Source organism: Panthera pardus, unplaced genomic scaffold (assembly GCF_024362965.1).
Source record: "Panthera pardus isolate Hobbes unplaced genomic scaffold, ASM2436296v1 HiC_scaffold_12, whole genome shotgun sequence".
Taxonomy (NCBI): domain Eukaryota; kingdom Metazoa; phylum Chordata; class Mammalia; order Carnivora; family Felidae; genus Panthera; species Panthera pardus.
Genome location: NW_026526677.1, coordinates 99139992 through 99209041, shown reverse-complemented (window position 1 = coordinate 99209041; position 69050 = coordinate 99139992). Strand labels below are relative to the sequence as shown.

The window sequence follows — 69050 nt, the reverse complement described above, 5'->3', positions numbered from 1 at the left end:
CAGAGCTCCAACTCATGAACAATGAGACCATGACCTGAGCCAAAACCAAGAGTCAGACGCTTAACTGGCAGAGCCACCCAGATGCCCTTGGAAGACTTTTGAAGCAAAAGTAAATGAAGCAAACATTAGGCATCCTCTTCTCAGTGTCTCTCCTAAAAGAAAAGATTTGATGGGAAAATACTTAGAAATTGTGTCTATAATGAGGTTTGGATTATGCCAAAAGATCATCATTTTGGTCCTTCCGTACCCTATTACTCATTGATATTTTTTAATTACATATTAAATCGTTTTTTTAATTAAATAATAATTAATAGTTTTTTTAATTATTTTTTTAATGTTTATTTACTTTTGAGAGAGAGACAGAGCGTGAGCATGGGAGGGGCAGAGAGAAAGGGAGACACAGAATCTGAAGCAGGCTCCAGGCTCTGAGCTGTCAGCACAGAGCCCAAAGCGGGGCTTGAACTCACAAACTGTGAGATCATGACCTGAGCTGAAGTCAGATGCTTAACCAACTGAGCCAGCCAGGTGCCCTGGAAAATAAAGAGTTTTGAGCAATGACAGGAGTCCAATGCTGTCCTCGGGAATTCCAAGGTTAAAGAAAAGATAATATCTTAGCTCTCAAGGAGTGATCAGGCTTTTAACAAACAGTCACTCTATGGAGTGATAGGCAATGGTAAAGTACATGCTGGGTACAGCATTAGCACAGGACTAGGGACAAACCCTACCTGGGAGCACTGGGGAAGCCAGCTCCGAAAAGGTTAAACATCTCTGGCATCCACTTGACGAAAGGGCAGGGCCTTCTGGGCCAAGGTCTCGTCATTAGTTTTAAGACAGCACGGCCTGTATAGGAACTTCAAGTTCAGCGTCAAGCATAATGCTGGAGCACAGTAATAATAACCATCGTTTGTTACATAACTTTTCGTATCTTTACATCTGACCGCAACCGTAGAGAGTAATTTGTTAATATGCCCATTTCACGGATGAGAAAATGAGTCTGGAAGATTTAGTACCTTGCCCAAGATCACATAGCTGGGAGACGGTGTAGCTGGGCTTTAATTCCAAACCCTGTGGTCCCTCTTCTACAAAGCAAGTTTAGGATGTAAGAGCAGGACAGCAGGAAAGGAGCTTTGGAAGGTGGGATTCTTTTCTCTGCATTGTATTACAAGGGTTCTCAGTTAAATTCAGATAATGTAAGAGGAAATTCTAATAAGTAATGGAAGTTCTATTCTATTCTATTCTATTCTATTCTATTCTATTCTATTCTTTAGCAATCGCTACACCCAGCGCTACACCCAGCGTGGAGCTCGAACTCACAACCCTGAGATGAAGAGTGCTCCACTGACTGAGCCAGCCAGGTGCCCCCATAATGGAAATTTTAAATATGAGTAAAAGAGACAGGCAATAAGGACTTACTTGTCAGTAATGCTAAGGAGACTTGACTTTTTCTAAACGTAATAGACATTTTACATCCACTTAAGGATTTAAGCATAGGTCATCAAAAGCGTTTGCCTCAAGCACCCGCCGAATTCTAACATTAAAAGGGTGGAGAATAATCTGCTGGTTAATTAAAAGACGGAGTCTCCACATGAGCCACACTCTGCCAGGCAGAGTGGGAAAAAGCTTCCCTTTTTCCAACACCTGCAAATATTTGGCTCCATAAACATCACTGAGACAGCGCACTTACACCTTTGAAAACAGACCTACCCTTCGTGGAAGAAAGCTGAACTTGCAATCAGCCTGTTTACGGCGTGACTGCAAGTGGAGGCTTCCCAGAGAAACGTGCAGCAAGTCCTGACTTGAAATCTGAATCAGCAGGTCTGTTCTCCCCTGGCCGCAACGTCAGCAGTGTTCTGCCCTGGGCCCTGGATATGCCGTAAGCCCACCTCTCCTTCTTCGCTATTTTTAGCAAGTGTCTGCTGGGGGGGAGGGGGCAGGGGGGTTGCAGACACACTAGGTTTAAGATAGTATCACAGGCCAGAGGAGCACGGCATCCGCAAGCAAGCAAGCGGAAAGATGGATACGGGAGTCAGGAAGAGAGCGCAGGATCAGGAGTCCAACTCTTAGAACAGCGAGGCATCGTGGAGCTCTGTCACTGCCACTAAGATGCCCTCGATGATCATTCAGACAAACACCACTCCGCCGGGTGTTAGTAGGTACTGACTGAAAAGAAAATTCTATGCGCAAGGGGAAACACTAGGTGAAACAAAATTAAACGGTTTTCTTGGTTTCATTTATAGCCACAGTACTTCTCAGGGTTTTTATTTTATTATTATTACTTTTTAATATGTATTTATTTCTGAGGCACAGAGAGACAGAGCGTGAGTGGGGGAGGGGCAGAGAGAGAGAGGGAGACGCAGAATCCGAAGCAGGCTCCAGGCTCTGAGCTCAGTTCGAGCCTGGGCTCGAACTCACCGACCGCGAGATCATGACCTGAGCCGAAGTCGGATGCCTAACTGACTGAGCCACCCAGGCGCCCCGACGGTGGGATTCTGGTTTTAAATGGCATCCAGCGAGCAAATCGTCACAGGGCCCCACCCAGCAACAGTACAACGGTGTGCCCTGTGCCCGTGGCAACTCAGGCAAACGGATCAGGCTAATGCCAAAATCCGGGAAGAATCTCCAGAATGAACTGGATTGAGGAAATTCAACCTCGAAAGAGCACACACCTGAACAAAGTGGGAAAGCCATGCGTTGACCCAGACCCAGGTGTAGGCAAGGCAACAAATGAGCGAAGCTGGCCAAGGATGAGACGATAAGGAGTGAGTGGGGACTGTGGCGAACAAGAAAGAACACACGGCCATTCGCAGACACATCTGCTCCCCAACTCCAGCCACTTTGTCGCCGTGAGAAAGGCAGGCCTCATACTGTCGCATCGTTTTGTTTAATCATCCTTACTATGTTGTTTGTTTGAAGTAGGCTCCATGCCTGGCATAGAGCCCAATGCAGGGCTTGAACTCACAACCCTCAGATCAACAGTTGGACACTTAACCGATGTAGCCACTCAGGTGCCCCTCTCAATATGTGTCTTAACTTTTTACGCTGAGGGGCTCCTGGGTGGCTCAGTCAGTTAAGCATCTGACTCTTGATCTCAGCTCAAGTCGAGCTCCAGATTGATGGCAAGGAGCCTGCTTGGAATTCTCTTTCTCCCTCTCTCTCTCCCTCTCTCTCTGCCCCTCTACCTGCTCTCTCTCTCTCTCTCTCAAAATAAACATTTCTTTAAAAAAAAGTCTCTACACCAATGACCTTACATTTTAATGAAGGTACACCGTAGCAAAGAGAATTCCAAACCATAAGCCAGATGTGACATTCTCATAAAATATTTGTAATCGTTCATTGAAACACACGGTCATTAAAAATTTACCAGCCTCTTGAAAAGAAGTGCCCCAGCTCACTGATCACAGTACTTTAACACAGAGTAGGTGTTCTGTAAACATTAGTGAGTGAGTAAACTGATCTTGGCTTAGCAGAAGTGAGTTCTTTTAAGGATAATGGTGAAAGCCTAAGTTTTGAGTAAAAATTCTTTCTTCCTGGCAAAACTAAGGTCAGGTTGCTCTTTCACCAAAAAGCCACTACCTGGGTGCCTGGGTGGTTCAGTCAGTTAAGCATCCAACTCTCGGTTTGGGCTCAGGTCGTGATCTCATGGTTTCATGAGTTCGAACCCTGCACAGGGCTCTGTGCCGATGGTGCAGAGCCTGCTTGGGATTCTGTCTCCGTCTCTCTCTGCCTCTCCCTGACTTGTGCTGTCTCTGTCTCTCTCAAAATAAATAAATAAACTTGAAAAAAAAAAGAATACCTTAAAAAAAACAAGCTACTACAATTTTGAGTTTTTTTCCCCTAGTTTGTTTCTTTGGTATTCTTTTTTTTTTTTTAATTTTTTTTTAACATTTATTTATTTTCAAGGGACAGAGTACAAGCGGGGGAGGGACAGAGAGAGAGGGAGACACAGCATCTGAAGCAGGCTCCAGGCTCTCAGCTGTCAGCGCAGAGCCCAACGAGGGGATTGAACCTACCAACCGTGAGATCATGACCTGAGCGGAAGTCGGACGCCCAACTGACTGAGCCACCCAGGCTCCCCTCTTTGGTATTTGCATATGAATGATTTGTAGTAATTTGCTTATACCAGCCAAACAGAATTCAACCAGAGTGCTAGGACGAAGAAATTCCAAATTAGCTAAAATTTTAAAATTTATATTTATGATTCTCTCTTTTATCTTGAGAAGCAACAACTCGTGAAGGAAAATGTAATTTAGCAACAGAACCACTGAAGAAGAGATCTGACATGCTAAATTCTTTCTTACTTTCATCTTTTTTTTTTTTTTTTTTTTTTTAAGTAATCTCTATGGAGTACCTGGGTGGTTCAGTTGGTTGAGGGTCCAACTTAGGTCATGATCTCCCTTCTCGTGAGTTTGAGCCCCACGTGGGTCCCGCTGCCATCAGCATAAAGCCTGCTTCAGATCCTCTGTCCCCCCTCTTTCTGTCCCTCCCCCACTTGCACTTTTTCACTCAAAAATAAACATTTTTCAAAAAATTTTAAAAAATGAACTCTATGCCCAATGTGGGCCTCGAACTCACGACCATGAGATGAAGAACTGCAGGTCCCAAGGAACCTGGGTGGCTCAGTTAGTTGAGCGTCTGACTCTTGGTTTCGGCTCAGGTCGTGATCTCACAGTTTGTGAGTTCAAGCCCCGCATCAGGCTCCGTGCTGACAGTGCAGAGCCTGCTTGGAATTCTTTCTCTGTCCCCCCACCCTGCTTTTTCTGTCTCTCTCTCCAAAATAAATAAATAAGAACTTTTTTTTCCCAATATATGAAGTTTATTGTCAAATTGGTTTCCATACAACACCCAAAGTAGGAACTTTTTTTTAAAAAAAAAAATTTTTAAAGGGGCGTCTGGGTGGCTCAGTCGTTTGAGACTCCGACTTCGGCTCAGGCCATGATCTCACTGTCCATGAGTTCAAGCCCCACGTCGGGCTCTGTGCCGTCAGCTCAGAGCCTGGTGCCTGCCTTAGATTCTCTGTCTCCCTCTCTCACTTCCCCTCCCCTGCTCATGCTCTCTCTCTCTCAAAAATAAAGATTACACGATCTCGCGGTCCATGAGTTCGAGCCCCGCGTCAGGCTCTGGGCTGATGGCTCGGAGCCTGGAGCCTGTTTCCGATTCTGTGTCTCCCTCTCTCTCTGCCCCTCCCCCGTTCATGCTCTGTCTCTCTCTGTCCCAAAAATAAATAAAAAACGTTGAAAAAAAAATTAAAAAAAAATAAATAAAGATTAAAAATAATAATAATAATGATTTAAAAATTGGAAGAAAAAAAAAAAAAAGAATCACAGCCTCCACCAACTGAGCCAGCCAGGTGTGCCTTTATCCCTTTTTCATACTGTCTCCTCCCTCTAACCTTCCTTCTCCACTGCTCCCCACCTATTCATAGCCTTGCTTTTCTTTTAAGTCAGGGTGTGGGTGCCCATACAATTTATTGTCCAAACTGGGACACCTCAGAGAGTGTAAGCAGCATTATTGATACTCACACCCAAAAAACAGACACCGGGACTGCCCCAGGGACACCAACAGGTGGGGTCACCCTATTTTAAACTCTCGGGTCCTCGGTTTCCACATTTATAAAAGGAAGGGAGTGGACCAGGTGACTTCCAAGAATCCTTCCAGCCCTTTACATTCTAAAAGTCTACCGTGCTGATTTAAAGGACTTCATCCTTCGAACTCGGTCTTAACTCAGAAGAGTCAGGCTGTTCTGTCACTAAGAAGGTGCTCCCGGCCTCAGGGCGGCTGGTGTCCATCAGGGATCTGCGGAATGCTGAGCAAAGGCGCTGAGTTGGCTAAGGCATTTTAGCCTCTCCGGCCTCCCCTCCACTCCCACTGAGGCCTGAGGCCTTGAAGGGAACCAGCAGGTTGGACTTGTCTGCTCAGTGTTTCTGGGTGGAAGGGGCAGCCAGCCGCTTGCCCAGGCAAACAGGATGTGAGTCTCCTCAGGTGAGTCAGAGCAAGAGAGGACAGGCCCGGCGCCCCTCTCGGTGGGGGTACCCCCCCCCCCAGCTTCAGTACTGGGAAAACTCAGGGAGACTTCCGCACCGTTGCCGTTTTCTGTCTCTTCCGGTGTCGTAGGCCCAAGGGTCGATGCCTGCTGGGCCACACTAGTAGGTAACCGGAGGAAATGTCTTTCTTTTAAAGGCAGAGCAAAAATTATGGTTTAAAGCTGTCACCTTGGCCTTGGGTATCAACTGTACTTCCATTTTGTAAGTAAATTTAACTACCTAATTAATTAAAACTGTCACCTTCAGCACAAGCTTTTTTTTTTTTTAATTTTTTTTAACGTTTTATTTATTTTTGAGACAGGGAGAGACAGAGCATGAACAGGGGAGGGTCAGAGAGAGGGAGACACAGAATCTGAAACAGGCTCCAGGCTCTGAGCTGTCAGCACAGAGCCCGACGTCGGGCTTGAACTCACGGACTGTGAGATCATGACCTGACCTGAAGTCAGCTGCTTAACCTACTGAGCCACCCAGGCGCCCCATAAGCTTTTTACTCTAATGCTGCTGACATCCTCCCAGACATTTCTAGAATGAGTCTTTAGGAATTGCCTCAGAAGGCTGAACCACGATTTTTTATTGATTTATTTGTTTAAATCCTTGATCGTGGCAAATCTCCCTGGTTTTTGAGAGGGTGTTTGATTTTTGGACACATTTCAGTCACAAAAACCAAATCCTAAGAACGTGAGAGAAAGTGAGCACCAAACCGGGCATCGATTATGAAATCATGAGAACGTTGACCTTGTGAAGTGTGTACATGGTCCCTGAGGACCCTCTAAAAAACAAAAAACTAGGGGCACCTGGCTGGCTCAGCCCGTGGAACATGTGACTCTTGATCTGGGGGTTGTAAGTCCGAACCCCACGTTGGGTGTAGAGCTTACTTACAAGTAAAATCTTAAAACAACCACCACCGCAACAAAAACCCACAAAAAACTAAACAACTATTTTGTGCACAAGTATGAGAAGGGTATAATCTCTCCTACAGTTTAAGATCCCTCATATAGCTATTGAGTTGATACACACACTAAGTGGCTCTTCTCTTTTCACAGATTAAGGCCTTTGATGATCTGGCCCCTGCCAACTATCCAGCCCCTTTTCCGCTTTCTCCAGCCTCCCGGAACCTTAATTCTTAGCCATTCCGAACTCATCACATGCTTCTTCTTATTTCCCCACGTGTATCTGTATAAGCTATGTCCTACCTGATAAACCATTGTCTACTCTGTCCACCTGATAAACTCTTGCCTTTCAAACTTCAGCTCCCGGTCTATGAAGACTTTCTGGCCCCCTGCCGCCAGAGTTAATAATCCCCTTAACACCTTGCGACACGCTTTTATTATAGCCCTCGCTAGACTGTGCCATCGTTACTTGTTTACATGTCTGTCTCCACTTTAGACTTGAGTCCCTGGAGGGCAGAGTCCTCCGCAGGGAAAACTGCTAGGCGCATAGTGGACACTCAATACACATTTGCTCAACGAGTGAACGCATACTTGCGGAAGAGTCTCAGTAAAGCTAAGCGGTATGGAGCTCCCTCTGGTGGAACCCAAGGAAGTTGCAAGAGTGAAGCCCTGAAACCAGTCTCCGCTTGAACTTGGCCTGTTTTCACGAAGATCCTCTCCAGGACTGAAAAATCTACACTGCGCAAGAACTTCTCACTGTTTCCTGCCGAGGAGCCGTCGTGAAATAAGAGGAGCAAATATAATCTGTAACATATATAACAGGTTCTACTTGGATGTGTATAATGTAACATATTCAATAATTGTCAGAAGGTCTCGCCTACTTTCCATTCATTCATTAAAAGTCTTAATTATTGAATGAATGACAAAAAAATATTAAATGAATGCTCTAGGTGTCTGGAACCTAGAATTGGGAATGTACCTATTTATCATTCATTTAATAAATAATGACTTGATTGAATAAGAATACTGAAGCTAAACACTTACAAAGCACCTGTTATATGATCAACACTGCTGGAAAAAAAAAAAAAAAAAAAAAATATATATATATATATATATATATATATATATATATATATATATATATTAGAAGATGCCGGGGGCGCCTAGGTGGCTCAGTCAGCTGAGCATACGACTTCGGCTCAGGTCATGATCTCAGGGCTCCTGAGTTCGAGCCCCGTGTTGGGCTCTGTGCTGACAGCTCAGAGCCTGGAGCCTGCTTTGGATTCTATGTCTCCCTCTCTCTCTGCCCCTCCCACGCTCGTGCTCTGCCCCTCTCTCAAAATAAAGACATAAAAAAAAATTTTTTTTCTAAAAAGAAGATGCCATATCTGGCTTCATTGAACTCAGTCTGTGGATACTAGAACCTTTGCAAAGCTTTGTGCAAAGCATTTGAACACATCATGTAATTCTCACCACTTTATTTTACAGATGAAGAAAATGAGGATAACAGATATGAAGCGATTTACCCAGCTACCCACCTCACTCCTGCTACAAAATAAATGGGCTAGAACTAGGACTCATTCTGGGGATTCCCAAAATTCTTCCCATGGGTTCCCACAAAGACCCCCAAAGGCAAAGGCAGTTCTTTCCTTAAGCTTTAACGATGACGATTTTCAAACATATGCAAAATTAGACAAAATAGTATAACAAATAGTAAATACTAAAACAAAATAACAAAAAAGCCCACTTACCGTCAACCCATGGTCAACCTTTTTCCATTTTTACCTTCACCCACCCATCCAATATTATTTTGAACAAATTGAAGACATCATTTCACCAATAAATGTAGCTTCAAAACCATCATCATGCCTAAAAAGAATTAACATTTCCTAAATATGAAATATCCAATGTTAAAGTTTCCAATTATCTCATAAACGTTATTTGAAAATTCAGTCTGTTTATTTGAATTATCCAAATCAGATACAAAATTTGCCATTGGTCTGTATGTTCCCCAAGTCTTTTTCTTTTTTTTTTTTTTTTTTTTTTTTTTTTTTACATTTTTTAGTGTTTATTTATTTTTGAGAGAGAGAGTGCAAGTGAGGGGGGCAGGGTAAGAGGCGGTGGGGGAAAGAGGATCCAAAGCAGGCTCTGTGCTGACAGCAGACAAGCAGACAGCCTAATGCGGGGCTCGAACTCATGACCTGATCCGACTGAGCCACCGGGGCACCCCCCCCCCCCAAAGTCTCTTTTAAAACATAGGTTGCCCTTCATCTCTTTTCTATTTTCTTATGATTTAAATGTAAAGAAACTGGGTCATTTGTCTGATAACGTTTTCCACAGTCTGGATTTTTTTTGCCTGCAATCACCATCATGTTGTGTAATAGGTTCCTTGGTATTTCCTATAAATTGGTATTGTGTTTAAAGCAGTGAGTCTCAGTCCTTCCCAAAGGTATCAGAATCCTCTGAATGGCTTGTTGAAACAGATTGCTGGGCCCCACCTTCAGAGTGTCTGACTCTGGTCTGATGCAATCCTGAAAATTTGCATTTCTAACAAGTTATCAGCAAGCTGATGCTGGCCACACCCAACAGCCGATGACCTTAACTACACTGGGGCTCATTCAGAGTCACGGTGGACTTTTTGTATCCAAGACTACCTGTCCTGTGGGGTTGTGTTCTTCCTTCAAGAGGTACATAACGGGTGGTTGTCTTTTTTTGCGATAGTAACAGCCTTTGATGCCCAGTGCTTGGATCTATTCATTCATTTGGTATTGCAAAATGGCAATATTCTAATTCTATCATTCCTGTTTCATTTACTGGCTAGGAAAAGAAACTTCCTCATGTACTAAATAGTTGCCCAGTGGGATAGTTCATATAGGAAAGACCCGATTTGAGCATAATGAGTTAGTTCACTGATATCATCCAATGGTTACCAGTTAAAGATTTATCTTTGTTTGTGTTTATTTGTAGTGTCATTACAAACTCATGTCATTAAACATGTTTGATGCAGTTCACACATTATAATTATTATCCTTATGGATTCTCACATTTTCCCATCTTTGAGCAGTGGGACCCTCTTCAAATTGGCTCCTGAATCCTTGTAATATGCGTTTGTTGTATAATTTAAGAATATTAAGAATATTCAAGTCTGGGGCACCCGGGGGGGCTCAGTCGGTTGAGCATCGCACTCTTGATTTCAACTCAGGTCATGATCTCACAGTTCGTGAGTTTGAGCACCGAGTAGAGCTCGACACAGACAGCACAGAGCCTGGTTGGGATTCTTTCTCTCTCCCTCTCTCTCGGCCTCTCTCTCTCTCTCTCTGTCTCTCTCTCTCTCTCAAAATAAATAAATAAACTCAAAAAAAAAAAAAAAGAATATGTGGGGCAACTGGGTGTCTCAGTCAACTAAGTATCCGACTTCGGCTCAGGTCCTGATCTCACGGTTCATGGGTTCAAGCCCCACCATGGTCTCTCTCTGCTGTCAGCACAGAGCCTGCTTCGGATCCTCTGTCTCCCTCTCTCTCTGCCCCTCCCCTGCTCCCTCCCTCCCTCTCTCTCAAAGATAAATAAACATGAAAAAAAAAAAAAAAGAATATTCAAGTCTGCTATAGAAAATAAGAGAAGGAAACAAACAAAGACGACAGATGAAATTAAGTGTGGAAGCAAGTGGCTTGTGAAACAAGTTAGACCTTGACGAGTAAAACAGATGCCTGCTGATCTGGGAAGAGATGGTCAGGCTAACTCGGCACTGGATATTCACTAGCCACACAAAACTCCAAATGTGTGTGAGACACTCAACATGTATAAGATCTTACCTCGGCTATCTCTTTGTGACACCTATCCTGTCACTGCGTCCTCTGCCTGAGGTTTACAGATAAAACCCGCAGCTCCCGTCGTGGTAATTTGCAAGCTCCAGCTATTGCCTGGAATTCTTGCCCTTGCATTCCCACAACAGAGTGCAGGAGAGGAAAAGCTTTCTTCTCCCCGAACTGACAAAGACAGAATGACAGGAGAAAATCCTGCAAGTTCATTTACTATGAGTTTTACGTGGCACAGGAGCCTTCGCCAGGAAATGAAAACTCCAAGACAGACCTGAGTATTCGACGCAACGTTGGATGAAGAGTGGACGCTTGTCAAGGAAAGGTAAGTAGAGGAGCATGAGGTAATTGTAGTAAACAGAGCGGAACCTTAGCAAGGACTGTTTGTTCGGATTCCTCTTGAGGCTGAGATAAGGGTACTCCTTTCCTGCAGGCACAGGGAAGGCACCCCTTACAAGGAATTTATGGTCTGTCTCAGGGGAGAAGGACCGGGAAAGATCAGAGTGATCTTGCCTTTGCCATTTTCTCAGATCCCTTCAGCTCAAAGCGTTCGCTATGCCAAGGTGTCATAGTTGGGGTAGCGGGTCCTGAACCCCATCAAGGGCGAGAGCATTTGGGGCTCGGTCACCATCAATCTGCTGAGGCCCCTTGCTCACCCACAACTCCAGTCCCTGTAACAGGCTGGTGCAGCAGAGTAAGTTAGGATTTATGAACACCATAGAACACAGGATTCAGGTCCTTCTGCCACTGATGTGCACCCTATCCTAGGGGGATGAACCTTCCCCACCTCTTTTCCACGGCTTTTCACTAAATATTTTTCCTTGATTCAATAAGCCAAATGACCCAAGGGTCTTAATTTTGCCTATGAGCCATACTGTTCTGTGATCTCTGGAATCGCTTGTTATATAGTATGGTAAAGGGCTATCAAAGCATCACGGTAATTTCTCACATGCTAATCCTTCTGACCCACGACAAGATGTTCCAGGCTGATCTCGTACACTTCTTGCCCCAGACCTGAAATCATCCATAATTCTCCAAGGATTCTGGGTTACTTTTAGTGGGAAATAGTACTCGAAGCTACGGTCTGCGTACTGAGAGAGTGCATTGCTCCTGGGTTGGTAAAGTATCTTTTGAATTATATACCGTCTTATGGTACATAAAGGCTTCTTAGGTCATCTATTAAAATGAATAATTTAAAGTTAAACATACAGGCTCAGACCTGAACCTACTCTTTAATATAATCAACCCTCTGGTAGTCAAACTTTACAGATAAATGCGTGAATGAGAAAGGAAAGAGAGATACCAGATTTGGGGTGAAACGTGAAAAACAGAACAAACACTGATCTTCAACGTCTGAAACCCTGCTAAAATGGCATATGCGCATAAAAGACAAGGAGAATAAGAAGACAGCAGCACATAGGAAACGGAACAAAACTTTAGAAGTTGAACGATAAGTGAATGAGTGCTAAACAAATTAACATGCCAGAAAAAGCTGAATTCTTCTAGAATACTGAAGAAATAAGATACTATTCAATGCATTCTTTGAGGCTAGCATAACCTGATGCATCAGATAAAGACATAACATAGAAATATCAAGCTTATTTCACTCATGAAAACAGAAACAAAAATCCTACACAAAATATTAGCAAATCGAGGGGCGCGTGGGTGGCTCAGTCGGTTAGGCGTCTGACTTCAGCTCAGGTCATGATCTCACACTCCGTGAGTTCGAGCCCCGCGTCGGGCTCTGTGCTGGCAGCTCAGAGCCTGGAGCCTGCTTCAGATTCTGTGTCTCCTCCTCTCTCTGCCCCTCCCCTGCTCATGCTCTGTCTCTCTCTGTCTCAAAAATTTTTTTAAACTTTTAAAAATTTTAAAAAAATATTGGCAAAACGAATCTCACCAGGTGAAGACAGGAAGAAAAAATCACCACTACCAAATAGTTATACAACAATGTTTAATATTAGAAAATCTATAAATGAAATTGACCACAAAAACAGATTAAGAGAAAAACCATAGGAACATCTCAATAGAAGCAGGGAAAGCATTGGATAAAGTCCCTTCCTTGCCTATTCAGGATTAAAAACTCTTTTTGTAAATCGAAACCATAGGGTGTTCCTTAACCCGATAAAGAGGATCTATTAAAATCTTACAGCAAATATTATCCTAAGTGGGGAAATAGGAGATTCATTCCTAAATTAAGAATTGAAAAGATGGCCTGATGTCCTCACTTTTATTTACTGTCGCGTCAGAGGCCCTACATAGAACTGTACGACACGAGTAAGAAATTAGAGGCTTACAGAACGAAAAAGAGGAAATAAAGCTGTACTTGTTTGCAGATGACATGATTTTTTTACTTTACCAAAGCTATATCATGTTCATGTAACCAAAGACTTACCATCATAAAGATATTAATTCTCCCCAAATTAAGTTTATTCCATTTCCTAACAAAATCTCAGCAGTTTTCTTTTTACATTTATTTATTTTTGAGAAGGGAGGGAGGGAGGCGGGGGCGGGGAGGAGTCAGAGAGAGAGAGAACCCCAAACGGTCTCTGCACTGTCAGCACAGAGCCTGGCGCTGGGCTTGAACCCCTGAACCGCGAGATCATGACCTGAGCTGAAGTCAGACACTCGACTGACTGAGCCCCCCGGGAGCCCCTCGGCAGCTTTGAATGAAATTGTGAAGATGATTCTAGCATTTGTATGGGGAAGTAGGAGGCCAGGAATAGCCAAGACACTTCCAAAAAGAAAGATGAGGGTACAGAACTTACTCTATCAGATATCAAACTTTATTACAAAGCTGTAAAAATTGAGATGGTGTGGTACTGACTAGAGATGGAACAATGCAGAGGCCATTAGTTAGACCTTTACGCATATGAAGCTTTGATATATAATGCAAGTGGTGCTTCAGAAGATTGGGGGAAGAGAAGACAACAGTATGGATGTTGGGAAAATGCCATACGGGAAAAAATGAAATTGGATTTCTAGTGGTATCAGATCCAAAAATCAACTCCAGGGTCACCTGGGTAGCTCAGTCAGCTACGTGACCAACTTTGGCTCAGGTCATGATCTCGCAGTTCATGAGTTCGAACCGCACGTCGGGCTGCGTGCTGAGAGCTCGAAGCCCAGAGCCTGCTTTGGATTCTGTGTCTCCCTCTCTCTCTCTCTCTCTGCCCCTCCCCTTATTGTGCTCTCGCTCTCTCGCTCTCTCTCTCCCTCTCTCTGTCAAAAATAAATAAATAAGCATTAAAAAAAAATCAACTCCAAATGGTTTAAGGGGTGGAAGAGGCAGGCAGGAGATTATTGGTTTTTGTTATAAGCCTTGCAGTGCGAATATGACAGCTGTGTTATTTAGATGAAAATATACATCCATTTTTAAAATACAAATAAAATTTTTAAGGGAGAAAAACTCCCAGCATTCACAAAGACATGTTGAAAAACAACATTGATACACTGATTGAGTATAAATTGGTACCCCTTTTGGGGAGGGCAATTTTGAAAATATCTGCCAAAATTTAGCTGCACATAACCTTTGGTCCAGCAATCTCTCCTCTTGGAGCTTATCCTACAGATATACTTGCTGAAAGCGATAGGTGTATGTGAATTTTGTTGCAGCATTGCAACAACAAAAGGTGGGTAAAACCCAAACGACTACCAGTAGAGGATTGGTCAAATAGATAACAGTACTCTGGCCAACGGGATGTTTTGCAGACAGCACAAAGAAAAAATAAAAAGCTCGAAAGTTTGGGATTTCAGATGCGGAGAGATACCGGTGATGACAAAGTCAGCGTGTCTTCGCAATTACCTGAGGCGGAGTGGGGATAAAGGCCGTAGAAACTGAGGAAGTCAAGGATACGTGAAGCCAGAGTAGGAAGGATGGCTTATCGGGTTTTACTCAAATATTGAGGGCAGAGAAAAAAGTGCCAACCTGGTGTATAAGTCACTAGCGAACGGGAAGGAATGCTGGAGAGGTAGGTTGGCAAACCCTCGAAAGAGGAGGGGGAGAAAGCCAGAGGCAGGACTTAGACACTTGCGGTTTATTAGGGAATTGATCCTACCAAGCCAAAATGAGGTTGCAGGGACAGTAAACGAGAAAGGGGAGATCAGGGGCGCCTGGGTGGCTCAGTCGGTTAAGCGTTCGACTTCGGCTCAGGTCATGATCTCACGGTTCGTGAGTTCAAGCCCCGCATCGGGCTCTGTGCTGACAGCTCAGAGCCTGGAGCCTGCGTCGGATTCTGTGTCTCTTTCTCTCTCTGTCTCTCCCCCACTGTCTCTCTCTCTCTCTCTCTCTTGCTCATTCTCTCTAAAAAATAAACATCAAAAAATTAAAAAAGAAAAAAAAAATTAAAAAAGAAAAAAAGACCAGATGAAGAGTGTTTTAGTAAGCTAGTTACTGCTCTAGTCACCTGCAATTCAAAGTCTCTTAGGAGACCCTCTGAGGAACCATGTAGAATGCATTTCAGAAATGGATCAATCTTCTGACTGATAGAAGGCTGGGGACGGGGTCCACTGTGTCCTCTCCCATTAGATCAGGGCTGCCTCTGGGGGCAGCAAGTCCCTACTCTTTCCTGCTCATTCAGGCTCACGCCTGCCTGCACAGGCTTTTGAGGGGACACCACATCAGTGTGCATCAGAAGTGACCACAGAGCTGCCACTGAAGTCACACATGGGCTAGGGGGATGTGGCATAGACACCAACAGCATCTCCGCAAGGGGTTTGTGCAGGAGGGTGGAAATACAATGGGCTGGAAGAGATCATGAAGAGCGAGGAGTCAGACTTTTTATTCCTGTCCTATAGCATTTGGAGACAGAGCAAGAAAAGAAGTGTCCTGAGGAGGGAAGGAGAAGAGCCAAGCTTTCTGCAAGATAGGCAGTATGGAGAAAAGCATTGTGGGAGGAGGTTGAGGATTTCGGGCCATCTCCGTACTGTGGAATTCCAATGGCGCAAGGGAGATAGATAAACGAGGGACAATAGGGTAGGGCGGATGTCAGCTCGGCATGGGGATGCAAGCCGAAATGAACAGTTACAGCCCTGAATGCCCACTCAGAAGTGGGCCTTGAGAGACAGTAGTGAGGGGAAATCCTCCCAAAGGACAGAACTTCTGGCACTGTCCGTGGTCACCCACTTCATGTGGAGAGAGAAGTGGCCTGTTATTAGAATATATAGAGATTCGTGGACAGTGAATAGTGGCTTAATTTATTGGTCAGGGGACAAGAACGAGTAAGATTAGAAGCTTGGGGGCAAGGGAGTAAGACACGTGGATATGGACCCATGGAATCATAAAATGTGAAGGTCTTTGTGTCATATAACACCCACCAGAGAACATCCATCATGGAAGAGGCACTACCACACAAAGTAGAAGAAAATGACTTGGCCGGCTAGCCTCTTGGCCAGCCTTGGCTAACCCTTGGCCTCTGCCCTTGGCCATCCCAAAACAGCAACATTGGAGGTTATAAACGTAGCTATGGCAGCAGCGGTAAAGGCTGTACTTAGGTACAACAGTGTGGGCTCCCACCAAGGCTGGTGTAGATTTTGTTGCTGCTGAAACAGTCCAATGCTGAGCCTCCTATGTGGTACCCTCCCTAGAGGAAACCAAGGAGTCCCTTCCTGGCCAGGTAATTACATTGGATCCCCTCCAGATGAAACCTGGAAAGGACTTGATTCATTTCATACGAGTGGGTACACGTTCTGGGCGTGGATTTGACTTTCTTGCCTGCAAAGCTCACCATCCACGAGTTCGCGTACTGGCGGATCCATCAGCATCAGATCCTGCGTAGCATCACTAGGGACCATGGGACCTACTTGATTTATTTATTTTTTTAATTTTTGTAACGTTTATTCATTTTTCTTCAACGTTTTTTTATTTATTTTTGGGACAGAGAGAGACAGAGCATGAACGGGGGAGGGGCAGAGAGAGAGGGAGACACAGAATCGGAAACAGGCTCCAGGCTCCGAGCCATCAGCCCAGAGCCTGACGCGGGGCTCGAACTCACGGACCGCGAGATCGTGACCTGGCTGAAGTCGGACGCTTAACCGACTGCGCCACCCAGGCGCCCCCGTTTATTCATTTTTGAGAGAAAGAGAGACAGAGCATGAGTGGGAGAGGGGCAGAGAGAGAGGGAGACACAGAACTGGAAGCAGGCTCCAGGCTCTGAGCTGTCAACACAGAGCCCGATGCGGGGGGCTTGAACTCACGGATCATGAGATCATGACCTGAGCTGAAGCCGGACGCCTAACCGACTGAGCCACCCAGGCGCCCCGCATGGGACCTACTTTATAACAAAGGTATATGGACACGTGACCATAGGATCCATTGGTACTTTGTCCCCAGGAGGTAGAATCCATGCATCCGGGAACTAAGGGTTGGAAATAAGAGTATTCGTGCTTACCGTTACTCCCAGTGAACCATTCAGGGAATTCGTGCTTCCTGTCCCCATAACTCTAGACTCTGAGTTTCTAGAGGCCATGGTTTCCAGAAGCAGGATGCTTCCATCATGGTACCCAGCAAGAGTTCCATTACACTAAGCTATACCTGTTCCCTACCATGGCCAAGAGACTGGGAAGCAATAAATAAATAAATAAATAAATAAATAAATAAATAAAAAGATTCTCTTGGAGCGCCTGGCTGGATCAGTCAGTAGAGCATGTGACTCTTGATCTCAGGGTTGTGAGTTCAAGCCCCACATTGGGCATAGAGCTTACTTTAAAAAAAAAAAAAAAATGATTCACTCTCCCAGCAGAAGGAATCTCTCTTTATCATCAGGAGGAATCAAGGCTGCAGGGAACAGGAGAATACATACAAAATGGAGGGGTTCACTGCCTGAAAAGGCCAGGCGACCAGACTCTTGGGGCTCAGACTCCTCAAGCTAAGTCTTCCCGTGGGTTAGCAGAAGTGCTAGCCGAGGCTGGGAGCAATCCAGAATACGGGTAACAAAGGAGGGAGATGACTACCAGATGGGGCCCCAGAACTGCGGTACAGTGGGACCGCAATTTGTCCCACTAACTTGCCATTTATAAGCTTCTCCGGGAAAAGAGATCAAGCAGAGTCCTGAAATGGTTGTTTAAGGATAGGGTGAAATTATTACACAGCAAGGGGTGAACTGTGTCGTGCCATGTGGTGCTGCCCAGGCTCCCCCTTGAGGACTGCTCATCCCCCCAGCTGCTGGCGTTGTGTCCCCTGAGGGCCCTCGGCTGAGCTTCTCCACGGTCAGGGCATTGTCCTCAGCAGGAGCAGCCGCCTTGGCCAAGTTCTTACCCCCTTTCTAGAAAGAGTTCGCATCCAAGACTAGATGATGGGCCTGGTGCCTCAATTCGGGACCGTCCGGAGAGGTCGTCCCAGCCTGAGAACTCCCTGTGGGATTGGCCGAGCTCTCTGTTGGTACCGTGACTTAGTGCCCCTTCTTCCTGTGCCCCCTCACTGGGCCTCCCGCACACAAGTCTCCATCTCAGAGTTTGCTTCCCAGAGAACCCCAATGATGACGGTGCACGTTCAGAGATAAGAAGGTAACCACGAGAAGGAAACAGTTCACAAAGTTAAAAGCGGTTTTCTCTAGGGAGAGGAATAGGGCTGAGGCGAGGTGGGGTAGGAGGCTGTCGTTATGTACCCTTCCGTGCCCTTCGTTCTTTGTAACGTGCATGTATTAATTCTGTCATTAAAACCTTTTTTCACTTCAACTTTTCTTTAAGTTGTTCTTTTTTTCGGTTGTTTGTTTGTTTTTAAGTAGGCTCAACACCCAGCATAGAGCCTGGTGCAGGGCCAGAACTCACAACCCCAAGATCAAGACCTGAGCTGAGATCAGGAGTCGTTCGCTTAACTGATTGAGCCACCCAGGTGCCCCAAAGATTTTTTTTTAATTTTTTTAATGTTTTTATTTATTTTTGAGAGAGAGAGACAGAGTACAAGCGGGACAAGGGCAGAGAGAGAGAGAGGGATACACAGAATCGGAAGTAGGATCCAGGCTCCCAGCTGTCAGCACAGAGCCCGACGCGGAGCTCGAACTCACGAACCGCGAGATCATGACCTGAGCCGAAGTCGGACTCATCCAACTGAGCCACCCAGGCGCCCCAAGATTTTTATTTTTAAGTAATCTCTACACCCAACGTGGGACTCAAACCCACAACCCAGAGATCAAGAGTTGCATGTTCCTTCCACTGACCGAGTCAGCCGTGCGCCCCGAAGCTTTTTTAAAGAAGTTGACACCATCAGGGCACCTGGATGGCTCAGTCGGTTAAGCCACCGACTCTCTGTTTTGGCTCCGGTCATGATGTCACAGCTCGTGAGTTCGATCCCCTGTGTTGGGCTCTGTGCTGACCGTGCAGAGCCTGCTTGGGATTCTCTCTCTCCCTCTCTCTCTGCCCCTTCCCCACTCGTGCACTCACTCTCTCTCTCTCTCTCTCTCTCTCTCTCAAAATAAACAAATAAGCTTAAAAAAAAAAACAGGTTCTAAGAATTTCATACTGTTGCTCTTTGATTTAAACCTTTCAACTGTTTCCCATTGCACTTAGAATAATCCTTAAGAATTTTTAACATGGTTCCTAAATCCCTCCCCGTGTGGTCCCTGCTGAGTTGTCCTACCTCATTTCTTGACAACTTCTGACTCTCCTTCTGGACTTCTAGATTCTCACATGGGCCATTCTTCCTAACCCGAGCTTCAAACATGCCTGCTCCGTCTGGAGGAATACCTTAACCCGTCCTCCCCTCCGCCTGGTTCACTCTTACCGGGCCCATCGGATTTCTGCTTGGATGTCACGTCCTCAGGGACACCGTCGCTGCCCCCCAAACTGTATTAGCCTCCCCCCCCCATCATCCCCAGGGCACCTGTATATCCTCTCTCTTAGTATCAGTCTCCCGAAATCGTCCACTTAACATGCACAAGGACTGTTACAGCTGTCATTACCAGGACCCGGCACATAACTACAGCCTAATAGATATTATATATTTGCAAAGTGAGTTTTGCCAACATGTTTTGTAGAGTCCCAGCTCTGTACTCTTCAACAGGTTAGGTAACCCGTCCGAGCCGCGGTGTGCTCAAGATGGGGATAAAAGCAATACCTACTTTGGAGGGTTGTTTTGGGCATTAAATGAGATGTGTTGGCAAAGCCCTGAGCACAGTACCCGGCATAAAATGAGCATTTGATTTATGCAAGCTTAAAAATAAAGGCCGTATCAATCTGGCAGCAGCAGATTTTGAGACTCTCACCCTGGACCCTTCCCAACACTGAATGTTGTGTTTTTAAATATTTTTGTAGGGGCACCAGAGCGGCTCAGTTGGTGAAGCGTCCAACTCTTGATTTCGACTCAGGTCATGATCTCACAGTGTGTGGGATCGAGCTTCGCGTCAGGCCCCGCACCCACAGTGCGGGGTCCGCTTGGGATTCTCTCTCTTCCTTCTCTCTCTGCCCCTCCCTCTCTCTTTATCTCTCTCAAAATCAATAAATAAACATTTAAAAAAAATAAAGTATTTTTGTCACTATCATGGGCCAAAAAAAAAAAAACCACCAAAAACGGTTTTAAGCCAATTTGTAGTTCCAAGCCAGGTTTTGTCAATAAGACGTCTGCACCTTTGCTGTTCCATGGCAGACACACCATAAAGAAAGCAAGGGGGGGCGGCACCTGACTGGCTGAGTGGGTGGAGCATGCAACTTCTGATCTCAGGGTTGTAAGTTCAAGCCCCATGTTGGGGGTAGAGATTACTTTAAATCCTTTTTTTTTTTTTTAAGCGCTTTCTTCCTTGTCACAGCTTATTTGGGGAGAGGGGGCATTTGAGAAGGGGGGGTCCCAATGCGGGACAAGGCCCCGGGCAGTTAAATTGCAGGTGTTTTTTATTTCACCCCCAGGTTTTGCCAGAGTGCTCTTGCTTGTGCTATGGGAAGATGAAGATATGGGGCCCATGTCTCCCCAGCCAACCCAGGTGGCCGCCTCTGCCTCGAACGTTTCCAAGTGACGTAGAACCCCGCAGGCCCAGAGGCCCCTGCACACTTCCTGTGTGGGGTTGTCACTCGCCTCCCCTCCCAGCCTTGGGTGCCTGCTTCAGAAAATGGTGAGTCTCCCCCTAACAAGGCCCCCTGTATCATCCCGGCATTGGGAACAATGGCCTCAGGGTCCTCACCTGCAGCAGGGGGGTTGAACAAGTCCTCTGGTTTCTTTTTCAGAAGTGCTGAGCCACCAGCCTCCACCATCTTAGGTAGAATTCAGGGTCCATCCGGTGAGAGAATGATGCCATCGGGAAGCCTCTGGAGAGTTCTGGGACTCTGTCTCCTGTCAGGTAAGTAGGATGAAATGAGACAGGGTCGTACTTCTCCAGGCTGTGGGAAGGCCCACAGCCTCCCTTGGTGATGCCCAGTGGTACCAAGGGAGCCTCATTTACCAGAAGGTATAAGGAACTATTTGTGCTATGTTAGGCTGGGGATCCAAGACGGCAGGCTGACGAACGAGATATGGGACGGACGCATGGGCCACCACTCAGGGAACATTTGGGATCGTAGCTATTGAAAACAAAGAAGTCTCTCTGCCTCCAAGGACAGGCTTGTTCGTCAGTGAACTACCCAGCCTTTAAGAACTAACACAAAAGAGATGAGAAGAGCAGAGAGCTGAACCCGAACCGTAGCGGGGGGGGGGGGGGGGGGGGGTACAACAAGGTTGGTCTCTGAGACAAAACATACCTCATAATTTTCAGTCCTTTTCAGGTGACTAAGAACTTTCGATTAATTGAGTCCTTTTTGAAGCAAGGGAGAATATAGGCAGGTAAACGACCGAGAGCAATTCCACATCTCATAGGAGATAAGATTAAAAAAAAAAAAAAAAGTTGCCATTTATTAAGTGCCAGAGACTGCCTAAAGAAAACTTCTTTACATGCATCAACTAATTTAATTCTTAGCTTCATCTTGGAAGGCGAAGGTTACATCCCCTGTTTTGTAGATGAAGAAACTGGTGTGCAGAGATGTTACATAGCTTTGTTGAAAAGCGCACAGCTAGTCAGTGCTAAAGCTGACCCGGGAAGCCAGGACTGTCTGTCTAGAAGGCCTGTGCCCTGCAAGGCTACGTGATGCAAAATGGTTCACGACGGCTTTAGTTCAGAGGCCTAGAAAATGCTATCAGAGCTGGGGCTCCTATCTCAGAGCCACAGCCATGGTGTCTCTGCTTCCTGCTTCACTGTGAGTTTCTCAGGCTTGAACGCTCACACAAATCACCTGGGATTCTGGAGCTCCTGCTCCAGTAGGACCAGAGTGGGGATCGCCATTCTGCCTTTCGAGGAAGCTCTTGCGTTTATAAGTCTGCTGCCGGTCCCAGGAACACATTTTGAGTGTCAAGGGGCAGGACGTGACTCCTGCAAGGAGAGGTCAGGCATTTTCTTCAAGGCTTATAATATAAACGATGCTTTCTGGGGTGGGGGGGGGGGGATGGAAAGAGAGCGAGATGAAGTATCAAAGTCCCGGGCATCCCTAAAGATCTGGCATCACGAAAATGTGCCCAGTCGGCTCTGGGTGGGTGGAGGGGTCTCACTCGATGCTGTTGGTAATAAAAAAAAAAAAGGGAGGCCCGGGTATACGGAGAACTTAAAGACAACACGAGGGAAGCTGGTCATCGTAATGAATCCAGGTTATTGCTGAGTGAGGAGCCCAGTGGAAGTGTGACCAGGCTCTTCAACACACAGGCTCTAACGGAGGAGTAATTGTAGTTTCAAATATCTCCATCTCTGGCTCGAGCAGAAAACAGGTGGAAAAACTGAACCATCAGACAAGCGGGAGCCAGAGACGGAACGAGAATCTCAACGCGCGTACCTAAACAAAAGCTTGTTTTTCGTCCACAGTCCGATTTTCAAAAACGGAGGCTAGGCTGCAAGATTCGTTTGCCATTTCCCTGGTGGCCTGAAAAGGAGTCTCAACTTTTTCTAACTCTTGGTCAAATATTGAGTGTTCATGTTTAACGCTAGATGCTTCTTCGCTTTGTTTCGTCCCAATGGGCCAGGAACTGGACACTGGTCCCTACCCAGCAGTTCATGTCACTTATCTGGGGTACAGGTATGACTCTGGTCCAGGGGTGGTTCCGACATGGCCAAACTAGACCACATTACTCGTTCTGCTTGGAATTTCAGGCACCCACAACATTGACTAACTCTTTTTTTTTTTTTTTTTTCCTTATTTGTTTTCTAGTTGGCGCTTGGGGGCAGGAAGGTAAGAATATGCTTTCTTTCCTTGTTATGCAATCAGCCCAGCAGTCTTTGTTTTTATGAGTGGAGCTTTCGCTCGCTAGACCCCACCCCCACCCCCTCACTTCTCACCGCCCCCTCCCTCCCCCCCCCCCCCCCCCCCCCCCCCCCCCCCCCCCCCCCCCCGCACACACACAGAGCTTCCACAGAGACCTATTAAAGGAGTTTTTACTATCTGGTCAGTCCAGAGGTAGTTACAGCAAGAGGAAAGGAACAGAGATCCCAGGAAAAATGAGTTTTAGTTATTTTTTTTTAAATTTTTTTAACATTTATTTATTTTTGAGAGACAGAGACAGAGAGAGACAGAGCACAAGCGGGGGAGGGGCAGGGAGAGAGGCACACACGCAGAATCCAAAGCAGGCTCCAGGCTCCAAGCTGTCAGCACAGAGCCCAACGCGGGGCTCGAACCCACGAACTGTGAGATCATGACCTGAGCTGAAATCAACGTTTTAACGGACTGAGCCACCCAGGCGCCCCCAATGGTAACTATTTGAAAGAAAAAACTTGGAACTGTTCAGGTTGAAAGTGCTGAAAGTTTTCATTTGTTTGCACTTCATATTTGATGTGGAATCTTGTAGAGGATAGGAACGTATACACGGGCATGCGGCGAATAAGCCTCTGGGTGCAGGTTTAGAGTCAAGTGTCCAAATGCTCTGAATGTGTGTGTGCATGTGCGTTCCTGTGTGCACACGCGTGTGAGCACGCCTGGCCGGACTTATTTCCCAATCACAGCGGTAGAGTCAGGAATGTCCCAATATCGGAAGCCTTTCTGTTCAATCAGCTCCTCCGAGCCGCCGTGAAGCAATTTTGGGTTAAAAGGAGGCCACTGCGCCCGTCTACATTCCGTGACACTGCCTCTTTTGTAATATTTTTAGAACACTGTCTTTCTTTTTTCCCATGCAGCATGCTTTAATGTTACCTTATTTCTTTTTAATTTTTCAATGTTTATTTTTGAGAGAGAGAGAGACAGACAGCATGAGCAGGGGAGGGGCAGAGAGAGAGGGAGACACAGCATCCAAGGCAGGCTCCAGGCTCTGAGCCGTCGGCCCAGAGCCCGACGCGGGGCTGGAACTCACGAACCGTGAGATCATGACCTGAGCCAGAGTTGGACGCTTAACGGACTGAGCCACGCAGGCGCCCCTAACGTTACCTTCTTGACAGATGGAGCACGTCGAAAGCACTGACATGCTTCGGGATAACTAATCTCTTCTGCATGCCGTTGCCATTTACAGTTGATTTTCTTTCTCATCGATTTATGTGCAATGCAGAGCTTCATTTTCTTCCCCAGCTTTATTGAGATATAATTGACGTATAGCACAATGTAAGTTCAAGGTGTATGATGTAATGACTTGCTATTGCAAAATGACTACTTAGGATCTATTTTTGTAAATCGCCATCAGTTGTTTAATGTAGGAGGTAGGGCCCAAAACAACTTTCCTATACAGCCATGAAGAATTTGGAGATCCGCTGTTCTCTTTCTTTCTTTCTTTCTTTCTTTCTTTCAATCTGGAAAATTACATTTTAATACCATAGAGAATTTTTTTTTTAATGTTTATTTTTGAGAGAGAGACAGACAGAGACGGAGTGTGAGCGGGGGAAGGGCAGAGAGAGAGGGAGACACAGAATCCGAAGCAGGCTCCAGGCTCCATGCTGTCAGCACAGAGCCCGACGCGGGGCTCGAGCTCACGGACTGTGAGATCATGACCTGAGCCGAAGTCGGACGCTTAACCGACTGAGCCATTCAGGTGCTCCAATAGAGAATTTGAAAGATGAATATAAACTTGTCCATAATCATTTCACCAGTCATCAACATGACTGACCTGTTGACGCAGTCCAAGGATGCATTTCTTTTTCCTTTTCTTTTTCTTTTCTTTTTGTTTGAGTAGAGTTGACACACAGTGTTACATTAGCACCAGAAGGTCCTAACCCAGGGGAACAGGGTCTGTTCTTGGTAGCTGATACAAGGGTAGCTAACAATTGCTTATCATTTCCTTTTCAGACAATGACGACCCTTCAGTAAGAGGATTTTCACTCTACACGACCTCTTTTCAAACGTGAGACAAAAAGGTGTTGAGGACAATCATATTAATAATGAGAACTACTAGACGAAAAACAACAATGGTCTACCGGTAGGATCTATCGGGGATGGGCCTGCGTTTGTTGCTAACTGTCACGGATCCCTGAGCATACATTCTGGGAAGTATGGATAGAAGCCACTGGGAGTTTCTGTATAAATCACAAATTCATCTTTTTTATATTTTTTAATGTTTATTTCTTGTTTAAAACGTGGTAATTTATTTTATGTGGCTGTTTACATCCATGGCTTAAAAATGTTCAAAAGGCATTTTAATTTTTTTTTTAATGTTTATTAATTTTTGAGAGAGAGGGAGAGACAGTGAACAGGGGAAGAGCAGAGAGAGAGGGAGACAGAATCCAAAGCAGGCTCCAGGCTCCGAGCTGTCAGCACAGAGCCCCACGCGGGGCCCGAACCCACGAACCGTGAGATCTTGACCTGAGCCGAGGTCGGACGTTTCACAGACTGAGCCCCCCAGGCGCCCCTCAAAAGGCCTCTCAAATTTAAAAAAAAAATTTTTTTTTTTAATTAAAAAAAATTGGGGCGCCTGGGTGGCTCAGTCGGTTGAGCGTCCGACTTCAGCTCAGGTCACGATCTTGTGGTCTGTGAGTTCGAGCCCCGCGTCAGGCTCTGGGCCGATGGCCCGGAGCCTGGAGCCTGCTTCTGATTCTGTGTCTCCCTCTCTCTCTGCCCCTCCCCCGTTCATGCTCTGTCTCTCTCTGTCTCAAAAATAAATAAATGTTAAAAAAAAAATTTTTTTTTAAATTAAAAATACATTTTTCTGACCTGGTGGTGGATAAGATCCCTTAAAATAGGCAAGTCAGCACACATTTATAAACCGTTCATGATACTACCACCTTACATAATTTTTAAATTCCAAAACACAAATATTCACTGTATAACATACTGCTGAGCAGTAAGATTAGTTTCCCTCTAATATATATACTTTGTATGGATTCTTAATTTGTAGGGCCCTGCAAAGTTATTTAAACTGAACCAATAAAAACTACAAACTAGAGAGGTAAAAGGAGTTGAAATAGAACACTATTCACCTCTGAAACTAGTTTTAGAGTTGGTTTCTCCAGAGAGAATTTGTAAAATTTCTTACGCTAATCTGCATTAAAGTTTCTATTTCAACTCCAGTGTATAAACATATGTCCTATTTTTAAATCAATAGAGGTTACACTTAGCATAAAATAAACCACAGGTTGTCCCCCAGATTTCTTAAGAATGTTTCTGTCAGGCCCACAATAAATAAGAGAAATGAGGCTCGGTGTTTTTGGTTTTGGTTTCGGTTTTGGTTTTGGTTTGGTTTTGGGAAAAGGGGGTAGAAGGAATGGAATCCAAATACCTTTATTTAATCATTGTGTATCTAGGGGCTCCCGGGTGGTTCAGTCAGTTAAGCGTCCGACTTCGGCTCAGGTCATGATCTCATGGGTCGTGGGTTTGAGCCTCGCATCGGGCTCTGTGCTGACAGCTCAGAGCCTGGAGCCTGCTTTGGATTCTGTGTCTCCCTCTGTCTCTGCCCCTCCCCTTCTCATGCTCTGTCTCTGTCTCTCTCTCAAAAATAAACAAACATGAAAAAAAAATGTGTATCTAGAATTAGTTTAGAACTGTAGACTTTTAAGTAGGGCAGATAGCCTGAGAGCCAGCAGATAATGTCTATTTATTTTTGAGAGAGAGAAAGACAGAGCACGAGGCAGGGAGGGGCAGAGAGGGAATCACAGATTCCAAAGCAGGCTCCAGGCTCCGAGCTGCCAGCACAGAGCCCGACATAGGGCTCGAACTCAAGAACCGTGAGATCACGCCCTGAGCCAAAGTCAGGTGCTTAACCGACTGAGCCACCCAGGCGCCCCTTTACATTTCTTTTTCAAACAAACACCAAGCAGAGTGAAATGTCTATTTACTTTTAAATTATTTTATGTATGATTTCTAGTTTATATAACATTTCTAAGAAATAGTTTTGAATAATTATTTCTAAGTCCAAATAGTATCAACTATCTACGTCATTATACTCAAATCCCAACTATTAGCAGATAGACAAATCTGGAGAATGACTTGTTTACATCCCACATGATCTCAGCCAGAGAGCTGCCTGAGCAACTGGGTCAGAACTCAGTCCTGTTCTCCATTGTAGCAGGACCCCAAGAAGGAAAGGAAGAAAGTAACTAACATTTTTCTTAAGCATCTGCTATATGCCATTCATTTTCACCCTCATAATCCATTAACCACTCACAAATACCCTGTGAGGTTGGTGTTTTATCTCCATTTCACAGATGAATAAACTGAGGCTCAGAGAAGTTCAATGACTTGCCCTGGGTCACACAGCCTAAAGCAGATCTGAGATTCAAACACGGGGCTTCTGATTCAGTCCAACGCCCTGTCCCTAACAGCCTACTATAGCAGAAAGCCCCCAACAGAGAAAAAGCGGTCTCTGAGCACCTCTCCTCTCTTCCAGCTGCCACATCCAGGCTTCAGCATAACCTAGTGCCGCCCTGTGTCCCGGCCACAAACCTTCCAGAAAACAAAGAGGCGCCCCAGCCCCACCTCCCAGGACAACATGGCCTGCTGTGGGGAATGTGCCTGGGCCCCAAATTATATATACTAGCGGCTCTTCGTTGTCCACACCAATACTGCCTCCCTCTAACAAAAAATAACTGAGAGTTGATTATACTCAGGAGATAGTTCAAAACAAAGCCACCTTTTACGGGAGGAACCATTCTCTTAAAAGGAGTACAGTCCTTTACACAATTTAAAGGCAATAACAGGAAAGTGGTAGAGAATAAGAAAGCTGTTTGATCTCCTATGAGGGATTCTGTTCATCATAAGAGAGAACTTCTGAATGATGAAAAATAGGTAAGCCCAAGGATCAGTGGCTCAGAGATCTCCTGACGACGAGTGAAGGTCTTTATCTCTGAGAAGACCCTTTCGTGTCTAACCAGAATACGGTTCGCGCCAATGCAGGAGAATGAGCTTGAAGACTGAGAATTGTTCACCTTTAGGGTTTTAAGACTTCCCGCACTCCCATGGATCTGGATTTAGAAACGCGTGCCGGTATAACCTCAATCTGATGCATCCGAGCTACGTCTAGGAGCATACTTGGTGCGCCGAGTACACGACTTACCTTCAAGGCTTGGGGCTCACTAAAGGATGGGCCTTCTTTGGCGGTTCTGGGGGGATAGTTTCTAGCCCCACTTGAAAATCTGTGTCTACAACTGAAACTTAAGCCAAGGTTATTTTCTTACTGTGCTTTCTTTTTCTCATGTTCTGGTGAAGAGCCACCTCCACAGACATCTGCCTCCGCACGTAAGTTCAGCTGTCTTTCATGGGTGCCCTCAGGGTGCCGGTGGGTGGCTAGAGGAGAAGGAATTGGTCGGGAGAGATTAACCCCAAGAACTCAGGTCCTTCCAGTATCACATCTCCAACTCCCGTTTTGGAAATATTCCCAAAGGGACTTTTTTCTAGACTTTCCTTTACTTCCATCCTCCCCTTTTCTGTCTGTCTCTCTCTCTCTGTCCCAAAAATAAACACTAAAAAAACTACAAAAAAAAAAAAAAAAAGGTTGTCCAGTTCCCCTTTGCCTTCGGATTCCCTCTTTCACGCCCTGTAGCCAGCAGACATCCCCTTTGACAAGAAAACCCAAGGCCTGGGTGACAAATGACCTTCTGTATCAGGTTGGTTCTTTGTGACTAATTTGCCTTTGCCAAAATCTTACTGGTTTCTCCCTCCGATTTCCCTTCTCTCCTCTCCCATTTCCCAGGGTATAAAGTCTCCATTTCTGGAACCACGGTGGTGCTGACATGCCCTGAGGATTTGGGAAGTGAATCAATAAAATGGGAAAGAAATGGTGGCCTCTTGCCCAATGAATATGGAGAACAGCTATTTCTGGATGGTTTTTCAGAAATGGAAGACAGTGGTTATTATGCCTGCTATACAAGCAACACGCTAGAGAAGAACTATCTCTACCTGAAAGCAAGAGGTAATATAGGACCATTAGAAAGGACCACTTCAAGAGGGTGTTCTCAATTATTTCCCCTAACTCAACTCACAGTCCCCTGGCATCTTTGTGTTCCTCTTACACTCAATCTGAGACTCTTAGGGGCCACACAGTGTCAGCGTTTTCTGAAATCTAGATTAAACACCAATGTGGGGTCATCTGGGTGAACTCAGCATTAGATCTAAAACAACAACTTCCCAAGAGACAGGATTGCATCGTTTGCATTCTATTGAATCCAGAATTATGGCTCATAGATATGGGTTCAGCTGATGCTTTATCCAGAGATAAATTCTTCAGAAAGATTCGCAAAGCCGCTACAAAAAAGTGTCGGGGCACTTGGGTGGCTCAGTCAGTTAAGCGCCCGATTCTTGATTTCGGCTCGTGGCATGATCTTATGGTTTGTGAGATCGAGCCCCAAGTCAGGATCGGCACTGACAGCTCAGAGCCTGCTTGGGATTCTCTCTCTTTCTCTCTCTCTCTCTCTCTCTCTCTCTCTTTTTCTCGGCCCCTCCCCCATTCATGCTCCCTCTCTCTCTCTCTCTTTCTTAAAAATAAGTAAACACTTATAAATAAATACACGAATAATAAAGTGTCATAAACTAGGGCATAGTAATAACAGCTAACATTTTCTTTTTTTTTTTTATTTTTTTTTAACTTCTTTTTTTATTTATTTTTGAGAGAGGGAGAGACAGAGCATGAACAGGGGAGGGTCAGAGAGAGGGAGACACAGAATCCGAAACAGGCTCCAGGCTCCGAGCTGTCAGCACAGAGCCCGACGCGGGGCTCGAACTCACGGACCACGAGATCATGACCTGAGCCGAAGTCGGCCGCTTAACCGACTGAGCCACCCAGGCGCCCCAACAGCTAACATTTTCTGAGCGCTTGTTAAGCTCCAAGGGCTGTATACCAAACACTTGCCAGGAACTTTTTTTTCATCTAGCCCTCGCAACAACAATACGAGTTAAGTACTATTTTATTCCCATTTTATACAAAAGGAAACAGAGCCTTTGAGAGTTGAAAACACTTCTCACGATCCTCACAGCTAGTAAGTTGCGCGGAGCTGGGACTTGAACCCAGGACTGTCTGACTCCAAGGCCTCTATCCATAACCGTCCCCCTTTGCTTGTTGTTACAAACTTTGGAAGGTCCCGCTCCGGCCACGGCAAGCGTGAGAGTAAGAAAGGGAAAATCGCCTTTATGGGTTCCTTGCTGGGGTCTACTGTTCTGTGTCTTCTTTTCCCGGTGATTTCTCTTCTTCTCCCCCTCCCCCTGTCCCCCACAGTGTGTCAGAACTGCATGGAGGTGGATCTGATGGCAGTGGCCGCGATCATCGTGGCTGATGTCTGTATCACTCTGGGGTTGCTGCTGCTGGTATATTATTGGAGCAAGAATAAAAAGGCCAGTTCCGTGACCATGATGCGAGGACCAGGTGCAGGCGGCAGGCCCAGGGGTAAGACCGCGGGCTTCAGTAGGAAAAGAGTCCCACCGAAGGGAAAGTCCAGCCGGGGTGGCAAGTCCACAGCCAGGTCAAGACAGCTCCTATAGAACATTCACCGTGTGGCCAGCATCTGGACAGAGGGGTTCACATCTCAGATCACTTCTCTTTCCCGTCCTAGAAAAGTACAAAAAGCTTATTAACGGGATGGCTTCCCCAAATGCCTGAGTGTTCTGGAGTAACCAGATTCCCCTCCCAGTCTGTGGGGACAGAGACTTTGGGATACTGGCGCCCGCCTTCTCCTTTCCCTTACCCGTAGGAAAGGAAACATGAAAGGACTTTGAGCTGAGGAAAGTCATAAAATGATAGAGAGTGTGGGGGTCGTTAGAGATGGGATGAAAGGAAGCAAGAGAAAGAACGGCCAAGATGGAAAAAGAGGAGACAGAGACGAGAGAACAGATCTGGGTCTCGTTGCCACGAGATGGGTGTTCCCTCTAGAAACTAATCCTTCCCCCACCCCCTCCCCTGCAGGACAAAACAAGGAGAAACCACCACCTGTGCCCAATCCAGACTACGAGGTAACAAGGGACGGGGTGGGGTGAGCTTTCTAGGGGAGAAGGGGACAGGTGGGACCATCTAGCTTGCCCTCCAGACCCTTCGAAGCCCCTCACTCAGAGCTCCAGGACAACCCGCCTTGTGCCCGCCTGTGCCTCCTTCGTGATGGAACAGGGCCATTTCCAAGGCTGTGTGGCTTCTACAACCATGGCCTGGGGAGGGAAACAGCGCTCCTATTTCTGTGGCTGATTCGTTAGCACAGGGGAGACCACACCCGCACGTTCTAATGTGACACAATCGGGACTGATGTCCCACCTGCGCGCACCGGTACCGTCACACCCGTTGTTGAAATATCAAAGTACTTCGCTGGTCAACAGCCCCAAGCTTCCTGCCCACCCTGCCCCAACCCACGTACCGCCAGACCTCGCAGCCTCTCCCCCCACCAGACTGCCTCCCCATCAGACAGCTAGAGAATTAATGTCTGGCGCGGCAGACCCCCAGCAGGACCGTTCCGACCGGTGGGTGGGTGTGCGCACCACCAATTGCTAAATATTTGGAATAGCACACCTGGGCAAGCTCGACAAATATTTATTTATCGAGCAGCAGCCAAGCATGTGCTATATTCGCTGTCGTATGCGTGAGTGACTTCACTGAATTCCGACAAATGCCCTGAGAGGTGGGTCTTTAGAGTCCCATTTTCGAGATGGGAAAGGTGAGGTTTACGGAAGGCGGCAAGTCTGTTACGAGTGGGTGCCTGGTCCAGGTGAGAACTTGAGCCTGCCTCCTGACTCCTAGTCTAAGAGTCTTTCCATTGCACTAAAGCTAGATCTTCAGAGGCCCTTCTTTCTGAGGAACTACCTCCTGCCACCCTGCTGACTACCACCTCTCTATTCCACCCCCAGCCCATCCGGAAAGGCCAGCAGGATCTGTATTCTGGCCTGAATCAGAGAGGCATCTGACGGCTCTTGAGGACGCTGCCTCCCACAGGCCCAGGTCTGGCTTCTTCGGGGCCTGCTGTTCCCTGTACCCTGAGTAAATCTTGGACCCCAGAAGAGAACGGCTCCTCTGCCTTCTGGAGAGCTCACACCCTGCAGCCTTCTCACCAGCTCCTTCCATCCTGCCTTCTCTGTTGGCACTCAGTCCTAGAATAGCACAGGCACTATTCACTATTGTGAAACATCATGGCTACCCCCCCCCCCACCTGGACGGCCCCTCGTCTGGGTATTTATTTCTGTTATTCCCACCCCCACCATCACCAGTTCCTTCCTACCCTGCAGGAGAGCCCCCTTCTCCCTTCGCTTCCCCCCTTTCCTGCACAGAAGTTGCCCCCATCCCTAACTATTCCATCTACCTTTCCATTTTCCCAGCTCTGTCTTCGGTGACCCTTTGTGGGGATGGACCGGGTAACTTTGGCAGAGGTCCTGCCCCGTTCGCAGACCCTGGCCCCGAACCAGCCCTCTGGGCCCTCCCCCACGTCTTCCCCGCAGGCCCCTGGATGGTCATTTGCATCTGCGCGAATGCGCTAGGCTCCCTGTCAGCTGAGAGAGAAAAGAAATAAAGTGTATTTGGCTGAAAGAGTTTCCGTCCCTCTTTTCTGGGAGGCCCTCCGAGGCTGCCTTGTTTCCTCAGGTCCTCCCTCCCTTTGACTAAATTCCCAGCTATGATCTCAAATGCATGCGGGTGGGGGCATCATCTGACCCTGTCTTTGGAGAGGGCGTTAGGGAAGAAATAAACAAGAGAACGGGAAAGAAGGGAAAAGATAGTCCCCTGACTAACTTCTCTTGGAGAAAAACATCAAGGATGGCAGAGAGTGGCTGATGGGCCCCGATTGGAGTGGCCAGTTCAGAAAACGGAGGGACAGAAGCATCAGCCTTCAAAGGCAGGAGAAAGTGGCGGATGGGCAGCGTGAGGTGTAAGGGGCTGGGGACCCCGATTTCCACAAGCTGCCTGGGAGAGAAAGCCAGGGCTGAGCCCGGCCCACGGGGAAGGATGTGCTGGGGAGCAAGCAGGCACCCCTCCCTTCACCTTTTGAGCCAGCAGCCAGAAGGCAGCTGCTGTGGTTTGTCTCAGCAGGATGTGGGCTGGGGGGCCCAGTGGGAGGCCTCGCCCTGACCCAGCGCCCAGCGCTCCGTCTACACCCCTACACCCGGCGGAGGCTGGAGCTGTGACAAGCCCCAGCGGGCCCCCTTCTCCCTCTCTGCGCTCAGAAACCTCCCTGCTCACCACAGGGCTATTTCTGCGTGTGGCCGTGACCGAAAAGGCCATTCGCGGTTAGCAGCCTGCCACATGGCGTGCACACTCAGCCTCGGCCGGCTCGTTGGGACCGTGTTATGTGTCGGTCCCTGTTAAAGCGACGGTTCTTTGCCTCTGCACGCTCAACACGCAGGCTCACCAGGAGACTCTGTGATGCTGACCATGCCTAGCTGCTGATCAGCAACCTGGCCCTTGTGTCCCTTGATGACGGACACAGGGAGGTATGGCTCGGGGTGATCCAAGAGATAGTAGCCCATGTCTGGTGAACGTTGACTATGCTCTAGAAATCGCCCTTAGCGCCTTCCACGCGTAATCTCATTTTTAATCCTTTCGACAACCCAACGAGGCAGATAAGACAGAGGTTGCCCTGATGGGGTCAGGGGACTCGGAGAGGTTATTTACTGAAGTTGCACGGCTAGTGAGGGACAGCGCTGGAATCAGCAGCCGGGACTGTCCAACTCCAACGTTCTGAGCAGCCCCGTGTGCCGGCTGTGACCATAGAAAAGTGCTCGCCATTTTCCCGGCTTAAAAGCTCTGTATTTAATCCTTTAGGTACTTCTTCAGCGACTGCTTTTCTCACCACTCGTGTGGCAGACCAGCACTGTGCTGAGCGCTAAGGGGGTGCAAACAAACAGTTTTTGCCTTCAAGGAGCTTGCGATCATAGAAGGGTGGCCAAGAATGCAGAAGGTTGAACACCAACAGAAAAACAAATGAGATTAAGCGGCCGTGAGGGCTGCGGACAGTGTTCCCGGGAGAAGCCGGGAGAGCTGCCGTGGTAGGGAGAGAGCAACACAGAGAAGAGACCTCGCCTGGGCCTTGAAGGGAAGGATGGGTAGAGCTTGAAGACAGAGCAGAAGGCACTCCACTCACTGACGATGAAACAGGTAACCTGGTAAGTAAGCTGTTAGCTATTAAATACGTTGAACTTATATAGTGAAAAACCTTTCCACAGGGGCACCTGGGTGGCTAAATCAGTTGAGCATCCGACTCTTGATTTCGGCTCAGGTCATGATCTCATGATTATGAGATCGAGCCCCACTTCAGGCTCCATGCCAAGCATGGAGCCTGCTTGGGATTCTTTCTCTCTCTCCCTCTCTCTCTGCCCCTCCCTGGCTCATGATGTGTGTGTGTGTGTGTGTGTGTGTGTGTGCCTCAAAACAAACAAACATTAAAAAAAGAAAAAAAAAAACTCTCCACAAAGAAAACTCCAGACCAAGAAGACTTCATAGTGAAATCTACCAAACATTGAAGGAAAAAATAATACCAATTCTATACAAACTCTTCCAGAAAATTGAAGAGGGAATACTTACGGCTCACTCTATGGAGACCAAACTCATCCATGTTAATTTTATGTGTCAACCTGGCTCAGATATTTGGTCAAACAGACCTGGATATTGTGGTGAAGGTATATGGGGGGATTTATATTTAAATCAGCAGATTCTGAGTAAAGCTGGTTATCCTTCATAGTGTGGGTGGGTGAGCCTCATCCAATCACTTGAAGGTCTTACAGAAAAAGCAGACTGAGGTCCCCTGAGGAAGAGAGAAGTTGCCATCTCCAGACTGCCTTTGGACTCAAGCTGCAACATCAACTCTTCCCTGGGTCCCCAGCCTCCTGGTTTACTGCCAGCTTTGGACTTGCCAACCTTCGCAATCAAATGAGCCAATTCCTTAAAATAAATCCCCCTCTCTGTCTCTTCTCTCTTCCCTCTGTTCCTTCTCTCTGTTCCATCTCCTACATACACATCCTGTTGGTTCTGTTTCTCTGGAGAAACTTAATGCCAAACGCTGATATCAAAACCAGGCAAAGACACTACAAGAAAAACAAAAAAAGCCAGCAGACCAATATCCCCTTTGAATAGATGCAAGAATTATTCACTAAGTTTTAACAAATTTAATCTAATAATATATAAAAAGAAGAGGGGAGCCTGGCTGGCTCAGTTGGTGGAGCATGCGACTCTTGATCTCGGGGTCACAAGCTTGAGCCCCATGCTGGATATAGAGATTACTAAAAAATAAAATACATAAATTCAAAAAATAAACCAACCAACCAACCTATGGCCAATATCATACTTAATGATGAAAGACAATGTTTCCCCCTAAAATCACACATAAGGCAAGAATGTCCTCACTCCGCGTCTATTCAACATGGTACTTGAGGTAGCCAACGCAATAGGCCAAGAAACAGAAGTAAAATACATCCAGTTTAGAAATTGAATAGTTAAACGGTCCTTATTCATAAACACCACGATCATCTGTGTGGAAATTCTGATGAACTTTACAAAAAAAAAAAAAAAAAAGAAGAAGTTACTAGAATTAATACGTGATCTTAGGAAGTTTTCAGGGTACAGGATCAGTATACGAAAACAACTGTATTTCTAGATTCTATCGGTGAACAATTGGAAATTGAGATTTTAAAAGTGCCATATACAATAGCGTCAAAAAATATAAAATACTTAGGGGGTAAATCTGACAAAAGACGTGTTTGTGTATTGGAAGAGTATCATTAAGAAGTCAATTCTCCCCAAGTTGATCTGTAAATTCAACATGATCCAGATCAAAACTCCAGCAGGTGTTCTGTAGTAACTGAGAAGGTAATTCACATGGGACTACAGAGGACCTAGAATAGCCAGATTACTTTCTTTCAAAGTTGCATCTCAGAGGTGGCTCAGTGGGTTAAGGGTCGAACTTTGGCTCAGGTCATAGTCTCATGGTTCATGAGTTTGAGCTCCACATGGGGCTCCACACGGACAGTGCAGATCCTGTTTGGGATTCTCTCTCTCTCTCTCTCTGCCCCTCTCCTACTTGTTCCCACGTGCAAAGTAAATAAGTAAACTTAAAAAAAAAAGTTGCATCTCAGCCATTCCACTCTTGAGTATTTGTCCAACAGAAATAGAAGCGTATGAGGGGTGCCTGGGTGGCTCAGTCGGTTAAGCGTCTGACTTTGGCTCAGGTCATGATCTCATAATTTGTGGGTCTGAGCCCCACATCGGGCTCTGTGCTGACAGCTCAGAGCCTGGAGCCTGCTTCAGATTCTCCCTCTCTCTCTATCCCTCCCCCATTCACTTTGTCTCTCTCTCATTCTCTCTCTCTCTCTCAGAAATAAATGAACATTAAATTTTTTTATTTTTTTATTTTATTTTTTTTTTTTTAATTTTTTTTTTTTAACGTTTATTTATTTTTGAGACAGAGAGAGACAGAGCATGAACGGGGGAGGGGCAGAGAGAGAGGGAGACACAGAATCGGAAGCAGGCTCCAGGCTCCGAGCCATCAGCCCAGAGCCCGATGCGGGGCTCGAACTCACGGACCGCGAGATCGTGACCTGAGCCGAAGTCGGACGCTCAACCGACTGAGCCACCCAGGCGCCCCACATTAAATTTTTTTAAAAAGGAAATAAAATCATATAGACCACACAATAACTTCTATGGTGACTGGTCATCGTAGCTTTATTTGTAATAGCCCAAACCAGGAAATAACCCAAAAGACTATCAGCAAGTGAATGGATGAACAGGCTGTGGTATATCCATACAATGGAATACTACTGGACAGTAAAAAGCAGTAAACTATTGATTGATGCACCAAGATGTATGAATTTCAAAATAATTATGCTCAAGTGTAAGAAGCCAGACCAAAAAAGGGTACATGTTACATTATTACACTCCTATATAAATCTCAAAAAACAAAAACTAATCTATAATGACAGAAAGCAGATCAGCGGTTGCCTGGAGGGTGGAGGGATAAGGAGAGAAAGGAGGGAGGGATTGCATGCAAAGGGGCACAAGGAAACTGTTCACGTTGTTGGATATGTTCATTACCTTGCCTGTGGTGTTGTATCACAAGTGCATACATATGTCAAAATATCAAACTTTACGCTTTAAATACATGCAGGTTTTTCATGTCGGTTTACCTCAGTAAAGCTATTTTTTCAAAGCACCAAAAAGAGAACCAAAGGCACACAAGTTTCCAGGAGGGCTCAGGTGGAGGGCAGGTTTGTCAACCGTGGCTTCACACTGAAATCACCTTAAGCCGTTTTTAAAGTCCTGATGCCTTAGCCCAAGATAATCAGAATCTTTGGAGATTCCAAAGTGCAGAGGAGTCCCAAGCGCACCCAATGTTGAGGACTGGAGAGAGGTATAGGGGGATGTAAGAGCATACGAGGAATACAAGAGAAGTGTGCAGGGCATGGGAAGGGTACAAGCCTTGGTGCTGTAGAAGCCATGGTTAAGTTGCCCAAGGCGGAGGGAACCCAATGTGAAAGCAGGAGGCAGGTTTCAGAGGACTACGGTAGTAGGGATAGAAACGGTAGAAATAAACTGTAACCATGATCCAAGCATGTGTAAATTACAAGTTCACAAGTTCAATGTGTAAATTACAAGTTCATTCTGTCGCTAACTTCTGTCGCTAACAGAATTAACATCCGCGTATAGCTCGAGAAGATAGTGGGCAGAATCATACAGATCCCTGGCTGTGTGGTTGTTAATTCTTTCCTCCTTTGGAAACCCTGGTCTGGGGAACTCCCACTCTTATTAAATTGTCCTGAAGTCCTTCCAATTACTCTAACTCAGAGAACAAAAGGGAAGGGTTGCCCTTATGGTGGACAGGAATGAGCATAAGGGTCTCAAAAGAGTCAGTGGCCTCAGCTCTTCCTCTAGAGACACTCTGTACTGGAGGTGCTTCAGAATCACCTGGGGGCCACGTTCCGAGAGGGGGGCCCTAGTGTCTATTTTTTTTTTATTTTTTTTTTACATTTATTTATTTTTGAAAGACAGAGTGAGACAAAGTGAGAGTGGGGAAGAGGCAGAGAGAGAGGAAGACGCAGGATCGGAAGCAGGCTCCAGGCTCCGAGCTGTCAGCACAGAGCCCGACGCCGGGCTCGAACCGACAGACCGTGAGACCATGACTTGAGTCGAAGTCGGATGCTCAACCGACGGAGCCACCCAGGTGCCCCATCGAGCGTCTATACTTTTAATAAATCTCTCAGGCTCCCAAGGTTTCAGAATCTCTCAGGCTCACCACTAACCACTAGCTGAAGATGACATGTATTGAAAACATCCCTGGCCCCTGTCCGCTCTCAAATTCCAGCTTTCCAGGTGGTTGAAGAGGAATAACGCATTTGGATTGCTGATGAGCTTCTGATGTTACTTTGTGATGCAGAAGGCAGGGGTGGGACGGGGACAGGTTCTGAGAAGAGGAAGGTGAATGGTATCTTCTATACAGGAGGAAAGAAAGGGTCCTGAGCAGACCTACGTAGAAACCTCCTCGCAGCCAGTGGCTACCACTCCACAGGGGCCATAAAGCCAGGGCCAGCCCCTTGGCAGAAGTGGGACTTTGCCACACACGCCCTCCACATCTTGATAAGAAACGGTCTCCTGGGCCCTTGATGTTCCCACCTCCTCTGCTTACGATGTCATGGAAACTTCTGTGTGGCTGGGTCTCTAAACATAGCAGCCCGCCCTCGGCTGTGGTGAGAAAGCCAAAGCCTTTAAGGGGTTGCACTAGGGGGCCGGAGGCAACAAGTAGCCGAGGCAGTGTGATGGAGCCCTGCACCCAGGGAGCCCACCGGGCAGCAAGCACCAGTGGGCCAGATGGGGGTGGGAGAGTGCCCGTCACACGGTCCGTCTGGGGCAGAGGAATGGAAGCAGTGAAGGAAGGACACAGGTGGCCAGGGAGGGCAAGGGCCCAACTGAGGCAGGACAACTCCCGTGCCTTGCCCGGCAGTCTTGAAAAGTCCAGGCACCTGCTGAGGGAGAGAAGACATCTTTATTGGCTGAACAAGGAAAGGAGGTGCAGTCGATGTAGCTGATACTCCTATAAGCCACCGGTCTCCGGTTCACTTCTTCCGAGGCCAGTTTTCACCAAGATGACTGTACTGAGCATCATTCCGATCTCGCAGGGGCTAGGAGGTGAGAAGGGGGAACAGTGAGGCAGGCAGAGTCAGGATTCTCCCAGAGAGGACCCCAGCAGACCCCAGAGATGAGAACTCCTGCCTGAGTTTTCCAGCCCCCACATCCGCTCTGATGAGTTCCCCACCAGGACCCTTCATCCATTCACCTCCATTCATGTCCCCTCCCGTGCCCCCCACCCCCCATTCATGGCTCCTCCCCCTCAGGGCTCACCTGATAGAGCTGGTCATTTCCCAGGAGAGCTTGAGTGTCAGCGGCTAGAAGAACCAGGGAAAAAGAGTCATCAGGGGCCTAGGAGGATGGGACAGTGAAACCCCACGCTCTGCAGGACGACCGCAGCTGGTGGCATCCTCAGAAGTCCGCATGAGCGAGATGGGCACAGGTCTTCCCAGAACCAGGTTTAGGAGTCACTGGGAGATTGCAAGAGCGGCTCCCAGGTGAGACACAACCCACTGCCAGCCCCATGCTTCGCAGGGGCACACTCACACCCACGACATAAGCGTGCACACACACTTTGTCCCATCCACTTACCCTTAGAGAGCCTTCCGGTCTCATATCCCGCAAAGCAATAGACCCCCAAAGCGAGGAGAAGAGTGGCGATTATGTCCGTGATGATGATGCCGGCCAGGGTGCCTGAGTCCAGTTCCACACAGTTCTGACACACTGAGGGGGAAGGGGAGCCTTCAAGACCAGGGAAGCATCTCTGCCTCCCTAGGGCGGCCCCGGGATCTCTCACACCAAGACCCGAACGTCAGTAAGACCCTTGGAGAAAGGCCTGCTGATGCCCTGGCTACATCCACCTGTGCCCTTTATCCCCAGAAATCCCTGAGAAGAGCCAAGAAGTAATGTCAGCTTTGTAGGAATGTAAACAAGGCGGTGGGCCAAACCTTTCTCCCGACGAAACCTCTACTGCTCGAGTCACAAGCCCCTACTGTTTTGTTTTGTTTTGTTTTTCCACCAGCTAAGCTCTTTCTCACTCCGAGGGCTCCAAAGCCTGGCTTATACCATTACAAGAGTGACCCCAGTTTGTTGGGAGAACAGATTGGTCCACTATAGTCCCCTCTGGCTCTGAAGTTCTCATAGCCAGAGGTCCCACCCATTTCAACCCCAAGGGTCCAGAAGGCACATACTTCGATAATATACTTGCGTGTAAGGTATCTTGTCCTGTTCGTCTGGCCTCTTGCACGTATACACTCCTCGTGGGTCCAGGATGCGTTTTCCCAGGTCCAGATTTGTATCGTTGCGAAATAGCGTTCCCATCGTTCCCTCCATCCATATGATGCTGGTGTTACAACTCAGCAACACCTTGTCCTCCAGTTCCTCCACGGATATCTTGTAGGGACTCACTTGGGGGGGGGGGGTGGAAATACCATGATTCGAGTCAGCTGTTTGATCTCCAGCAGAGGCCTGATTCTGCTGAGGCTTATACTTAAAAAGGACCACTTTCGGGGCACCTGGGTGGTTCAGCTGGTTGAGCCTTTGATTTTGGCTCAGGTCATGATCGCGCAGTTCGGGAGGGAGTTCGAGCCCTGCCTGGCTCTCTGCTGTCCGCGCAGAGCCTGCTTCAGACCCTCTGTCCACCGCCCCCACACCTCCCCCAGTCACACTCTCTCAAAAATAGATAAACATTAAAAATAAATAAATAAAAGGAAGTCAGAGGGGAGCGTAGGCTGCGGAAGCATCCGAGAAACATGAAAGGCAGAAGAGCGTTCCTCAGCTGAAGATGTCTACATTTGTTCCCCAACAAAACTTCTAGAATTACAAGGAACAAATAGGGGACAAGTAGAAGTCCACCTGGGGGAGGGGAGAAGCCAGTATGAATTACCAGCCCAGTGATCCAGAAGGAGACCCAGGGCAAATGCCATGTAAAGATTTTTAGGTTTTCTACCCTTGCTGAGGGGGAGGGGAACAGAAAAACAGTTTTATCAAATTCATTCGTGGGGCTCCATGCAAGTCAAGTCTTGTAGGGAGTTTAGAGGCTGGAGGCGTATGTACAGTGTCTTTCTAGATCCCCTGAATTGCTTTGACTGAGAGCATGTCCACAGCCCACAGAGACCCTAGAATCTGTATCTCCAATCCCCGGGGAAAGTGGAATCCAGATTTTTCCCTGAACTTCATATTCAGGTACCCGTTTGAATACAAGAGCATCCTCAAGAAAATCCCCCAAAAGAGCTGTTTCTCATGCCTCTCAAGCAGGCCAGGATGATACATGCGTGTACACTCGCTCAGGGAGATACAGGCACGTCAGATGCTTCACATCCTACAGTCAGTCGTGTCTCCCACGGGGAACCTGTTTCCAGTGGAAATCCTGGATGTCCCAAAGTGTTAGTCCCAGTTTGCCTGAGGCTGAGACGGTTTCTGGAACAAGGGACTATCGGTTTTAAAACCAGGCAAACAAATGAGTTGATGAGCCTACCTCCCTAAATCTGCCCTCCTTCCTGTTCAACCTAAAGCTAACTTTCTCTTTAACTTTCCCCTGAATGCTGGGTCATGCATGGCTCTTGGTGGTGACAAATGATGGCCAAATGAGTAAGAGCCCTAGACCCCAGAGACCCTCTGCCCTGGAAGGAATAGTGCTCCCTTACCAGCCCAGGCTCAGACCCCTGCAGACCACAACATTTCCTGCAGAGATCTCTGGCCTAAGGCCTTTAAAAAGACATTCAAGGGCAACATGCATGCCTACCTAGAGTCCGTCAAAGCCAAGAGCCTGTCTCCCAAACCCAAGCCCTGGGCTGTATCCCAGCCCTGCTCCCCTGACAGCTCTGCCTTGTGATTTGAAGCTAGCATTGAGGACTTTCAAGTGGAGCTCCCTCCAGGTGGTAATGTCCCTCTCCAAGGGAGGGACGTTCTCCAACGTCCCTTCCCCAAGATGCCCCCACCACCTGGAGAAGCCTTACCTTGGGAGAGAAGGACAGACAGTGTCAGGCCGGCCAGAAAACTGGAGTGTTCCATTTTCCGGCAGAATTCATTCAGCAGACAGCCCCGGGTCTCAGAATGAGCGGCCAGGGTGAGAGAGGATGCCCTCCCCCAACCGACTCACGGGTACCCGGAAAAAGTAAAGGGGTGGGGGAGGAACTAGAAAACGCCTATTTCTCTGCTCTCTGCCGTTGGTGATGGGAAACTGTCAGGGTAGGGGTAGACTGGGGGTGGGGTAGGAAAGAAGCAGGTGCGAATTGCTCTTTCTGCAAGCAGTGAGCTTGGGGGTGAGGTGGGAGGGAGAGTAGAGACTATGAAAAAGGTTGTCTAGGCCTCCAGGAAGTAAAAGGAGATTTAGAATGTTCTTTCCTGCGTCACTGGTGAAAAACGATAATTGCAGAATTTCTGTCGACAGAATAACTGCATTCACTCACCACCTGAAAACAGCCAGCTCTCAAAACACTGGAGAAAAGCTGTAAGCCCCATCCCATAAGCCATCCCAGAAGGTTCCTCCCACTGCTGGGCTTTCTTGGGAGCTTGCCCAAGGTCCTCCTCTAGCAGCCTGGGATACCAGACTAAGTAACTTCCCACCAGTAGGACGCTGGGCTTTGGAACCCCACCAACCACCCCCACCGCCCTCAGCCAGACATTGGAATCCTGGCTCCTATACTGCCTACCCACAGGGCCTGGGCCAGTCAGGGAATTTTTCAGAGCCTGATTACCCCAGTATCACAATAATGATTTGGACAAAAAGTTTGCATCGTGCCTGACACATCATATTTGCTCAATAAGAAGTAACTATTAAAAACAATATGATTGATGCACAGGCAGAGTGAGCCTCCCCAGGAGACAGGTGGACTTCTTCCCCCTGAGGCCTATGGGGGTCCAAACTCTCTACACTGCCGGAGTTGGACTATAATTTACCCGAGGGCAGAGATAGCGTGGGTTTGGTTGTTCCCTTCTGTATCTCCAATACCTGGCTCGTGTCCGGCACGTCACGAGATCTCTGTACGTGTTTGTTGACTCACTGACCGACCTGCTGAGGGAGACGAACCTTAACATCCTGGAAGCTCTGTTCAGGCTCTGGCCCTTGGAAATATATGGCCTGTCCCCTCGCAATTATTCTTCCTATTCTCTTCCAGGCAGGCACTTTGTTGATGATCTTGTCTCAAAAGAGCAGTGAAAAATTCCTGAGCAAGCGCCTGGACTCAGACGGGCTCGTGTTCAGATCTCCAGCCCTGAGCACGAGTGTCCCCACCTAAATTCCTTAATTCTGGCAACGGCAGCTAGCAACAAGCAACCGGCTGAGATCCTAGCAACAGGTTGGGGCAGAGATGTTTACCTCTCTCACGAAGTGAGGGGCCCAGGCCATCTCCTACCCAGAACCCAAGGGGTTTTCTTGTGCAAGCTGTCCCTGCAATGGGGATCCAGCACTCTCTCCCTCTTCCTCTTGCCAACTCCCATCCTCCACTCCTTAACAGAAAAGCAAAATACATCTGCACCTGCAGCCCTGCTGAGGCCCCCTTCTGCCCACATTTCAAGGAGAGGGTGGAGGCTCAGATTCAGGGCTTTCTCTCAGGGGCCCCAGCCTGAAGGATGCTGGGCGGAGCCAGACTAGCTGCTCAACAGGTCAGCTGGCTGCTAGGGGTTGCTTAGTGCTTCTGCAGGGACAAGACAGAGACTGGCATGGAGCAGGGGAAGCAGCTGGCTGGCCTCATCCTGGCCTTCACTCTTCTTCAAGGTAAGGGGTTCTGGCCGCCTGGAGGAAGGCTCAGGGGAAGAGATCATCACCAGGGGGGAAACAATATTGGGATCTCTAACCTCAAGCCTACCAGAGCCATCACATCAGAATTCCGAGAAGGAAGGGCAAAAATGAAGCCTCTTACTGTTCTTTGCCAGAGAGAAGCAGTGTCCCTTGAGAGACATGGGGTCCCTGTCTCTTCAGAAGTGAAAACAGAGGACTTTACAGGCTAGAGAGAGGACCCGGATGTCGCCATCTTAGGTCGAATGTAGCCCCAAAGGGCACAGGGCAGGAACCTGAAGAGAAAAAGTATGTGTTCCTTAACGCAGAGCTGGAGTGAGGAGCAGACAGACCGATAAGGCATTTGCTCACTCGGTTGGTCAGCTGGTCAACTGGTCAACAAATATGAGTGAGATCCTGTTACATAACAGGCTAGAAGGGTATAAGGATGAATAAAAACCTCTGCCCTAGTGAGCTTATAGTCTAACTGGAGAGAGAAGCTTCAGTGTCACCAGATTGAATGTAATGTGCAGTAAAGGGTGTCTGTATGCATATGCAGTTGGAAATAAACAATAGGAAGTAGATGAACTGGGTCAATGCCCGGAATCTGGACTAGAGATGGTTCTCCACATACCGGGGGGAGGCTAAAACCACAAAAGTTGTTGAAATCACACAAGTACAATGTGAGATCCCCAAAGAAGAGGAGTGAGGACGGAACCGAGAAGATAATAACCTTTAAAGGGTCATTAGAGAAAAACATCTCGAAGAAGAGAGAAGAGGATGATCACAGGGCTGGAATAACCAGATGAGTGCAATACCATCGAAAACCAAAGGAGGAGAGAGCTTCTAGAAGGAAAGAATCACCAAGAGTATGAAATATTATAGAAAGGTCTGCTGATAGAATATATTTAAAAGTTTAAATCTGTGGAATCTGGCAAAATAAAGGAGGGCCATGCCTGATTTATAACAGTTTCAGTGGGGTAGTATGAGTGGAAACTGAATGGAAACATGTAGAAGATACAGGGCAGGTGATAAAGTGCACCAAATGCAAACTATTCTTTATTTTTTTTTCAAGAATTTTCAGTTTGTGTGTTTATTTATTTATTTATTTTAATGTTTTTACTTATTTTTGAGACAGAGAGAGACAGAGCATGAGCAGGGGAGGGGCAGAGAGAGAGAGCGGGACACAGAATCTGAAACGGGCTCCAGGCTCTGAGCTGTCAGCACAGAGCCCAATGCAGGGCTCGAACTTACAGACTGTGAGATCAGGACCTGAGCTGAAGTCCGATGCTTAACTGACTGAGCCACCCAGGCACCCCCAGACTATTCTTTAAAGATGTTTGGATGAGGACAGTTTAAGTGGTAAGCAGAAAGGGAAATAGGGTCTAAGATGAACTATTTTTGAGTGTGAGAGAAATTTGAGCACGTTTCTAGGCTGAAGGAAACGATAGTAGACCAAGGTCCTGGAGTTGATGTTGCAAGGATGGAGTCAAGAGTGGGCTCAAGGATGCAGAGAAGACAACCTTACCATCTAAGACGAAGAGAAAGGAAGATGGCTTTAGTCATGGGTAGGCATGTAGATGGAAAGGAAGCCAGAGAAGGTCGTTACGGCATCTACATTCTCAGTGAACTAAGTGGAAGGCAATGCCACTTGCTGAAACCAAGCTGGGTGATGGCTGAGCGGGGGACTTGAAGAAGACAAGCCACCAGTGAGCTGTGTGAACTTGGACAATGCCTCCTTTCTGGGGCTCTGTTGGCTCACTAGTCAACCTAGGAAATGTAGCTACATGAGCTCTCAAATCCTAAAAAGGAGTAAGACTCAGAGAAGCAAAATTAAAAGATGTCAGCAATCAGGTGGACCCTCTCTCCTATAAAATCTGAGTTAGAATGAGGGACCTCTTTGTCCCTCCCATGGTGACCAGGTGGTCAGGAAGAAAGGCTAGCAAGAAATCTTCTTAACGGTTTGTCTTGCTTTTCTTTTTTTTTTTTTTAATTCAATCATCCAGTCATGCATGCATTCATTCAACAAATGTAAAGCTCTGACCATGTTCCACATACTGTACTAGGTACTATTAGTAATCCGTTCAGTCCTGCTAGAAGTTCTAAAACAGCTGACTCCTTCCAACCGTTTCCATCATACCTTTTTTTCCCATCATACTTCACTTCTGCCCTATCTGTCCCCATCACACGCTCTACATCTAGACGCACTACCTCTCTGTCCTTTTCCAACCCGTGTCTTTGCTCGTCTATTCTTTCTTCCCAGAATGCTCTTCTCTGTCCGGTGAATTCCTAATCATTCTTTGAGGCCCAGCCAAACATCACCTTCTCTGTTAAGGTTTCCCTGTCCCTCACTCTTGGGCAAAATCAATAGCTTCTGCCCCACTTTCATATGCACTCATGGAAGTACTAAAGATAATTGACAAATTCTATTGTATTAATTCCATACATATTTATTTTTTCTACTTCATTGTAAACGCTTTGGAAGCAGCAAGTTAGTTCTTGTATTACAGTCTTTTTTTTTTCCACCCTGATTAATCATGCCAGGTACATAACAGTGCTTAGTTCATGTTTGGATTAAACTCATTTGAGTTGAATTCCCGTGTCAGTGCTCTGTAGTACATCCACCATACAACTCTACTACCCTGAGTTTTGAGACAGATTTGAGGGCTATTGAAGACCTACCTCCCCTACGGCATCCAGGGTTTCTACAAAAAAACGGATCACCAAGGCTGAGGATTCTAGAAGTACGTACTTTAAAAAGTCTTTACTTAGTGTAGGGGTGGCTGGGTGGCTCAGTCAGTTAAGGGTCTCTTGATTTCATCTCAGATCATGATCTCACAGTTCGTGGGATTGACCCCCAGGTTGGGCTCCATGCTGTTAGTACGGAGCCTGCTTGAGACCCTCTCTCTCTCTCTCCCTCTCTCTGCCCCTCCCCTGCTCACACTCTCTCTCACTCTCTCAAAATAAATAAATAAACATTTCTTTAAAAAGGTCTTTAGTTGGTAGGGGCGCCTGGGTGGCTCAGTTGGTTAAGCGTCGACTTCAGCTCAGGTCATGATCTCACGGTCCATGAGTTCAAGCCCCGCATCGGGCTCTGTGCTGACAGCTCAGAGCCTGGAGCCTGCTTCAGATTCTGTGTCTCCCTCTCTCTGACCCTCCCCCAGTCATGCTCTGTCTCTCTCTGTCTCAAAAATAAACAAACATTTAAAAAAACTTTTTAAAAGCGGGGGCTTTAGTTGGTGTAAGCCCACGTTTGGCCAGAACTTTAGCTGCTAAAAAAAAGCAGAGCATTCCAGACTACACAGGCAATACCCTTATGAATATTGCAGTACCGTTCTGATGCTAACCATCCAGAGTTAATATCAGACTCCACAGGTTAAGGGCACTGTCCCCAACAAGACTGCCTTCATTTTAAATTCCAGGCACAAGTTCAGAGGTTCCCATACCACCTACACTTCTGACGCACAGGGTACAAATCTGGAGGGTTCCCAGATTTGATAATATGTTAGAACAACGCACGGAACTCGGGAAAGTGCCGCATTTACTATTACAGTTTTAGTATAAAAAAATAAAATCAGGATTTTCCATGAAGAAGCACATAAAGTAAAGTCTGAGAGGGCCCTGAACACAGAGCTTCTGTGCTTTCTCCCTGTGGAATCAGAGTACATCACCCTCCTAATACATTGTGTTTACCAACGAGGAAGTTCCACTGAGGTTTTTGGTTGTTGTTGGTTTTTTTTTTTTTTTTCATTTTGTTTATTTGAGACAGAGAGAGCGTGTGAGCATGGGAGAGGGGCAGAGGGAGAGAGAGAGAGTCTCAAGCAGGCTCCCTGCTTGGCACAGAGCCTAACATGAGGCTCAATCTCACGACCCTGGGATCATGACCCACCCTGAAATCAAGAGTCAGACGTTCAACTGACTGAGCCACCCAGGTGCCTGTGCACTGAGTTTTTATTGGGGTTTCATGACATAGGTATAATTGATTGAATAATTGGCCATGTGACGGAACTCAATCTCCAGGCCCCTTCCCTTCCAGGGCTCAAAGTCCTAGATTACATGGTTCTTGACCAGCCCCATCCTGAGTCATCTCATTAGCATAAACTCATATATGGTCCAAAAGCCCACTAAGAATAACAGACAATCCTATCGCTCATGAAATTCCAAGGCTTTAGAAACTCCCTCCCAGGAATCCAGGACAAACACCAGACACATTATTATACAGCACCCTGAATTCAATTTGATGATTTAGGCTACACTTCAATGAAATAAGTATAAATACCGTCCACTCCCGTAGATTAGGATCTCTCTCTATCTTGACCTCAAATGACGATGGAAATGCTACCTCAGGGCATCTGAATGACTCTATGCCCAGCTAATCCGCTCTCTGTCTTCTATCTCTACAGGTACTCTGGCCCAGTCAAAACAAGGTAGGGTGCATGGCTTCTTTCTATCCTCAAATCTCATAGAAATATGGTTCCTACCATAGTGGTCCTACAGGAGTGAGTGATGGAAGGGATAGGATGATGAATGATAAATAGCAAATCTCTCGTTGCCTTCCAGATGAGTGGCCAGTCATGAACAGGCAGTTTTCCTGTAGCTAAGCAATTCATTCTCTAGTTCTTGGAGTAGAAACGGGACACTAGCAGCTACGGCCTATTCAAAGTGAGACTCACGAACCAACAGCATTAGCATCACCTGGGAGATGCCACATTGCAATCCCTTCCCAGAACTACTAAATGGAACCTGAAATTCTCACTAGATCCCCATGTGATCCATGCGCACATTAAAGTTTGAGAAGCACTGCTGTGATGGTCTGGTCCTGATACCCCAGGGCAGGGAGAATTCCAGAGGAGAGATCCTTAACAGACCATGGCTTTTTCCCTTTTCAGAAATTCCTGTGGTAAGAGTAAACAGCGATCGAGAAGATGGTTCGGTACTTCTGACTTGTGAGTCACCAGACAAAGATGTCAAATGGTTTAAAGATGGGAAGGAAATAAAGTCCCACGAAAAGAATAAAAATATACAGAATCTGGGAAGCAGTATCAAGGACCCTCAAGGGATATATTGGTGTCAAGGATCCAAGAACCGCTCAAGAACACTCCAAGTGTATTTCAGAAGTATGTAATCCCCTTCGGTTTGTTTGTCGTACAATTAATCAGTACTTGCTGTTCTGGCGGGCCTCCTGCCCCGGGTGGGCGAGTATGGAAATAGACAGGAAACCGTTCTGGCTCTCTTAATCTCAGCTTGCCCTTTTTTGAATATAACAACACAGTTCCCCCAGTCTTCTTGGAAAAGCATAACCGGTCCTATAAAGGATGGTTTGATTTTGGATGGACCCCCACGGATTGGAGCAGTCGGCTTTTGCTGCTATAAACTGAGTTGGTGTAGCTAGGGGAGACAGAGGAGATTATAAGGTGAGCGGCAATCAAATGTAGAAGGCAGTTGACCACGGAGAAGAAGATCTGATCTTCCTTCTATTTCCTATAGTTCCTGGTGGTAAGACTACATGGGCTTGCTTCCCCAGGACACCTGGGCCACAGAAGGACATCAAGAAGTATTGCATTCTTAGTGCAGGTGTCCTCCCAGGCAATTCCTTTCCATACCATGCACAGAGGAGTCTGCTACCCTAAATATAGGCATTATCACTTGTAGGCAAGAGAAAAAGATGCAGAAGAACCCCTTTCACACCCTGAAGGACCTTGTCCCTCCCTTTCCCCACAGTGTGTCAGAACTGCATTGAACTAAGCGGAGCCACCGTATCCGGCTTTGTCTTCGCTGAGATCATCAGCATTTTCTTCCTTTCTGTTGGGGTCTACTTCATTGCTGGACAGGATGGAGTTCGCCAGTCAAGAGGTAAGAAGAAGGTTCTTGAATGAGGGACGGGGCCACCTAGGACCCTCAGTTTCCTTCCTACCAACATAGACCCAATAGAAGAGACGAGGTAGGCATGCGTTGTGGACGCGCACAGTTCGGTGAAAAGGACACCGCTTTTTCACAGCACGCGTGCCCGTCACAAGATCCACCTCCCTCTGATTTTCCTCCGTGTTTTTAAAAAACTCTTCGCTGTCGTAAAACCTACACATAGAAAAATGCATGAGTGACAAGCATACGGCTAAACAAAGCAAACACACTCATGAATCCAACACCCAGTTTAAGACCGAGAATATTACCAACACCCTAGAAGTCCCCTCTGTGATCAATTCCGGCCTCTCCCTAGCCCTCAAAGTGAGCACTATCCTGACTTCTAACAGCATTGATTAATTTTGCCTGTTTTCACTCCTTATGTCAGTGGACTCATACAGCAGATACTCGTGTGTGTGTTTCTTTCACTCAAAAACATGCTTGTGAGATGTATCTGTATTCTCGTATGAAGATGTATTTCACTAATTCTTACTGCTAGCTAGTACTCTAGTGTGTGAATAGAACCCAATTTGTTAGCCACTCTACTTTGAGTGTTTTGTTTATTTTTTGTGCAGCTTCGGACAAGCAGACTCTGTTGTCCAATGACCAGCTCTACCAGGTAAGGGAAGGGGGAGTGAAAGAGACATTGCTACAATTCGGGGTAAAATTTGGAGGGGGTGGGGGACAAGTTATTTGGAAGATACCGTACAGATAAGGAACTACTTAGGGCACACCAGATGATTACATAGTTACCCTTTGAGTAGAATGGATGAAAGAAAAAGAAGGGTTGAAAGAGACTGAGGTCAGGATCTAGTGAGAAAAAGTTGAAGGACACACTGAGAGGGACACACAAAGAAACTGTATACAGAGCCTCCCTTCCCCCTTGTCCTCTCTCCACCCCCTGGACAGGGAAGCACCCACTCCAAAGGCTTGCACGTGAAAAAGCACTCAATAAATATGCATCATATTAATTCAGAGAGGGGGAGGGAGGATGAGTTTATGACCGTGCTGTCCTTTTTAGCCCCTCAAGGATCGGGAAAATGACCATTACAGCCACCTTCAAGGAAAACAGTTGAGGAAAAATTGAACTCAGGACTCAAAGTAGGTGTGTTCTTCTATACCAACTCTAAGAAATTACCTTTCCTTTACCTGCCCTTCCAACTGCTGCCAAGTCTGTCTCCTTTCCCCAACCAACTCTAAAGCTTAGGGGAGAGTGGGTGACTGATAATTCTCGGTGGTGCAAGACTGCTCTGTGCATTGTAGGGTTTTTAGCAACATCCCTGCCCTCTATCTGCCAGATGCCAGTGGTGCCCCCAGCCGTAACAATCAAAAATATCTCCAGATAGGGACGTCTGGGTGGCTCAGTCGGTTAAGCTTCCAACTCTGTGTTGACAGCTCAGAGCCTGGAGCCCGCTTTGGATTCTGTGTCTCCCCTCTCTTTCTGCCCCTTCCCTGCTCGCTTGCCCTCTCTCTCAAAAATAAATAAACCTTACTTTTTTTCTTTTTTTTTTTTTTTAATCTCCAGATATTTCAAATGTCTCCTCCAGGGCAAAATCACCTTTTGTTAAGAACCACTGACCTCTATTAACTTTCAATCAACCAATCAATCAATCAGAAGTTCTGATTCAATCAAGCAGGAAAAGTGTCTATCAGGAAAACAAGACCCAAGCATTATTTGGTTTTCTGAACCCACCCCAATTTTTCTTTTTTCAATCCAGGTGTCCTCCCTTCTGGATAGGTCTCAGGAACATAGCAATACGTTTTGGAGCACTCCTAGCTGAGAGAATTTCAGCCCTAAATCTAGATTCAAGTTTCCCAAAGGCGACAAATGGAGAAGAAAGGCCATCAGAACAAATTTGGATTTTTCTCAAAATAAAACAAAATTAAAGGAAAATAATATGTATGGTGTTGCAGGAGCGCCACCTATTGGAAGGTAGTTTTTCTGTAAAAGAAAATTGAAAAGATCTAATAACCCCCTCTATTTGAATATTATTTTTTAAAGTTTTAATTTTTGTTTACTTTTTGTATGTGTCATAATTTACTTGGTTTAAATATGCAACGAAAGGTCTCCCTCCACCTCCATCCCCAGCCATTCAGCTGTCCTCTCCAGAGACAAAACAACATACTAGTTTCATATAAGGTGTTATAAATCAGAGTATTCTAGGCATACACAAGCAAGCTCTTAAGTACATATTATTCTCCCTTTCCCTATTTTTCACACCAATGGTATCATACTATCTCCATCTTGCACTTTCACCTAATAAAACCCTAAGATTGACGCAGCTGGGTGGCTCAGTCAGTTGAGCATCTGACTTTTCATCTCAGCTCAGGTTATGATCTCATGGTTCATGAGTTCAAGCCCCACGTTGGGCTCTGTGCTGACAGCGTGAAGCCTGCTTGGGATTCTCTCTCTCTCTCTCTCTCTCTCTGCCCCAACCTCTCTCTCTCTCTGTCTCTCTGTCTCTCTCAAAATAGATAAATAAACTTTTTTAAAAAATAACCTTAAGATTATTTCATATCAATAAGTAAAGGAACTTTTTTTTTAATGCAGCCACGTTGTACAGATACGCTATATTTTATTTAACCAATGCTCTGCCGATGGGCATTTAAGTTGCTTCCAATATTTTGTTCTTATGATGCTGTAATGACTAACATTGTATAAGTGTCATCTAAAAAAAATAATTGTATTGAGGTACAGTTTACATGCCATAAAATTCACTCATTTTAAGCAATTTCTCCTGTTCTCCGTGTTAGAGAATTACCTCAATTGTACCCTCATCACCATAAACCAGTTGTAGAACATTTTCATTGCCTTCTTCAGATTCCTTGTGCTGTTTCCAGTCATTCCCTGTTCCCACCCTCAGCCCCAGGCGATGACTATTATCTTTTCTGTCTCATCAGATTTGCCTTTTCTGGACATTTCATATAAATGGAATTATACAAGCTGCTCTGGACATTCTCATGTTAATCTTTGTGTGGGTGTCTTCATTTTTCTCGGGTTGATTCATGGGTGTGAAGAATTGCTAGGTTGTATGGTAAATCTCTGTTTAGCTTTTTAAGAACCTCCCTGTACCATTTTACATTCCCACTAGCAATGGGTGAGGGTTTCTGTTTCTCCACATCCTCACCAATATTTGTTACTATATGTTTTTTTAGTATAGCCATTCTCGTAGGTATAAAATGGTATTTACTGGACCTTTAATTTGCATTTCCCTAATGACTAATGATGTTGAACATCTTTTCACATGCTTATTAGCCTTTCTTACATCTTTCGTGAAATGTCTATTCAAATCTTTTTTTTTTTTTTTTAGTTTTTTTTTTTTGTCTCACTGTTGAATTGAAAGAGTTCTTATATATTTTGAATACAAGTCTTTTATTACAAGACATTATTTGGAAATACATCTACCCGTCTGCAGCTTGCCTTCTCATTCTCTTCATGGTGACTTTTGAAGCACAAAGAAGTTTTAATTTTGATGAAGTCCATTTTATCCATTTTTTCTCTTATGGATTGTGCTTTTGGTATCATGTCTAAGATCTTTGCCAAACCCAAGATCACAAAGATTTCTTCTATGTCTTCTTTTTACAGTTAAAATTTCCATAGTTTTAGTTGTGACATTTGAACACGCTTAAGACTATTTGTAACAAATACAAATAAATGAACTTTGGATACTGTAATGTGTCTGCACTAGCAATTTTATTAAATATTGCCAAATTGCACTTAATGGAGGTTGGACCAGTATATACTCCTAATAATAATAATTGAGAGTGTCTTTTACTCCATACTTTTTGAGCTTTGCCAATCTGATAAGTTAAATATAGCATCTCAGGGTAGTTTTAATTTACATTCTTCTTATAAAAAATGAGAGCCACGAGTTTTTCCCTCTCATGATATATAGGCTCGTATCTTTTTCTCTTTTTCTTATTGACTTGCAACAGCTCTTTACATATGTGGGAAACTAGATCTTTTGTCTGTGATGTTAGTTGCAAATATTTTTCCAACTTTGGTATTTGTTCTTTGACTTGATGATGATTGGTTTTCTGTGCACATTTTACAAATATCTGCATAGAGTAGAATTCATGGGTCTTTTATGGCTTCTAGGTAGTTTCCTTTTTTTTTTTTTTTTTTTTTTTTTTTTTTGAGAGTCTGGATGACTTCATTCTTTAAATGGTTTTACCCTTCTCATAGCTCCAGGTGAGACTGAGAGCACTGACCCGGGCTATCCCTCTCTCCATTGTCTGACCAGTCACAGAGAGAAGCCAGCAGGATGCTGGCAGAGTCTGACGGCCCTTCTGGGGATGGAGCTAAAGGGGCCTCCCCCAGTCAGGGGGTACTTGAGCTCAGCTGCAGTGGGCGACAAAATGGGGTCGACAGATAGGTGACAGAGAGCTTCAGAATACCTCACAGGGTTGGACAAGGGCTAGGGATGGGATGCAGGGACCCTCGGGGGCTCACAACAATTACTGACCTAAGGAAGGGCCTAGGAGAGGGAAAGGTGAAGAGCTTGTTGGGGGGGGGGGGGGGACAGAGCAATTCAAAGGAGGACACAGAAGAACTTCTTCTCCCAGAAGAGGTTCTCCAAAGTGGGCACAGGGGTGATGAGGGGATCCTCGCAGGAGTGGGCATCACAGTAAGCCATCAAGTCTGCTGCTGCCTTGAACACCTTTATCCGGCACAAGGTGGCTTCACTCTTCAGCTGTTTCACCATCTTGCGGGCTTGCTCAGTACTCATTGTGCTGTTCACAGGAGTCTCCGCTTTCATCCTGAGGCCACCGGCAGCGAGGGCCCTGTGGAGTAGTCAGTGGGGTGCACAAAACCTGCCTGAGATGGGTGCCCCACCTTGCAGGAAGTTGCACCTGAAAGTATCTACTGCAGCAGCAGAAACAGCTGATACAAAGAAGGCCACTGGGGAGGGTCAGGGCACAGGTCCCTCGAGGGCTGGACCCAGTTCCTGCAGCTCAAGCACTCTAGGCTCTTTCCTATTTAGAAAGGTCTTCCCCATTTTAAGATTATTCTTTTAAGAATTTTTTCCTATGAATTCCACCTGCATTTCTATGGTGTCATTTTATACATTTAAATCTTTGATCCATCTTGAATTAATTTTAACGCAAAGGCCAAATATATTGACTAACTTTTAAACTGTATAGCTATCCAGTTATTCCAGAACTATTTTTTTTTTAAGTTTATTTATTTATTTTGAGAGAGACAGATTCAGCATGAGACGGGGAGGGGCAGAGAGAGAGGGAGAATCCCAAGCAGGCTCTTCACTGTCACCGCAGAGCCCAACGAGGGTCTTGAACCTATGAACATGAGATCATGACCTGAGCAGAAACCAAGAAGTGGACCCCTAACCAACTGAGCCACCCAGGTGCCCCCCGGGACTATTTTTTGAATGATCCATCTTGTGCCTATTGATTTTAAGTGGTGTCCCCACTCCAATCTCACCAGACAAGTACATTTACGTGTTGTGCAACCATCACCTCCATCCATTTCAAGGACTTTTCATCATCTCAACCTCTGTACCCATTAAACAATAATTCCCCATTCTTCCCTTCCCCCCAGCTCCTAATAACCTCTATTCTACTTTTCTTTGTCTATGAATTTGTCTATGCTAGGTACCACATATAAATGGAATTACACAATATTTGCCCTCTTGTCTCTGGCTGATTTCACATAACAATGTTTTCAAAGTTTATCCATGTTACAGCATGTATTAGAATTTCAGACTTTTTAAGGCTGCATAACAGTCAATTGTAGGTATATACCACATTTTGTTTATTCATTCATTCGTCCCTGGACATTTTGGGTTGTTTCCACCTTTTGGCTAGTATGAATAATTTTGCTACGAACATTGGTGTACAAGTACTTGTTTGAGTCTCTGCCTTCAATTCTTTGAGGTTTACACCCAGAAGTGGAATTTATTGCATCATATGGTAATTCTATGTTTAACCATTTGAGGAACCACCAAAAATTTCCCCAAAGTGCTGCACTATTTTACATTCCCATCAGCAACGCTCAAGGGTTCCTATTTTTCTCGACAACAGCACATATTTTCCTCTTTTTCTTTTTCTTTCCTTTCTTTTATTTATTTATTTATTTATTTATTTATTTATTTATTTATTTTGGTAATAGGCTTCTTCCTAAAGAATGTGAGGTGTTATTTCATTGCAGTTTCAATTTGCATTTCCCTAATTAGCGACATTGAGCATCTTTTCGTGTGCTTATTGGCCATTTGTATATCCTCCTCGGAGAAATGTCGACTGAAGTCCATTGCCCATTTTTGAATCACATTGTGTGGGGGTTTTGTTGTTGAGTTGTATAAGTTCTTTATATACTTTGGATGTGAATCCTTTGTCGGATATATGATTTACAAATATTGTGTTTCATGCTATGAATTGTCTTTTCACTTGCACTCTTGAAAAGTATGCTGCTTTCACAGCCTTTGTGTACCTCAAAGTAACCTTGTAGCATGCATATTGACACTTTACAGCAAGAAAAATAAAATCCAAAGCTACCGTATCTTAGCACACTCCCTGACACCTAATAAGAGCTCAAAATTTTGTTATTATTATTGTTATTATTGCTGCTGTTGTTTCCTCATAGATAATAATAATCTATGAAGAGCAACGGAAGCTGCTTCAAAAAGGCACGACACTCATATTTCACCAAGCTCCAGGCGGCCCCGCGGACACCCCACCTCCCCACTGCAGTCTTTCTCAGCCCCTCCTCCAACCCGGCCCCGCCCCCCAGGAGCCCAGAGGCACTTCCGCCCCGCCCACCAGGCTGGCGCATGCGCCGTCGAGGTATTTGCGCGCCAGTTCCCCGAGCTGGGCGGCACACCCTGTTTCCGGCGCCCGGATGAGATTCCGCAAGGCCTGGCGCCTGGTCGTGATGTAAGCTCCGGTTGTCGTGCTGAGTCGGAAGTGGGAACCCTTCGGCCGCTAAGACTTCTGTCGTGTCGTCGCTGCTGGCCTTTCAGGCTCTGGTAAGAGAGGAAATAGCTTCAGGGGAGGGGGTCGTTGAGTCTGCGATGGGATATTTTTCTCCTAGTTGAATGCCGCTCCGGGCCTCTGCACTTTTGCCTCCAAATTCCTTCTCCTGTGCTTTCCTGACCCTTGACCCTCTCCTTCATGAACTTCGACTCTGTCTGATTTGGGAACCCTTTACAGTGCCCCCAGCTTCTGGCATCTCTCCCCTCCTTTGCCATTCCCTTCCAGGAAAAGCCCAGAATACTGGCCATGCATTATCTTTGACTTCCTTCCTCTGGAATGAGCGCCGAGTGGGTGGGTCTCCTTCCTTGCCGCGAATCCCTTATGGAACCTGGAGGGATGACATGTAAAGCGTAGACAGCAAATAGCCAGATACCAAAGAAGGTAATATTAAGCACGGGACGCAGTAATCAAGCCAGCTGAATACATATGGCAAGATGGTGACATTTCTTCAGCCACCTGATCAGTTCACTACTCAGAACTCTCCTGGCACTCTGCTTCGTTCTCCCTCAGTAAAAGGGTGTAGAAGACACTAATGAGATTGCGTAACCACAGCTCGGGAGCTTATATTTGATGGGCCTTCTCTTTGGGATCAGTTTTTCACTCCCAGAACAAGGATGTGTTTAGTCTCACTGTTTTGGTCTCACATGGGAGTCCTCCTGAGATAAAATGGGACCCAGGAAAGAATGCTGTCGGCTTTTTAACTTGATGAGATCCTTCTAACTTGCTGAAATGTTGTTAGGATCTCTTGCCACATTATCAGGACCTGAAAGGATTTGGGCGTGGAACATATAACAATGAAAACATTTTAATTCTTTTTTGGTTTAATGTATGTATTACTCACCAGGACAGAGACCTTGCTGAGTATGGTTTAGTAGAGCTTGATTTTGCCAATCCAGTTTTATGAAGTATTCTACATATTTCTGTTTAAAAGCATTACTAAGTCTGATGTTAAAACATTTGTGTGCTCACCTTTTTAAGAGCTGACATTGGTCCTTAGGGATTAGCAGTACGGTTCATAAACAAAAGATTGAATGGAGGTGGGGATGAAAGGATTTTTGTAGGACTGGAAATAAGTAGCTATTATAGATGTAGACCCTTGCAGGGAGTATTACCTGAGTGAATTGTGTTTTTAAGTAGGAAATATTAAAAAGGAATCAAATCCGGGGCACCTGGGTGGCTCAGTCAGTTGAGCGTCCGACGGCTGCTCAGGTTATGATCTCAGTTCGTGGGTTCAAGCCCCACCTCGGGTTCTGTGCTGACAGCTCAGAGTCTGGAGCCTGCTTTGGATTCTGTGTCTTCCTCTCTGTCTGCCCCTGCCCTGCTTGTGTTCTCTCTGTGTCTCAAAAATAAATAAATAAACATTAAAAAAAAAAAAGGAATCAAATCCAAAAGCTCTTAAAGGTTGGTGGTGTCACCAACAGGATGGTGCTGTATCTCTGTATGGCAGTTGAAAACAGAAGATTATAAATAATCCGTGCCATTGAATATTAAAACAAAATATCAGGGTTCCATTTTATCAGATCTTTTGGAGTGGGTGATATCTAGGTGCTCTTAACATTTGTGAGACCATTGATCATCTCCACAAAGACTCCCATCAAGTGATCATTCCTCCCTTTTCCTATGAAACTTTTCTGTAAGTGGTTACACAGTATTTGCCATTTGACTACGACAGTAGCTTGTGCATAGAGTTGAAGTTCATACGAAAAAGATGAACTTAGTGAGGACAGGCAAAAGCTTTTGTTCTTCAAAAAGACATATAGCGGAGATGACAAGAGATTTATTTCCGTCTGTACCCTACACATGCTGAGATACCAAAGAGCCACAAGTGTCTGGCCCGGAAGTTTGAGCTCCTACTGTGACCCAAGACACATAGCAAAGCCCTTGTAGGATCATGGGTGCTGCTATTGATTACAAGGTCAGGAGTAATTACATGTAAGGTTAAATCATTTAATAAATATGTATGTGGGATTTTGTGATGGTGATATATAATGCCAGACACGGAAGAAAAACTAATCAGACATGAAAATGTACTCAAATTGCTTCCTGTCTAGCAGGGTAGGAGATTTGCATTAGGAATACAGCATAGAAAGTTGTAAATCCTATTAATATAGATAAAATGTAATGGGAAGCTAGCTTCTTTTTATAATATGACAGTATACTATTGAGAAAGGAGGAAATAATGCCATTTATTATCATAAACCCTGTTCATTTGTCTTGATAGTCTTAGGATCCTATCTTTTCATATGTTCTGTATTCCTAGCTTTCAACTTCCTTTCTACAAACATGGTGCAGATGATGCATCATCTCCTTTGTATTAAACTAAACTCTTCTCAATTGTGGGGGTTTTCTTTAATAAGATCCTATTTTTAAGTAATCTCTATACCCAATGTGGGGCTCAAACTTAGAACCCTGAGATCAGGAGTTGCGTTCTCTACTGACGGAGCCAGCCTGGCGCTCCTCAGTTGTGTGTTTAAAAACCCCTTGGAGGGGCGCCTGGGTGGTTCAGTCGGTTAAGCGTCCAACTTCGGCTCAGGTCATGATCTCAACAGCTCGTGAGTTCGAGCCCACTTCGGGCTCTGTGCTGACAGCTCAGAGCCTGGAGCCTGCTTCGGATTGTGTGCCTCCCTCTCCTTCTGCCCCTCCCGGCTCACATTCTGTATGTCTCTCTCTCTCTCTCTCAAAAATAAACATTAAAAAAAATTTTTTTAAACCCCTTTGAATTGGCTTTTATATATATTTGTATATATGTGTGTATATATATACTATATATTATATGTTATATGTTATATGTTATATGTTATATGTTATATACCATATGTTATATATTTACACACACACACACACACACACACACACTGAAAGACTTTTCCTTTCCATCTCTCAACTCTTTTCCTATAGGTTACTTAGTTTTGGGCTAAGGCTTTTCTAGATAATGGAAAGATCACAATTCCAGGATTATATCATACCCCCTAACAATCCAAGCAGGAAAAAAGAGTTCCTTTTTCTGTACATTTCAGCCAAAGGCCTAAAGCTGGATGTTCATTGATTCTGATAGGCCTTGTTAGGGTCTTGTGCCCATCCCTCAGTCACTTTGGCCAGAATACGCTGCACTCTTTTTGGCCAGGCCAGATTCATATGCCCATTCCTAAAGCTAATGTGTGAGACCATCTTCTGAACACATGGGCTGGGAATGGGATGGATCCCCAAAGGAAGAATGTGGGGTGTCACGTTGAAAAAAGAGGATGATGTTTTGAAGACAGAAAATAACAAGAGGTCATTACACTTTTTGCATTCCTCCGGACTTTAGGGTACCTTAGGATAGAGGCAGAGTGGCGGTCAGCTAACAATAGACAATCAATGTCTTAACTTGAATTAGGGGTAACAGTTAAGCCTATGCAGTGGTTAAATGAGGGGAAAGTCCTCTCAAGGATTGTTGTGAATTCTAGCACTAAATGTGCTATCTTTATTTTTGATTGTTAAGCTTAACTAAACCGTACATAACAAAAAATAAAATACATAGAGCAACATCTAACAGTTCAGTTCCTGGAGCATTAAAGCCCAGAACCATGCTGAGAGGAGTCTAGACTGCGTGCCTAAGTCATTACAGATAATTAGCCATTAGCTCTTATGTAGAAAACAGGACAGAGGAGCGTGAAGCAGCTGGCGGAGGTGGCGCAGGATTGTCAAGTGTTAAAATCTCTCTTCCACCCGATAATAAGGGTAACTTTTCCAACTCACATTGGCTTTTGTTAATATGATTCTATAAGGAGTCTTAACGTCAGTAGATTAAAGATAGGCCAGGTTTTTTTTCTCCTTCTTTCATACCCCATCCCCACTCCTTTTGAGGCCTCTCTCCTCTTAGCAGTCCACATCCTTGTGGGCAGAATAGTCCTACCCTTTGTCTCTTCCCACCCTTTTCAGGGTTGTGTTTCTATGCCGTGGCCTTAAAATTTCAGAAAGGGGAGAAAGCCTTTCAGGGTGCTCTGCTCCTCCCACTGTGCCACTGAGTCCCCTTGGCGCTTGAATGAGGACCTGTAGTCAGAAGGGTGCAAATGCAGGCTCAGTCAGCTCCACTAAATGCCTTCCAGGTATGTATCTATTTCCTGTTACACATTAGGGACGTGTGTGTGTCTGCGGGGGTATGAAAAAATCAGATCGTGAAAGTTAAATATAGAAATAAGCAAAGACCATTTCGTTTTTAGCAGAAGAAATATCAATTGTTGTAAGCCTAGGAGTAGAGATAAATTGCCTAATGCATACTGAAAACCCACAGCACGCTTCCGATCAGGTTCCTGTCCTGGTTTGCCCTTCCATCTCTGGTGAAGGCTTGCTGTTTGTTTATTTGTAGCTGAGGAATTCCCGCTTCCAGCTCTAAGTCCTAGAAGCCTGAGCGAGCGCCATCTTACGTTCATGGTGAATGGGAACTCATTGGCTGGCCTAGAGATTTATGGGAAATGTGTAGCTCTTGTCATATTATTTTTCACTCAATGCGGCATCACAATGAGTAGATGGGTTCCCCCGTTGACTTTAGTAATTCTTTCTACTTAACCTATTCTTTAAAGGTACGGCAAATAGAAATATGTCAACAGATAAATGTATTCCAGCTGAACATTTTTATTTTTAAAGCTTTCTGGTTTTAGCTGCCCCCAGATCAGGCCAACTTGTCCAGTCGGTGGCTTTGTAACCATTTTGCTAAAAACGCCTTGCACCTTAGAACGGGAATGGAAAAGTCTCACCCAAAGCCTTTTAAACGTATTGTATTCGAGACGCGGGGAGAGACCTGACTGCGGCTATGTTACGGCTGTCCTGCCTGCCCCTCTGTGTCTGATACCTGTCCTCTCTGCAGCCCCTCCCCCTAGGTCTGGATGGAGGATACTTTAAAGTGAAATGACAGACCAGGAGAATAACAACAACATCTCAAGTAACCCCTTTGCTGCTCTTTTTGGCTCCCTGGCTGATGCCAAGCAGTTTGCAGCAATCCAAAAAGAGCAGCTGAAGCAGCAATCTGGTAAGTAGAGGGGCCAATAGCAGCAGATGAGATGACCTAGAATGGGGTCTTCCCGGATGAAGTCTTCTTTGGGTCCGTAATTGCAATTGGAATTGAGGTTTGGGGCAGAAGTCATTTTTTGTTTGTTTAGGGCATAAATTGGGGGTGGGGGTGTTCATTTTTGTTATCTGTTTTGGTTTTGGGTCCTATCCTCCCCCTGCATGAAAAGAGACCAGTTAACAGGTGGTTCCGTAGTAACAGGCGCCAGTCGTGATTCCAAAGCTGTCAAGTTGTTTCTTTTAAAAATCACCTAGTAAAAGATATTTAAAGAAATCTTTTTAACATAGGAAGCTGAGGTTGTAGGCATAGGTGTGGAAAGCAGACTATACACAGCTATAGAAAGCAGATGTGTAAAAGGAAGAATATTCTAAAAGCTTTTGGCTTTTTGGTAGACAAATAAATGAAAGTTGTTCTTAAGCTCAATGCTTCAGAGTCCAACCCAAACAAAATACCTCTCCCATTTTGTAGAATGGCCACTTTCATAGCGTACTGCTATTAGAACAGATTTCTAAGAAAACCTGCATGTGAAAATAATAATAATAATAATAATAATAATAATAATAATAATATCTCACTAGTCAGAAAAATGGTGTTCCTCATCTTGGACCAAAATTAAGGTCAAGGCTAGCTTCCTCCTATGCGAAGACATATAGCCAAGAAGAATTGGGATGATATTTCTCAAAATTAGTCTTCTGAGGATATTCACAGTCTTTCAAGCCAGAAGTTGCTGTCCTTCTCTCTCCAAAAAGAATAATAGTTTTGTTTGGAAAGGAGAAATGTTTGTCTTTTCCCTTTATTTTATTTCAAAAGTGTTCATATGCATAGCTGACTTGTGGCCTTGCGCTCCGATCAGGACTGAATTAAAGGGAGGTAAGGGCAAGACGGATGAGTAGTAGACAGGGTGATGGATGAAGTTAGGGAGAAATCCATGTAACGCTGACTTTCTAACATGATAGAAGGAGGCAGCTCTGGGTCTCAGTCTCTGAAATCTCTTGCTGATGCCAAGATATAGGAGGAGAAAGCTTGAATTCGGAGACTGCAGGAGACAAAGGGGGGGTGAGGAATAGGAAAAATAAGGAAATGGGAAAATATGATTTATGAGGGTGTGGTTGAGGGGAGTTCTGCTACATAGGTTCTCAGCTCCTGTCGCACTCGGGGTTCAGAGGAGAACTTAGCCATATAGGAGAGCAACAGAATGTTTGTCCTTCTGGCTGGCGGCAGACATCCCAACTGGCTGGAATCGGGAGGGTTGCAGGCACCAGCAGTGGGGACAGATCAGGTGCATGCCCTTCTGTTACTGTTTTGGCTCCTCCTCATCTTCGTTGGTTTACACTGAGCTTGCCACCAGATCTAACCTGTTTTCCGCCACCACCTAGTGCTGTGCCAGAACCTTTGACCTCCTATGTTGAGCCGCACGTTGGCGAAACTCACCACCCGAAGCAACTCTTACATTCTGAGAATTTTGCCTGGACTTTCAGAATAATCACTGCGTCGGCAGAGAAAAACAGATGCGGGCTCGCGTGGCTTTTACTTATTTTTTTTTTTTTCCGCGTGGCCTTCAGCGAGCAGCACCACACTGCTTCTCCTTCGGCAGGAGTTCCTTTCTGAGGGGCACTCATTCAGGCTGCTTTAGAAAAATGTAAAGAGATCCAGTCAATAAGAAAATAGTAACAAATCAGAGGGGGAAAAAAAGATTTGAACAAGGAATTTATATACAATAATCAAATGATTTAAAGAATCCAGTCTTGGGGCGCCAAGGTGGCTCAGTCGGTTAAGCATCCAACTCCTGGTTTCAGCTCAGGTCGTGATCTCACAGGTTGTGAGTTCAAACCTTAAGCTGGGCTCCAAGCTGAGAGCACAGAGCCTGCTTGGGATTCTTTCTGTCCCTCCCCTGCTTGTGCTTTCTCTCTTTCTCTCTCTCTCTCTCTCTCTCTCTCTCTCTCTCAAAATAAGTAAATAAACTTAAAAAAAAATCCAGTCTCACTAATAATTAGAATACTGCCCATTAAAAAAACAATTAGGTTAGGGGCACCCGAGTGGCTCAGCCGGTTGAGTGTCCAACCTTTGATTTCAGCTCGGGTCATGATCTTAATGGTTCGTGAGTTCGAACGCCATGTCGGGCTCTGCACTGACAGCACAGAACCTCCTTGAGATTCTCTGTCTTCCTCTCTCTCTGCCCTTCTGCTTGCTCTCTCTCACTCTCTCTCTCTTCAAAATGAGTAAACTTAAAAAAAATAATATTTAGGTTTTTACCTATGAAATTTGTGAAGTTTTTTTTTATTATTTTTTAATGTTTATTTTTCAGAGAAAGCAGTGGAGGGGCGAAGGGTGGGGAGACAGAGGATCTGAGGCAGGCTGTTTGCTGACAGCAGTGAGCCCAATGCAGGGCTTAAACTCATGAACCAAGAGATCATGACCTGAGCCAAAGTCGGACCCTCAGCTGACTGAGCCACCCAGGCGCCCCTGAAATTTGTGATGGGCTTGTAAACGAGAGCAACCTTTCTGAGAATGATTTGGTAGTGTATGTTAACTTTTAAATGTGCAAGCTCTTTAACTCAGCAATTCTGCTTCTACAAATTTACCTTACAGAAATACTCAGACAGGTGTACAAAAAGAGTACTATTCGGTGCAATAGTGTTTGAAATCATGAAAAGTTGGAAACAGCCCAAATGTTCATCAATTGAGAAGTAGCTACACAAATCAGAGGGTGTGCAAACAATGCAATACAGTGAGCTATTGCAAAGAATGAGGTAGGCCTATAAATGACCTAACAGAGAAAGGTGTTGGTGCTGATTAAGTTTAAAAAGCAAGCTGAAAAGCAGTGTATATAGTATGATACCCCTTCCTCTTTTGTAACTGAAAATCCTAGCAATAAACATTAGCATCTCAGAACAGAAAAAAATATCTGGAATGCTTTGCTATTAATAGATTATTAAAACATATGTGTTCTCTTAAAATCAGGAAAAAGCGTGTCTTTAAAATAATTAAAGGCATGTTGATCTATTAGGTAAATCTTCGTTCACTAGGATTCTGTAGGGAACATAGTTGCCATTTTTCCTAATAGGGACTGCAATCAATTAATGAATAGAAAGAATAAAACTTTTGATGTGTAAAATGTGGTAGGATTTCAGCCAGGGATTTCAGAACCCTATACTTAAGACGTTGCCTGATGCAGCTCAGTAGCTAAAAAAACACAAATAATCCAATTAAAAAATGGGCAGAAGGTCTGTACAGACATTTTCCCAGGGAAGACATACAGATGACCAGCAAGTACATGAAAAGGTGCTCAGCATTACTCATCGTCAAAGAAATGCAAATCAAAACCACAGGGAGGTATCACCTCACACCTGTTAGAATGGCTGTAATCAAAAAACAAAAAATAGCAAGTCGGTGAGGATGTGGAGGAAAGGAGGAAAGGGAACCCTTGTGCGCTGTCGGTGGGAATGTAAATTGGTGCAGCCACTATGGAAAAACAGTATAGACGTTCCTCAAAAAATTAAAAATAGAACTACCGTATGATCCAGCAACTCCACTTCTGGAGATTTCTCCAAAGGAAATGAAAACACTAACTTAAAAAGATACATGCACCCCCATGTTCATTGCAGCATTGCTTACAATGGCCAAGACATGGAAATATCCTGTGTCCGTTGATGAATGTGTGGATAAAGAAGATATGATACATACACACACACACACGTTTGTTGCCACTTGCAACAACATGGACAAACCTTGAGGGCATTGTGTAAAGTGAAATAAGTCAGACGGTAAAAGACAAACAAACAGGTGTTCTCAGTTATATGTGAAATCTAAAAAAAAGGAGAGAAAGCTCTCAGATAAACAGATTGGTGGTTGCCCAGGGTGGGTACGGGGGATCAAAAGGTACAAACATCAGTTAGAAATAAATAAGTCCTGGGGATGTAATGAACAGCATGGTGACTGTGGCTCCTAATACTGTATTGCATATTTGCAAGTTACTAAGAGAGTACATCTTAAAGGTTCTTAACACAAGAGAAAATAGTTTTTTTAATTATATGGTGACAGATGTTAACTAGACTTACTGTGGTGATCATTTAGCAATATGTACATACATCAAATCATTATGTTGTGTGCCTGAAACTAATATAATGTTGCATGTCATTTCTATCTCAAGTTTTTAAAAAAGATGGTGCCTGACTTGAGATGTTTACTAATTAGATGATTAACTTGTTTCACATCTGAAATTATCTTCCTCTTTGTTACTTTTATCATTTTTGATAGTATACTTGGTTCCCTCCTACGGAGAGGAGTTTAACTGTTAATGGCTTACATTTTCTGGCAGATGAACTCCCAGCTACCCCAGATGACTCGGATAATAGTGTGTCAGAAAGCCTGGATGAATTTGATTACTCTGTGGCTGAGATTAGCCGCTCATTCCGTTCACAGCAGGAAATATGTGAGCAACTCAACATCAATCACATGATCCAAAGGATCTTCCTCATTACTCTGGACAACAGTGAGTTACAGGGGTACCTGGGTGGCTCCGTTGGTTAAATGTCCAACTCTTGATTTCAGCTCACGTCACGATCTCCTGGCTGTGAGATGGAGATCCCTGTCGCGCCCCCCACCCCCACCCCATGCCACACACACACACACACACACACACACACACACACACACACGCTGGGCATGGAGCCTGCTTAAGATTCTCTCTCCCTCTCCCTCTGCCCCTCCCCCGTGCACACATGCTCTCTCAAAAGACAAACAGACAAACAATGGATTACAGACTTGCAGCCGGTTTTCATAACTCTGCCCTTCCTGCTTTGGGCTGGCAACTTGCTCTTAGAAATCTATCGTATCTGGTGTTTAAACAAATCTGCTACACTCCCTGGAACACAAGATTGATATTTCAGTGAAGCTTCTGATGTGACCTAAAAATAGTATTTAGACACAGGTGCAGCTTTCATTATCCTTTTGGTACTGACTGGGCCATGTAGCTTCTTGTCTTCACTACCTTGAAAGGGAAGTGGGAATGGCAGCCAAATCCTTTTTCTTTTCCGAGGTGACCTAAACATTTAGATGGAAACCTCAAGAGGTGTCGGTGTTTTCCTTCTGTGTCCTCTCTATAGTTAAACCCCAAGATCGGTGCCAGTGTCTGGGATGTATTCTTTAAATGTCATGATGTTAGGTTTATAACCGAGCCCATGCTTTTGGACTCTTTAAAAAGATTTAAATCTTTAGCTACTATTTTGTGTGCCAAGATTATTCTGATATTACCGGAGCTCTACTTGGAGTTGAAGAGAAATGCTGTCAAAATCAGCTGTCCGTATAAGACAGAAGCGTTATCCTTAACCTACCAGATTAAAACCATTTCCCAGGTGACCCGAGCTTGAAAAGTGGGAATGGCATCCCCAGCCGTTGTGTGTATTTGGAAGAAATGGCGGTGGACCTGGAAGATCAAGACTGGCTCGATATGAACAATGTTGAGCAGGTACCCTTCTTACGGTTTTTTTCTGATGCCTTCAGCAAAAATTGGCCACTTTTCTGCAACCATGACTTTGCTTAGCTCCGTCTCTTAACGTTGTTTGTGGTGTGCCTCTTTTGGAATCTTCTCATTTACCAGGGCCACGTATCCGGATATACCCTTTCTTTAAGGCCCAGTTAAAATGCCATCTTATTTATGAAGCCTTGCCAAGTAGGAGTTGTTATTCTCTCCTCTGAATTCCTGGAGTAATCTATCTTTGCCTCTCTGATGGGAATTGTCACCTTCTGTCACGTGTAGTGGCTTTTTTATGGACCTGTCTTATCTCCCCTATCAGATCTTTAACTTCTCCAGGGCAGGGCCCATGCCTTTCTTCTTTATATCGTTTGCAAAATCAAACAGTGTGTTTTGCCTTATAAGTGCCTAATGAACATTAAAGGAATAAGAGTTTGGTAGGGAAGACACTCCACAACTTGTAGTTTAACTTTCTGTGTTTAAATTATCTTTATGTAAGTCTGAATGAGGCCAGCAATCACACAGAGAAGCAGATTTCGTATATAAGTTGAATCGCTAATTGTCCACACCATTCGACAAATCTGTTTTCGTGCTTACTCTGTGCCAGGCTTATACTAGACAGACACTTGAGCTCTGTTTAGGATAACTGTACGGTTGCTTCTTGAACAACATGGGAGTTAGGGGCAGTTGAAAATTTGCATGTAACTCATGACTCCAAAAACTTAACTAGTAGCCTACTGTTGATCAGAAGCCTCACCGATAACAAAGTCAGCTAGGGAAAAGAAAATATTACAAAGAAAATCATAAGCAAGAGAAAAAAATACATTTACAATAGCATTCTGTATTTATAAAAAAAAATCCACGTCAAACCCATATTGTTCAAAGATCAACAGCATAGAGGCGCTGGGTGGCTCAATCGGTTGAGCATCTGACTTCAGCTCAAGTCACAATCTCACGGTTGGTGGGATCGAGCCCCGCGTTAGGCTCTGCGCTGACAGCTCAGAGCCTGGAGCCTGCTTCAGATTCTGTGTCTCCCTCTATCTCTGCCCCTCCCCCACTCACACTCTGTCTCCGTCTCTTAAAAATAAATGTTAAAAAAAAATTTTGTTTTAAAACAAAGATCAACAGCATATACAGTTATATTTACATATATAATATTTTCTAAAGTAGTAAGTGGGGTCCTTTATTCCCCCTTCACTCTACATCCTGTGATTCTCACAATAACCTGTGTCCAGATGACCTTTTCATATTGATGTTTTAAGATGAATTCTGCAGTTGCTTAGTGTTTTGTTTATATGTTCTTCTTAAAGGCTGTCTTCGCTCGCTTATTACTTCAGGATCCAGGCAACCACTTGATTAACATGACTTCTTCTACAACATTGAATCTCTCTGCTGATCGAGATGCAGGGGAGAGGCACATTTTTTGTTACCTTTATTCCTGCTTCCAAAGAGCTAAGGAAGAGGTAAAGGAATACTCGCTATTGAGAACTGTGTGGTCATCTTGGGTTTGACTTCAATATGTAAGCCAGAGAGTTGGATCACTGGCTTTTTATGTCAGTTTATATACATCATATTGTATCTGAAACTAGATATTACAGGCACTATTTGATGTCTAAAACTTTAGTCTCTCCTTTCCGTGGCTTGGGGTCTACTCCTTTCCCTAATTAACCAGTATCCCCTGTTCTTTTTACAAACCTCTTAAAAAATCATACTGTTGGGAGCACCTGAGTGGTTCAGTTGGTTAAGTGTCTGACTTCAGTTCAGGTCATGATCTCACAGTCCGTGAGGTCATCCCCCATGTTGGGCTCTATGCTGACAG

General features: G+C 45.4%; 5 protein-coding genes across 10 annotated transcripts in view; 3 read left to right on the top strand and 2 right to left on the bottom strand.

Moving 5' to 3' along the window:
* Window positions 1–10982: 10982 nt before the first annotated feature.
* LOC109278561 (T-cell surface glycoprotein CD3 epsilon chain) lies at window positions 10983–32584 on the top strand. The gene is made up of 10 exons (XM_053900420.1): window positions 10983–11071; window positions 20578–20780; window positions 20893–21005; window positions 22894–22914; window positions 24949–24965; window positions 28302–28329; window positions 28784–29002; window positions 30302–30469; window positions 30986–31032; window positions 31912–32584. Exons 3-10 carry the CDS (start codon window positions 20954–20956, stop codon window positions 31966–31968), a joined length of 609 nt encoding a protein of 202 aa, XP_053756395.1. The 5' UTR covers window positions 10983–11071; window positions 20578–20780; window positions 20893–20953; the 3' UTR covers window positions 31969–32584.
* Window positions 32585–39001: 6417 nt separating this feature from the next.
* On the bottom strand, window positions 39002–42461 carry LOC109278564 (T-cell surface glycoprotein CD3 delta chain). 2 transcript variants are annotated; one of them, XM_019469006.2, is made up of 5 exons: window positions 42061–42442; window positions 40294–40509; window positions 39695–39826; window positions 39377–39420; window positions 39002–39156 (listed from the first exon to the last, which is right to left on the bottom strand). In XM_019469006.2, exons 1-5 carry the CDS (start codon window positions 42113–42115, stop codon window positions 39091–39093), a joined length of 513 nt encoding a protein of 170 aa, XP_019324551.2. In that variant the 5' UTR covers window positions 42116–42442; the 3' UTR covers window positions 39002–39090. The 2 variants fall into 2 exon arrangements, with proteins under 2 accessions (XP_019324551.2, XP_019324552.1); XM_019469007.2 differs by lacking the exon at window positions 39695–39826 and having other exon boundaries at window positions 42061–42461.
* A 1195-nt stretch (window positions 42462–43656) lies between these two features.
* Window positions 43657–53396, top strand: LOC109278562 (T-cell surface glycoprotein CD3 gamma chain). Of its 4 annotated transcripts, none has more exons than XM_019469005.2 (7): window positions 43657–43820; window positions 48224–48247; window positions 48710–48937; window positions 49542–49673; window positions 50297–50340; window positions 50743–50822; window positions 51440–53396. In XM_019469005.2, exons 1-6 carry the CDS (start codon window positions 43766–43768, stop codon window positions 50806–50808), a joined length of 549 nt encoding a protein of 182 aa, XP_019324550.1. In that variant the 5' UTR covers window positions 43657–43765; the 3' UTR covers window positions 50809–50822; window positions 51440–53396. The 4 variants fall into 4 exon arrangements, with proteins under 4 accessions (XP_019324550.1, XP_019324549.1, XP_019324548.1 ...); XM_019469004.2 differs by having other exon boundaries at window positions 50743–50826; XM_019469003.2 differs by having other exon boundaries at window positions 43658–43820; window positions 51247–53396.
* Window positions 53397–54110: 714 nt separating this feature from the next.
* Window positions 54111–54492, bottom strand: LOC128776114 (guanine nucleotide-binding protein G(I)/G(S)/G(O) subunit gamma-3-like). Its single transcript, XM_053899246.1, has one exon. It carries the CDS (start codon window positions 54479–54481, stop codon window positions 54254–54256), a length of 228 nt encoding a protein of 75 aa, XP_053755221.1. The 5' UTR covers window positions 54482–54492; the 3' UTR covers window positions 54111–54253.
* A 2082-nt stretch (window positions 54493–56574) lies between these two features.
* UBE4A (ubiquitination factor E4A) overlaps window positions 56575–69050 on the top strand; it is a 35402-nt gene continuing 22926 nt past the window's right edge. For both annotated transcript variants that reach the window (XM_019468999.2, XM_053900419.1), the window contains exons 1-5: window positions 56575–56704; window positions 61558–61719; window positions 66077–66250; window positions 67113–67225; window positions 68542–68694. In XM_019468999.2, the coding sequence (XP_019324544.2) occupies window positions 61599–61719; window positions 66077–66250; window positions 67113–67225; window positions 68542–68694 (561 nt within the window). In that variant the 5' untranslated portion in view covers window positions 56575–56704; window positions 61558–61598. The remainder of the gene's footprint in view (window positions 56705–61557; window positions 61720–66076; window positions 66251–67112; window positions 67226–68541; window positions 68695–69050) is intronic.

What these genes read in the sequence shown, in the direction of transcription:
- LOC128776114 (XM_053899246.1), bottom strand. Translation starts at nt 54,481, where the DNA reads ATGAAAGCGGAGACTCCTGTGAACAGCACAATGAGTACTGAGCAAGCC.
- LOC109278562 (XM_019469005.2), top strand. Translation starts at nt 43,766, where the DNA reads ATGGAGCAGGGGAAGCAGCTGGCTGGCCTCATCCTGGCCTTCACTCTT. An exon ending in TCTGGCCCAGTCAAAACAAG is followed by an intron (nt 48,248 to 48,709) that starts GTAGGGTGCATG and finishes TTCCCTTTTCAG; the next exon opens with AAATTCCTGTGGTAAGAGTA. An exon ending in ACTCCAAGTGTATTTCAGAA is followed by an intron (nt 48,938 to 49,541) that starts GTATGTAATCCC and finishes CTTTCCCCACAG; the next exon opens with TGTGTCAGAACTGCATTGAA.
- LOC109278564 (XM_019469006.2), bottom strand. Translation starts at nt 42,115, where the DNA reads ATGGAACACTCCAGTTTTCTGGCCGGCCTGACACTGTCTGTCCTTCTC. An exon ending in GTCTGTCCTTCTCTCCCAAG is followed by an intron (nt 40,510 to 42,060) that starts GTAAGGCTTCTC and finishes CCCCCCCCCAAG; the next exon opens with TGAGTCCCTACAAGATATCC. An exon ending in GACCGGAAGGCTCTCTAAGG is followed by an intron (nt 39,421 to 39,694) that starts GTAAGTGGATGG and finishes TGGTTCTTCTAG; the next exon opens with CCGCTGACACTCAAGCTCTC.
- LOC109278561 (XM_053900420.1), top strand. Translation starts at nt 20,954, where the DNA reads ATGATGCCATCGGGAAGCCTCTGGAGAGTTCTGGGACTCTGTCTCCTG. An exon ending in GGGACTCTGTCTCCTGTCAG is followed by an intron (nt 21,006 to 22,893) that starts GTAAGTAGGATG and finishes TTTGTTTTCTAG; the next exon opens with TTGGCGCTTGGGGGCAGGAA. An exon ending in TGCAGGCGGCAGGCCCAGGG is followed by an intron (nt 30,470 to 30,985) that starts GTAAGACCGCGG and finishes CCTCCCCTGCAG; the next exon opens with GACAAAACAAGGAGAAACCA.